General features: G+C 38.1%; 4 protein-coding genes and 3 long non-coding RNA genes across 12 annotated transcripts; 3 read left to right on the top strand and 4 right to left on the bottom strand.

Moving 5' to 3' along the window:
* Window positions 1-4,418: 4,418 nt before the first annotated feature.
* Window positions 4,419-15,970, bottom strand: LOC143847534 (RNA-binding KH domain-containing protein RCF3-like). Of its 2 annotated transcripts, XM_077356405.1 has the most exons (8): window positions 14,923-15,969; window positions 8,714-9,142; window positions 6,856-7,104; window positions 6,426-6,686; window positions 5,398-5,471; window positions 5,202-5,310; window positions 4,985-5,111; window positions 4,419-4,874 (listed from the first exon to the last, which is right to left on the bottom strand). In XM_077356405.1, the coding sequence occupies exons 1-8, from the start codon at window positions 15,601-15,603 to the stop codon at window positions 4,852-4,854; spliced, it is 1,953 nt and encodes a 650-aa protein (XP_077212520.1). In that variant the 5' UTR covers window positions 15,604-15,969; the 3' UTR covers window positions 4,419-4,851. The 2 variants fall into 2 exon arrangements, with proteins under 2 accessions (XP_077212520.1, XP_077212521.1); XM_077356406.1 differs by lacking the exon at window positions 8,714-9,142 and having other exon boundaries at window positions 14,923-15,970.
* Window positions 15,971-18,406: 2,436 nt separating this feature from the next.
* LOC143847533 (protein PLASTID TRANSCRIPTIONALLY ACTIVE 7-like) lies at window positions 18,407-23,372 on the top strand. Of its 2 annotated transcripts, XM_077356404.1 has the most exons (4): window positions 18,407-18,533; window positions 18,605-18,661; window positions 18,745-18,798; window positions 22,850-23,372. In XM_077356404.1, the coding sequence occupies exons 1-4, from the start codon at window positions 18,483-18,485 to the stop codon at window positions 23,177-23,179; spliced, it is 492 nt and encodes a 163-aa protein (XP_077212519.1). In that variant the 5' UTR covers window positions 18,407-18,482; the 3' UTR covers window positions 23,180-23,372. The 2 variants fall into 2 exon arrangements, with proteins under 2 accessions (XP_077212519.1, XP_077212518.1); XM_077356403.1 differs by lacking the exons at window positions 18,407-18,533; window positions 18,605-18,661; window positions 18,745-18,798 and adding an exon at window positions 20,358-20,789.
* Window positions 23,373-28,730: 5,358 nt separating this feature from the next.
* On the bottom strand, window positions 28,731-29,389 carry LOC143893059 (uncharacterized). The gene is made up of 2 exons (XR_013255699.1): window positions 29,158-29,389; window positions 28,731-29,073 (listed from the first exon to the last, which is right to left on the bottom strand). It is a non-coding gene; the product is annotated as an uncharacterized LOC143893059 (long non-coding RNA).
* A 1,280-nt stretch (window positions 29,390-30,669) lies between these two features.
* Window positions 30,670-35,759, top strand: LOC143847532 (uncharacterized). The gene is made up of 3 exons (XR_013235069.1): window positions 30,670-30,762; window positions 34,096-34,160; window positions 35,300-35,759. It is a non-coding gene; the product is annotated as an uncharacterized LOC143847532 (long non-coding RNA).
* A 4,582-nt stretch (window positions 35,760-40,341) lies between these two features.
* Window positions 40,342-45,189, top strand: TAP38 (thylakoid-associated phosphatase 38). Of its 4 annotated transcripts, none has more exons than XM_077356398.1 (11): window positions 40,343-40,758; window positions 41,096-41,236; window positions 41,392-41,494; window positions 41,644-41,754; window positions 42,155-42,234; window positions 42,360-42,413; window positions 43,603-43,719; window positions 43,865-43,919; window positions 44,008-44,040; window positions 44,291-44,337; window positions 44,952-45,189. In XM_077356398.1, exons 1-11 carry the CDS (start codon window positions 40,469-40,471, stop codon window positions 45,073-45,075), a joined length of 1,155 nt encoding a protein of 384 aa, XP_077212513.1. In that variant the 5' UTR covers window positions 40,343-40,468; the 3' UTR covers window positions 45,076-45,189. The 4 variants fall into 4 exon arrangements, with proteins under 4 accessions (XP_077212515.1, XP_077212513.1, XP_077212516.1 ...); XM_077356401.1 differs by having other exon boundaries at window positions 40,346-40,758; window positions 41,168-41,236; XM_077356399.1 differs by having other exon boundaries at window positions 40,349-40,758; window positions 41,108-41,236.
* A 647-nt stretch (window positions 45,190-45,836) lies between these two features.
* Window positions 45,837-47,236, bottom strand: LOC143847531 (uncharacterized). Its single transcript, XR_013235068.1, has 2 exons — window positions 46,975-47,236; window positions 45,837-46,162 (listed from the first exon to the last, which is right to left on the bottom strand). It is a non-coding gene; the product is annotated as an uncharacterized LOC143847531 (long non-coding RNA).
* Window positions 47,237-48,946: 1,710 nt separating this feature from the next.
* On the bottom strand, window positions 48,947-51,037 carry LOC143847489 (uncharacterized). The gene is made up of 3 exons (XM_077356335.1): window positions 50,901-51,037; window positions 50,766-50,818; window positions 48,947-49,267 (listed from the first exon to the last, which is right to left on the bottom strand). The coding sequence occupies exons 1-3, from the start codon at window positions 50,962-50,964 to the stop codon at window positions 49,160-49,162; spliced, it is 225 nt and encodes a 74-aa protein (XP_077212450.1). The 5' UTR covers window positions 50,965-51,037; the 3' UTR covers window positions 48,947-49,159.
* Window positions 51,038-56,655: the final 5,618 nt, after the last annotated feature.

Genomic DNA, 56,655 nt, shown 5'->3' with positions numbered 1-56,655 from the left:
TCCATCCATCTGTATAGTGGATCGATCACCAATTCTTCTTTTTTAAAAGGGATAACACCAACGCATTGTAGCGTTTCATTTTCTGTGTCTCCATTTTAACAACATAAGTGCCGGCAAAATGCATTCCAACCTATCATTTCTGTCTCCATTTTAAAAAGAAAGTGGCGGCAACGACTAACTTGGTCACGGCTGCCATCCATTCAGTAAAAAAGATTCACGAGTTCAAGAAAGAAAGAAAGAAAGAAAGAAAGAAAGAAAGTGGGGCAACTTATAGGATTCATCCATCGATTCTATCCATAATAGTGAGAGTTGCTAGGCAATTTGGCATAAATCCATTTTGCCGCCACCTCGGATAAATTAAATGAACAAGACAAAATCTGCAAGAGTTGGCTGTTCTCTCTAGAAAATGTGATTCCCAAAATGGCTTCTCTGTGAAATTGCCAATCAAGTCCCCCATAATATACAATGTTTCTTTCGAGGGTAAGTGATTCGCCCACTAATCGCTTCTAATCTCGGTCTTCATGTCATTTTCCTCCCCCTCAAATCAGCCTTTCACATGAAAGGCAGATTTCTTGGCTACGCACTTTGTAGCCACGGGGTGAAATGGTCTCGTTTCTTTCAATTTTGACACACGTCACTCTAGTGCATTTAACATTAGCTGACTTTTACATCTTAGAGTGACTTGCAGCCAATTGGGGGAGTCCTTTCATCTCATTTTTGCAAGGGCTCCCTTCAAGTACTCTACCATTCCTCCTATAATATATATAATAATCTTGATTCTTTCCTTTGTCATTCGCATTCTTTTCGGCTCCATTCCTTTTTTATCTAGAAAGGGGCAGCCTATTGGATTCATCAGTATAATATGAAGGATGCTGAACTCACAAGGGGCCCTTGTAGGAAACAGCCACAAGGGCGGCTCCATTGGATCCACGTCATTTCCTCCACCGTTATCATAGCCATCATAAGTGCACTCAGGAATGACGTGGATCCAATTAATGGAGCAGCCCTTGTAGCCGTTTTCTACAAGGGCTCATGTGAGTTTGGAATCCCTCGTATAATATTTACCGAGTTTTTATATGGTGCCTGACCGTGAAGTCATATGGGGGTGGTATTTGATTCGACAACAGCCCACGTTTTAAAAGGCTTCTGTTGGATCAAACATCAAGGGCTGTACTATTGGCGTACTGCCCCCATGGGACTTGACGCTCGGGCACCATATAATTTCTTATACATACCTATTTTACTTCATATTTTAATTTCCGGACCGTTTCATACATATAAAATAGGCATAAAATAAATTTTACATATTCTACTGGGATATTTTTAGGGTGGACTTTTTTACAACTCTTGCATAGTATGAGTAGGGCCCACCATTTTACACTTCATGTTTCATATGGTGGACCCACTATGTAACACCCATGAGTAGGCCCACCATCTGGACCCAAATCGATACATAGAGTTAGGCCCACCATTTTACACCATGTTTCGATAGGTTAAGACCCACAAACTCCACCCAAACCCATGCATCGAATGGGGCCCACCATTTTACCTTATATTTTAATGAAGTGAGACCCATGATCTCCACACAAGCCCATGCATTAGGGTGGCGCCAACCATTTCACATCTCATATTTTGATGGTTTGGGGCTCATTACCCATGCATGACATGGTCCAAGATTGCTAGTGTCTCATAATTTATTAGTGGCACTGCTATCGACATTCCTGTTATTTGCTGTTTAGGAATCTGCCTGTATGATTGCAAAGTGATCACACTCTTCTCCTCTATGCTTAGTACTCTTTTATAGGCAGATTCCTAGGAAAGCATAATTAAAACAACAACAGTCTCAGGTTCCTCTGGTATTAAGGATTCTCATAAAATCATACATTCATACCCATCCAATGACAGTGACAAGCATGTCAGATAAGATATAGACACTTCCTCATTTGATAATGACACTCCTCGCTTTATTAAACACTCTTTTTTTCTTAGGCCAAGTCTGGCAGGGTTTTATTTTATTTTATTTTTCATGATAAATTAGTGTCTCCAAGTGGCGAGAGAGTGGTAGGGAGTGTGGGAGAAAGAGAGATTTAGGAGGGCACCACTGAGATAAAGGTGAGAAATGGCTAAAAATCAAGAGAAGAGCATTTTTCAGTGATTTGAATGGTGGATTGGTTTGGTTCTTGCTTTAGTTTCTTTTTTACGCATTCACCCATCCCCTGATCAAGCTCTGGATGCAGCTCACGGAGCCCCTCGGTGACCTTATCTGTTTTGTTAAGAGACTTGTCGACGATAGTGGTTCGCAAAGCGGATAGTTCCCCTTTATATGGAATGACAAGTGTCACTACCCTCCTAGACTACATTGGGTCCACACTAGGTCTGGCGGAGCGATCTCACAACTGTATTTTTTTAAAAAACTCATTTTTCTGAGGCACTATTGTTGGCACGATTTGGAGGAAGAGATAGGTCCAACGTTTAGGGAAGGAAAGGAACGAATAGAAAGTACTAGTTTGGGAAAGGTGAGTGCGGGGGAAGCAGAACAGCTGTGTTGGTTCAATCAGGAAATGGTTGATCATGCTTGTTTAAGGTTGAATGCTTAGGGTTTCAGATTCAAGCAGCTTGTTGCTACACAATCAGTCAAGCTAAGCTAGAGAGAAAAGCGACAGTCCTTCCAATCAGGCAAGCGACCAACCAATTCCAACGATTGCAATGAAGAACAAGAAGTATAGGCTTGTAGGATTAAGTGGGAAGAGCTGAACTTGACACGTCACGCAGATCTCTCCTCGTACCCGCCCTACCCTTCTCTCACAACTTGGAGACACTAATTTATCATAGAAAAAAAAATTGGAAAATGATATTTTCAACCCCTCTGCTTTCTTCGGCCACACCCCTTCTAGTGTATTTAGGACTACTCTTTTTACACTAGAAGGGTTGTGGGCCAAGGTTGAAAAGGGGGTGAAAATATCACTACCCAAAAAATTCCTAGCAGCCAGACATGGCCTTAATAGCTAATTAAAACGTGTCAGAGAAAGGTGGAGGTGCTGGTACAAATTGGTACCATAGATGATCAAATTGTGGAGATGCAAATAATCAAAGTAAGAAATGGGAGAGAAAGAAAAGCAGGCAAGGCAAGCGTAAGCTTTCTCTTATAGACTCTATTTCCCCACATATGCAGGTGGCTTCACGGAAATAAGTTCCAAGTATACAAGGCCTATATCAAGAAAAAGGGCTGCACCCAAAGTTCAAGACAACCAGTTTATGGATAGAATCAGACTATGAAGTGGTGGTGAAAATCACAAGTAAGGAAATTCGATGCCCGTAGCTAGGTCGAAGGAACTGACACAATGCAAGCTCAAGACATGGAAGATCTTTCACACATGGAGAGAATTCTGCAGCTGATTTTCTTTCAAAAATTAACGTGTAAAGGGGAAAAAGTCCCCATGTTTGTCATTCCTCCCATGCTTTTAAATATTGCATCTCAAGATAAAGCTGGGAAAGAGTATGCAAGGATGTTATCATATCTTTTATTAATATATCTGTTGGGGGTTCGCCTAAACCCCAGCTTGCCTACCAAAATGAAAAATATTTACCTTAGATGTTTTGAAAGCTAGAATTAAATGCACCAGAAATCTGAAAGTATATTGTTGAAGAAATAAGTAGTCGATATATTAGCATTCAGTCTTTTTTTCTTAGGGAGATGATATTTTCACCACCCTGCGGTATGCATCCGCCCCCCTTATAACGTGAACAGTGGGCAACTTTAACACTTTTTGACGTCAAATCACGTCAAACTCTATCTCAATTTTCTTACCTCTTTTAATAATGTCAATGACATCAAACTCTATCTCAATTTTTCAAATAATTACCTTAACTACCTGTTAGGATTGCAAGAAAAACATTTCACGATAAAAGAAAATTCGTATTCCTAAGAATTTTTTTTATTTGGTTAAAGTCAATTTTTCCCCATGCGTAAATCAAACATTGGAAAAGCTTGAAATTTTGGGAAAGCTGACAAATTTTAATCCAAGGCTCCGTTTCTTTCGACATAAAAATTTGTTTTATGCCCATTTTACATCGAAAGAAACAGATTACTGAATTTTTGCAAACCCAAACTCTTAAACTGTGGATGTCACTGAGATGTATTTTTTCCTTTTTCCCAGCTTTTCTTCTCCCAAGAGCTGTTGGGCTGTTCTTGAAAAACACCGCAACCCCGTTTGCTCTGCCATTTGAAATTTCATTCCCTGTTCATGCAGCATGCCTGCCAGCCATTGCTCACATATAAAACTATGTTAGCTGAGTCTGGAATTTAATCACTTGAGCTCAATATGGGCAAGGGAAGCAAATGAACCATCTAATATCCCAGTCACCTTACCAAAACTAGATCTTGGAAGGACAACCACCACACCACAGCAAAAACTGAATTGAAGATGACATGAAAATATTTGCAAAAATCTCTCAATTGTGCGTTTCATTCTACACCTTCTGCTAATTCCTTTCTGCATACATCCCGGAGATACCCAGACATTGAGCTCCAGTAATTCATACATTTTTTTTCTCGACATATTAACTCTTCATAACTTACAAACAAAAGAACAATAATCCTACTTGACTACATACATATAGACGGAAAAGATTGCATATGTTGCATTTGAGACTACTTTAAAAAAAATTCTCAAGGTTCTAAGATTGACTTGACGCACTGCATACCTTTATACAAAGTGCTAAGGGCGCAATTTCCTTCAATACTCCTTGTGTTTACCTCCGGGTGGACAAATTATCAACGCGAGAATAACATGAACCATACATCACTGAACACCTTGCAATTTCTTGGCTTGAGTGCAACCATGCTTCCAATCAGGTTGAAGCAACATCTTGTACTGGCAAATTCAAGAGAAGCTGAAATTATGGTTCTAAAATAAGCTTGTAAAAGTAATGGCATCCAGAAATGAGAGGTCTGGCAAGTTGAACAAGGAAAGTGAAAACTTACTGCTCAGAATAAACCCCTGGAGAATGCTCTGGGCTCGCTCAGCTTGCTCTGGAATACCGGATATTTGGATCACTCTTTCAGGAAGCTCCGGTTTATCTTCCACAAGGGTAACAGTCGCCCCGGACATCTGTTTCCATTGAAATATATGGCAATGCAAAATATTTCACCACCCTAGAAGCAAAACAAATAGGAGAAAGAATTCCAGAAGCAAAATCACCTCACTAATCTGAGCAAGCTTGTTTCCTGATCTCATTGTGAGGCTTGGAATTGCGTGCTCTGGTATGACAATCTCCAGTGTCTTTTTAGTGAGAAGTGGAACGTGGAGCCTGAATGACATAAGTCAGGTAGAAATGGGTATGGATGATGTGACGGCATGGCTTGATACAGTTACGCAAAACAGAGGTTTGACTTACCTGTTCGGCACACTTGACCCTTCTACATAAGCATCACTTTCTTCCTGCTCCGAAAGTCCACTTCGTCCAGTGCCCTGCTACAAGAAGGCTACATTATTTTCCAGGTGAGATTCCGAAAATTCCGATCTGTTCCAGTTTGATTTTTGTGCTCTGGAAATTACGGCCGGAATTGTGTAAAAAATCTGGGGAAAAACAGTTATGACATTTTTTCTGGTTTGTTCCCCACTGTTTCCCTAAAATATGAATGTTTTGATTCTGTTGAGAGTGGTTTGATGTCATTTACCCTCCCCAATTGAATGGAAGGGTTATAATCCATCAAAAAACCCTCTCTTGGTTAGATTTACGGTCTCTTTTGTTCATCAAAAACCCTCTCTTGGTTAGGTTTTGGGTTTCTTATGCTTCAATGACCCAAAACTGTGGTTGCAAATGACCATTTTTGTCATTTTTCATGCTTGTTCTCGAAGTTTGGCTCTATAACACCATTTTTGTCTAAATATTTTCTATTTTTTTCAGTTTGTTGTTTCAGTTTAAAAAATCTCCAAATCTTGTCTGAAAAGAACATCAGATCTTGTCAACACAAGAACATTCCAATCCAAAGAAAAATGGAATGGATGCCTGAACGGTATTGATGACTAAGGTATAGAAGAATCTCTACTTTACTTAAACCACTTTGTCCAATGTCTACATTGGAACTTCGCCTTTTGAGCGATGAGATAACAAGAAGATACTTTATGTGATGATATATCAAAGGTGTTCGTAATGACAACCAGAAATTCATATGGAAGAAAATATAAACAACAAAGGAGCTAGTGCCTAGACTATTTTCCTTCACAACGTTATGGGTTTCCATGAAACATTGAAAAACAGTTAGTACATTCTGATTGGAATAAGGCAAATATGCAATCCATGTTCAGATTTTGTTTCACTTTTTTCCTATACATCCATGTCAAACAAAGAACTCATTAACTAAAGAATTAAAGCCACAAAATAAAATATCAGGCAAAAAATATATATATAATGAATGCCACCTTTGATTGCCACATATTTGTTGAAGCATGTACATTCTGATAGCCCCCTGCTGGAGGGTCATTTCCCTGGTAACCTTCATGAGCCAGATTTTTGTTGGGAGAATTAGCCTCTACTCCATACATGCCCCCAATATGTCCTGGACCTGAGACGGATGATGGTAGCAAATCCTTCGAAAAGGAAATCTCACGGTACAAGTAACTACGTAGCTTTGATGTTACATGGACAAGAGCATCACGTGCTGCCCTTATGTCCCCTACAATCTGTACACACTTGTCATTATCATGAAAGTGCAACATTTATTATAAATAACAAAAATATTGGTCGTTCAACAGAAGTAATGATTAATTCACTATCTAAGCATCTAATTACTATGCTCGAGGAAGGTCAACAAGTGGCATACATCATTCACCAAGACCAAAAATAACAAACCTGTATAACTTCATCAGCCCCTAATGCACATACAGAAAGCTCTTCTTTTGATAAGATCTGTATATTGGCCTTTGTCAACCTCCTCATCTCAGATAATATCCCATCCCTCCCTTTGAAACATCCGATTTCGCTGGTTGGCACAAGTAGCCTTGTTGTTATAATATTATCTTCGTCAGGGCTAAGATCTACAATGCGACTTTGGATATGGAGCAATGCTTCCTGAGCTGGAAACAGCTCATCATCTGGACCCTAATGTACACATAAGCAACAAAGCTCAGTGTTACGTAAACCATGAGCAATATGATACCTCTTGCATCTTAACAATAACCCAAGCCTTAAGCAAATTATAATCCTCCATCCTACATTCCAAAATGAATTAAATCACCGCAAAATTCAATGGACAGAAAAACCCATAGAAAATGAATATAACCTGAATTTCAAACTTTCCATTATTTTAGTGGGCGTATTTCAGCATCACTTTTTTGAAATTTCAAATTCTTAGGTTCAGGATTTCATTGCTTCTATGAGCAGTGATTTTTATAATTGACTTAAAATCCATTGGATAATAAGGTGTCCAACCAAAAAGGTAGGCCACGTTATCATCCAAGGGACCAGTAAATACTCCAAAAAAAAATACCTTGCATTACAAGATGAAATAAATAATGCTCAAGGAATCTAGATAAAGAAGAGCAACAATAGAAACTGAAGAATGTAAAGGGTACCTAGAGAACAGGCAGCCATTACAACTCAATTACTTAAAGATGGTTTGTAACATGAAAAGACGTTAATTAATATGGGTAAAATTGTCTGCCCCATCCATCCTTCAGAACATAGCAATTGTAAGTAATTGCGACATCATTCAAAAAAAAAGAAAAAAGTAATTGCTACCCATTGATGAAAAAGATAATTTCCTTCATCACTAAAAAGTACACGAGAACACTACTCCAAACTCACCAATCAAAAAAAAAAAAAAATTCCAAACTCCAATGTGAAATGTAATCACTGATAGACTGCCCAATCCATCCTTCAGAACATAGCAATTGTAAGTAATTGCTAAATCATTCAAAAAAAGGAAAAAGTAATTGCTACCCATTGATGAAAAAGATAATTTCCTTCATCACTAAAAAGTACACGAGAACACTACCCCAAACTCACCATTTAAAAAATAAATAAACATTATTCCAAAATTCCAATGTGAAATGCAATCACTGATAGAAATTCAAGAAGCCATTGTATGATGGACTTAAACAAGCACTAAGCACGGTTTGCTTAAAGAGATCCATTTTCAAATTTTCATAAATCTCCTCTTTGTAAAAAGAACTAACAGAAAAATAGTTTTCCTGACTAAAGTTGTGGATAGTATAATCATTATGGGAGGAAGAAAAGAGAGAAAGGACTTAACTTCTGCATAATGTTAAAGATGACTTGCTCTTCCACCTGAGAGTGAGTCTTAATTTGGAGCATCATTTCTCAATAACTCTACAAGGGCATTCCTAATTTTGTCAATTGTATTCTCCAATCAATTTACAGGTGCCCATGTCTAGGTATTTCCTTTCTTGAATCCCATATTCCCCTAAAGGAAGAGCATGATAAATCCTGCTCACCTAATTATTTTCTCATGTATCTATCCTAAATGTTCAGCAGTTCTCTTTGTCAGTGCGTAATTTGCATCAATCACCAATAATAAGAAATAATAATCTGTGTAAAATACAGAAGTTAAAAAATTACAATGCTTTGAAATATAGTAAAGAATAAGACAAAACAAAAGTAGGGAAGTAGCATATAAGTTGCACGACTTGCAGAAGGAGAAAGAGACATTCCCATAGCCTAGAGTCATTCATAATGAGAAAATAGTTACCTCTTCAGAGGAAATAATAACTATTCTTTCATCTGACCCTGGTACAGGATCAGCAACCGTGACATCCACACCAATCTCACCTCGAAGCATTTCTACAATTCCATCCGACTCTCCCATGACATTTTCAACCTTGTCATTTGGACACATGATTCGAAATACAAGGTCTTCACCAGAAAATCCATAGCCAGATGAACGTGAAACATATGTATTGCTTCTATCACTACTAAACCCCACAGAAGACCGGAGACCTGAAATAGGCTTATCCGAAGCTGATCGGATATGAGGAGTAAAATCATCATCCAGAGGAAAATAATGCTCCGGCGAATGTATTCGACCACGGAAAGGACCCCGATCACGAAGCTGGCTCTCTAGCAAGCGAGAGGAAATAATTACTATTGCTTTCTTCACAGAATTGGTATCACCTACAACCTGTATGGAAAACACAAATGTCCCATGAAAGAGCAACGTCAGATTGATATATGCTGATAATTTAACATATGTCAATGCATGCAACATTCCCAGTCTCCAAAATAATAGATGTTTCCTTGGATAAAGCCAACAGAATGAGATAAAAAAATGTGCAACCAATAGATTGCCATAACTCCCCGAAAACGATTTCTGACACTCAGCACCAGGATTTACCCCTGTGATAATATTTCACCTCAGTGCTTTATGCGAATCAATAAAAATAACTGATAATCATGAACTGCTTTCAGGAGTTTCGAGGGAGTAGAAATTGAAGCTGGAAAAATTCTCCAATATACATCCAAATTCTGGATATCAAGCAAAACCTCTAGATGGCGGTTGGAGATGATATAGGAAAGTTCTATGTTGTATAAAGCCTCTAGCCCCACAAACTAATCAATTCTCTCACACCTCTCTGAAAGTTGTCTATATGGAAATGATGAATAAATTCACTTTTGAAGAATTTTAGCCCTGCTAGTTAGAAATGATTGGTCAGAAACAGCTCTGTACCACCTTCCTAGAAGTCGTCTAGATGGAGATGACGGATAAAATCACTTTGGAAGAATTTTAACCCTGATAGGAAGAGATGGTTGATCAGAAGTAGCAATATACCACTTATAATGTACAAGCAGCCTGGGTTGGCAATCTCTAAGCAATAATAGCAAGTTTGAACTTAGAACTTGAAATTCCTTGCTAGTATCTGTCAAAGAGGTCACTGACATGTGAGCCGAACGGTATAAGAACAAAGTAATGCTAGTCTCAGATGTGTGTGTGTGTGTGTGTGTGTGTGTTTTTCTGAATAGTAGTCTCAGATGTGCTATTTTTCTGAAAACCATAAATGGAATTACAACCAAGAAGAGATTACTTGTGCTCTAAAGGTTTGCGTAATAGAAGTACCATTTGCTACCAGCAATTGCTCTGTACAAGTATTCATCCATCCTAGTGTCAACTGTCCACCAGATTTTGGTCATAGCTCTGTACCAATCTCCGGTTACATGAGTGAGTTTAATGGATATTTTTTTTTTTGAAATGGAGTGAGTTTAATGGATATCAATGCCCTATAGGCAATTTGCTATTGGGAAGAAGAGAAAATTTTATTGGAAAAAACATGAAAGAGGGATTAGTTGACAATGCCAAGTTGATCTTTAGATTTGACATACAGAACGCTAATCACCTTGGTTGTCACCTTCCTCCAAACAAAGTGACAGTCAACATCAATGTGCTTCGTCCTCTTAGAAAAACTGGATTGTATTAAGTGAAGCATATGCCTTTCTTGTTATCACATGGAGCTTCATGGGGAGTCTAACCAGAAACTCTATCTCAGACAAGAGGATTTTCAATGCGATCAAGTCGCATTTACCCAGTGTCATAGACGCATAGCCTTGTATTCAACTTTTAACTAGACCTTGAACCCTGCGCAAGTCAATAATTGACTCACCAGAGTCAGTTTGGCCCCACTGAGTGGTGCGAGAGGAAAGAGCTGCTAGAGGAAAGCCTTAAGAGAAAAGGGGGTGAGTGGAGAAAGAGAGCTGAAAAAGAAGCGAGCGGAAAGAGCGAGACAACGGACTTCATCTCTTCTATTCTCTTCACTTACATCTTACACAGGTGTGGAGCCTTCCACTATGGACTGAGACTGGGCAAAATGATTGAAGGATGGATCGATTGTCTGATGGAACCTCTCATGTGACCTATCTCTCACATTATTCCAGATCAAATGCACCCTAATTAGCCAGAAGAAGAAGAAAAAAGGAGAATGAACTCATCCAGGTGTGCAAGCCTCTCTGACCTATTTGATAGGGGAAAGCAAAGGAGTCACATAAGTCCAAGACAAAACGAAGGGAAAGAGCTCGGAAAGCACGCAAGGTCGAAAGCTCAAAGGATTCACGGGCAGGAAGGAGGAAGTACCCATGCCGCCATGTCAATAATTTGACTCGCTAGAGTCAATAATAGACCAGTTACTTTCCCCAAGTAAGAGTTTTTAAAACTGCTTGCGACCACACATTGTTCCTTTACTAGGTTCCCTCCAAGATTCCAACAAGTGTGCAATGGCCAGATGTAGACCGTCCATTACTTTCTTCTTCTTCCTTATCTTTTTTTTGTTTGGTGAGATAACAAAAACCTTTTATCTAAGTGCGAAAACAAGAAGTACAAAAAGATGAACGAAATTGCCATATATTGAGAAAATACGAAGAACATAAACAAAACAGCTGGATTGTCTAGGAAAGGGTTCACTGACAACTAAACCCCCCTTTCTGCTGGTTCTCCCACCAACAAAGTGGCCACTGAATTTGCATCTCGACTAATATGATGAAATGAAATCTCTAGTCAGAAATAAGGACAAGGATCTCCTCTATAGAATATGCTTGCTTCCAATTATATTCTTGTCAAGGACACATCCACTTCATCACATTTGATGAATCCTCCTCAACCATGAATGAGCCTTATAAAAGAGATATCAGACACTTTATCCCCTGCCTTAGAGACAATACCTCCACCTTGTTAGAGTCCTTCACCCCCATTGACCCTAGGAAAACAAATCTAACCTCCCTCCATAGACTCTAATAATGCTTGAATTCCAGGAGAGCACGAATTTCCTACATATAGCCTTCAAACTTCAGTTTTAGAACATCAAGCGAGGAGGGAACTCAAAGAACTTGCTATTGTAAAAAAATAAATGCTAGTTACAAAAGTATTCCATGATCTTCATAACTTTGAACACTCAACTTGGAAAAGCTTGCCCAAAAGATTATACTACCAAAGACAGTTTTCAAATGGTCCAAAGGGCGCCAACAAACCCGACTTTCAATACTTGCCCAAAAGATTACAGTGTTGCAGTCCTACTGTTAAGTAGCAAAAGAAACAAAAGTTGATAAGGGTCAAAACAAAAATATGTGAGTGCAGCATCCTCTTGCCTAAATTTTGGGCATCAGACATAACATCTAAAAATTAGTCATTGAACAATCCCAGAATCCCCCATTTAGTAAAAAAGCTAGGGTTAGGCACTCTCCACATTTTGCCCCTAATTACCCTTTGGAAGCATACTCAAATCCATCAAAACATCTAAGTTTGAAGAAAAGGAAGGGCAATCTCAAGCTAAACACAATAAAGACCACACACACAACTGTGTCAAGTAATGAAGACTATAAGCCATAATACTTCACTATAGGATTGAGACCAGATCCACTAGCTTATGGACTTCCCTAGACCACGCAACTCTAGAGCACAAAGAACTGATCTGTACTCCGCTTTCTTCTTGCCCATGCCCCCTCTCCCACCTCCACTTATTCCTTCTAAATAATTCTAAGGCTGCTCAATTGATGGCCATTCTTCTATAGCACTGGTGATAGTATCAATTCATTGAAATCAAGCATTGCCACGAAAACACTGTTCTAAGGCCGAAATCAATGAGAAATTAATAATACTAAATTCTCCATCGACAATGAACTCGATATTCCTTTATTCAAATCACACTACTAGATTCTAAACTAGACAATTTCTCTAAACATACATCACCAACCTTTGATGTAATCTGACATGGCGGTAAAGCGAAAATAAATCACAAGAATAGGATATCGTAGTCCTACGATAGCAAAGTAGAGAGAAAAGAAGAAAACTCCAAGAGTGGATGTCTTCTCTCTTAATTCATTAATTGATAATCAAAATAGAAGTCCCATTACATGTCTCATCCACCTCCTTTTAAAGATTAGGAGGGATTCTAGAAAAGGAATCCCGTGCAAGTAAAAAAAGAAAACATCTAAACTGATACTACCGTATTAATGGCAACCCACATAAAAAGTAAACTCAATCCTAAATGACTTTAATTAGTTATGCATAGAATGGGCATGTGCCTTATTTGGCCACTCATGAAAATAGAAATGAAAGTCCTCCAACTAGCATGCACAAAAATGAAAATAAATCTATCCTAAATGATATGCAGGAAAATAGAAATAAATCAGCCCGACGATTTGGGCTGCATCAGCCTCCCCGGGTTAGAGAAAATCCATCCTCGGATTTGAATCTTCCAAAGAGCACATGTTTCAGTGGTCCTCACCTCCATCATTCTCCCATGGTTCAAAAGTACTCATCCTCGAGTTTTGAAGTAACGAATAAAGATCATTAATTGAAATTGATCCAACCACATTATATAATTCCCAAGATAAAAATACATTCTTTCTTGATCTTCAATGAGCTTGAAGCGTTGAGTAACCGCCGTAGACTTCAATATAGGATCTAATAAAAATGGATCAAGATAAACTGATAAAAAAAATTGACGAAATATTTTTTCATTCACTCATCCTTTCAATCTCTATTAATCCCCTTAATTTGATGTCAGATCTAATATCTTTTGATCCTTCGTTCATTATTTTATGGCCCTCATCAACCATCACCCCAAGTGATTTATTGATCACATGGTCTTCCCTGAAAGGCAAAAACTCATTGTCTGAACTTTTAGGAAGGATTAAATATCCTTCATTGGAATATTCATCGTAGATTGGCGGTGACTCCCAATCTACGATTCCTTGCTCTAAGTAGCAATATAATGGTTTCAAGTCTAGTGTTACCTTCCCAGACTTGAGACCTGATTCCCAATGCCTGGAATTACCTCCGGTGGCCTCAGCCCTCGCTGGTCGTCGCGGAAGATATCCCTAACGTTGGCTCACAGCGTCTACGTCCGATCCGTCATCTCCGCCTTGAGAAGAAGCACGGACCGATCTCAACTGTCCCGCCTCCACTTGCCTCCTCAGTGCTAGGATCTCTTCTTGAGATTCTTCCATCGCATCTTGAACCGCAACTCGAGCCACCTGCCTCATTCTTGGTGCCATCAACGAACACTCGATCGCAAAATCAAGCTCTGATACCAAATGATGTAATTTGACACGGTGGTAAAGCGAAAATAAATCACAAGAATAGGAAATCGTAATCCTACGATAGCAAAATAAAGAGAAAAGAAGAAAACTCCAAGAGTGGATTTCTTCTCTCTTAATTCATTAAGTGATAATCAAAACAAAAGTCCCATTACATGTTTCATCCTCCCCCTTTTAAAGATTAGGAGGGATTCTAGAAAAGGAATCTCGTGCAAGTAAAAAGAGAAAACATCTAAATTGATGCTGCCGTATTAATGGCAACCCACATAAAAAGTAAGAGCAATGATAGATACAAGGGAGCCCTTGCATAAAGAGCCGCAAAAGGGCTCTTCATTGGATCCACGTCATTTTCAGTTACATTTTAAAATCGGTTGAAAAAGTAAAAGCAGTTACATTTGATGACCTTAATTAGCTATGCATAGAATGGACAAGTGCCTTATTTGGCCATTCATGAAAATAGAAATGAAAGTCCCCTAATTGGCATGCACGAAAATGGAAATAAATCTAGCCTAAATGATATGCAGGAAAATAAAAATAAATCAGCCTACTAAATTCTACATAGTTTAGCACTGAACTTAGTAGCAATTCATTGAAATCAAGTACCAATTGAACAGAAATTGAACCGACTTTAGCACTGATCGTAGTACCAATTCATTGAAAAACACTGCTCTAAAGCCGAAATCAGCAATAATACTAAATTCACCATCAACAATAAACACCATATTCCTTTCTTCAAACCACTCTACTAGATTCTAAACTAGACAGTTTCTCTAAACAGACATCATCAAAATTCAAAACCTTTCACAAACATATCAAATGAATAGAAAAATTAATATCAACTGAACAAAATAACCATTTGGCCGAGGAACGGTTATATACCTGAACGATCTCCTCGGACATCGAAACACATCTCGGAAGATGCTGATCCCTTGGAAGGATCCTAATCTGAGTCTTAGTCTCCATCCTCATCTGCTCAATGATCTTCCCTCCCTTCCCCAACAAACACCCAACCTGAATCCTCGGCACCACGAACCTCGTCACAATTCGTCCTCCTCGCGGCCCATAATCCTCATCATCATCATCACCTCCATTATAGAATCTGAATTCAAATTTCACATCACTTTCAAGAATCCGATCATGGACCAAGATGAGCGCATCCTGCGCCGGAGAGTACGGTGATGATAAGCGTCCGTCCGGATCTCGATACCGGACGTCCGAGATCTCGATGATCCGCTCTTCGTCACCGGAGATCAGAGGATGAATGTTGATCCAGGCGCCGGTCTCTTGCCGGAAGGCCTTGATAATGCTGCCGGAGTTTCCGATCACGCCGCCGGCTTTAATGTCGGGGCAAAGGATTCTGAAGCTGGTGGAGATCGAAGGGTGAGGATCTTGTGGTTTTGAAATCCGGCCACCGCCGGTTGTTCCCCGGCGGTGGCGATTAGGGTTGTAGTGATGGTTTTGGTGGTGATTGTGATGATAGCGGGGTTTGGTTCGGGTTTGGGTTTGGGAATCGTAGTCTTGATCGTAGTAATAGCTCCTTTTGGATCGAGATCTCTCCATTTTGTTATTTTTTGTTTCAAACCCTAATTTAAATGTCAGTAGTTGTGGCAGTAGCAGACAATGCTTGCTGATTTTTCACAACTTCGAAGCTGAGATCGCTTTGAGTTTTGTGGATTTTTCTTAAACTTTTCTTTCTTTCTTTCTCCTCTGTCAATTGCTGTTTATGTATTCTCTCCAAACTTAGGTTTTGCTGCTGGTTTTGGTTTGGTTTTTTGTTTTGCAATTCCTTGAAGATGTTTGTTGTGATTATACTCGGAGAAATCCCTCGTCTCACTTCTCAATTCCCTGTGAGAGAGAGAGAGAGAGAGAGAGAGATGAGAGAGAGATATATTTTAAGAAGGATTTGTGTTTTGTGAGCTGTAGATACTTCCACGAGAAAGTTCTCTATTCCCTGATGTGCGAACTCCGTACTGGGAAATAAAAACTGCAGGGAGAAATTACTGAAATGCCCATACAAAAGCGTCAAATTCTAGTTAAGTTACCATCGCCACACCCGGTGAATAGTCACTGAGGAGACCAAAATTTGATTTACCTAGAGTTTACCCAGTAGACTAGTGATACGTTGTGTTTGGTTGTCAACCTCGTAGAGCGGTGCGAGGAGGTGTCATAACCAATATAGAGAGAAAAGAGAGAGAAAGAGAGAACATCATTTTCGCAACTTAATTCCTCCTTTTTTGAGGAAGTAGGCAACAAACATGCAATTACTACGTCTCAAGTCTTCAGAAATTTTGATGCTATTGGCAAACAAGCACCGTAGAGTTGAAGAAAAGTGCATTTTTGCTTTAGAATTGCCTGAAGATGTCAGGCATGTGGCATCCAATTTTGCAGAAAGCCATTTCACAACTTACTATTGCATGAGAGAACAACCACCTCGAGTGAATTAAATGAATAAAACAAAATTTGCTAAGAAGTGAGCCTGTGTGAGTGCTCTCCTGCAAAAGCAAAACTCCAAATGGCTTTCCGCAAGATTGCCTAGCAAATCCCTTCCTTACTAGTGTGAGATTTCACAATTTAAATGCGACTTATTGTAGATATGGAAAGAAGCTAACAATCACTTTGGGGTGATGTTTGCTTAACCTAAGCACCTTGCCAAAGAAAATAATGGATTTGTAGGCGATTCCGCGGCTCACTATTGCACGACAAAAAGCATCTCAGATGATTAAATGAATTGGACAAAATCTACTAGCAGGTGATTGTTCTATTTATGAAAAGTGAGCCGCAAAATGACTTTTGCGAAATTGCCTAGTTTTTCTATTTATCTGACTTGGACTACTTTACTTTTTATTAAATGAGTTCCAATAAGATGATCCACAGATGATGACTCCGTGGGTTCAAGTCCGATGCTGAGAGGAGATCTCAGTCGCAAGATTGAGGCATGCAAAAATCAATAGGCTAAAGACATATTTAGGACACCAAAGGTCTGTGATCATCCCTTAGAATCAAGGGCAATGACTCGTGCTAGCCAAAAATATTTGTTGTATACATGGTAGTGGATCACTCCCTGCCATGGTCATTTTCCTTCGTAGAAATGATGCTCGCCCCGAGAGATATTTCCTTATTAAACTATGGCAAACAAGAACAATGCCACTGGAGGGCTGCTAGCAAAATGGGATTTCATTTGACAAAACCCTGGTGTGACACATGCGTAAGAAAACAGGGGAGCCTGTTCAAATCTCAACGAAATGCAAAAACCATTGTGGAAATGACCAAATCGTTGGTCAATTTCACGGTGCTCTTTATTTTCCATGCCACTACGATGGCCAGTTAATTGTGACCATAAGAGGTAGTTGTAATTGTTTGATCAAAGTAAAAAGAAGGAAGAAAAGAGGAAGGTTGTTTTAGCAGCACTATTTTTTAAGGTATGTTCCAGCGGGGGTAAATACGGAGTAAAATACTAGTTTACCCCTTGCCTGAAAACCATGATTGTTCCAATGGGGGTAAACTCACATACTTACCCTCATTCCTCCCCGTATCATGTTCATGCATTTTAGGTGGAATCTCATGCATTTTAGGTGGAATCTTAGGGTAGCTAAGTACGCGTTGCGGTTTAGAGCACTTAAAACCCTATTCTCCTCGTTCCCTTGCATTGCATCTTTCGCCCGGTTCATTGGGGTTTTTCAGACTATAGAACACGATTAGTTTCTACGATCAATTCTGGATCTAAGACTTTTTCTAAGTTTACGATGATGTGGGAGAGTTTTAAAACAATGTCATGAATCATATTTGAACATGGGGTGCATTGTTTTCTTGTAAGATATTTAACAAAATATTAAATTGAGGCTACTGATATTTGTGCTACCATGTTTTGATATTTGCAGTAACTCACCTTGTATTTTCTTTTTTAATTGGCTTCTGGAAGTTTTTGGGAATTGTAATAACCTTTGACAATGTGAGTGTCCGCAAATGTGAAAATATGGTAGTGAGTAGTGACAAGGGCGCCCTTGCAAAAATCAGCTTCAAGGGCGCCCTTATCGGTTGATTTGAACAAAGTCGACACGGTTTCCACCTTGTTAGGCCCCATCCAATTTTTCGGCGCATACTTTGCAGAAACTAACTACTAGGGGCGTCGTTGAAGCTGATTTTTCCAAGGGCGCCCTTCAATCTATCATTTCTCAATTCACATTACAACATATTTAATGTAGAAAAAATAATAGTTGTAAATAAATGAGGGGCACCATCAATTGGAGTGATGAGGACAGCTTCTCTATCTTTTCAAACAAAGGCCAATTTGGGTGGTCCTCACTCCCCAGGATGACCGAACCCCACTCTACCGCAGTGGCATTCCGGTTATTTTTATTATAATCAGTGTTATTTAGACAAACTACGTAATCCTTTCTCTTATCTTGGGGAAGAGAGGGAAAACTGGAAAAGAACTGCAGATGGCTTTCTCATCTCTGCATTTCATCTGCCCTTCTCCTTTGTCTGCTCCTGTAAGTCCTTTTTTTTGGGTTTTTCATATTGATTGTTCTTATGAAATCCTTATTATACCCATCTGTTACAGAGGATCGAAGCAAAAACACGAAATACATGGTGTCTGAACTTCTCCTCTAAGACCCAGGTTAACCATTGAATTCAATCTCTCTTTTTAGTGTTTACTTTTTTATTATACCTTTTAAATCGATTGAAGCTTTCGAATTACAGGAACCATGGGAAAACAGTGGTAACAAGAGACGGATATGGCGGAGGAGGAAACTGGTATATATATGTTATTTATTGATTTTCTGATTAGAAAGGAACCGTATGGACCCATTTTTTATTTTATTTTTCTGGAATTCATATGTTAGTATGATTATATTTATACATGGTTGTTCCTTTTTTTTTTCCTTGATTTTTTATGTGTTTTGTCTATCTACTGGTTGTTGCTGGGTTTTGAGTTAAAAAGAGGAATTGAAGTAGTGATATCTAGTGTAACTGGAGCGTATTTTTTTTCCTTTTTTTTTTTTGGAATTCTTAAGTTGGCATGATGATGTGTGAAACAACCAATAACTCCAAAAGCTTAAGCTGTTAGAGTTGGTGTTATTTAATCATTTATGCTTGAACACTCCCCCTCATGTGTGCCCCCTCTTTCTTTCTTTCTTTCTTTTTTTTCTTTTTTTTTGAGTTTTCCATACACATGGAACATGTGGCCCTCTTTTGGGTTGGCGTGGATTTTTAATATCAAGGAGTTGTTGGGTTTTGAACTCAGGCCATGCCGAGATGCATTAGCTCTGATACCATGTGGAACAACCAATGGCTCCGAATGCTTTTGTCTCTGGTTTTCACAACATGTCGTGATGCAATAGCTCTGGTCCCAGAAACAGTAGATAGATAAGGGCATCGCAATTAGAGGTTGTATGTATTCCTGTTGGTGGGTTTTTTATTGTTGACATTTATGAACTCTGCAGGACTTGCGATTGACATAGGATCAGCTTGGTTTATTAACCTATTGGTGGTTTGGGGCATGTTTCCCACATCATGGATTTGTTATTTCTGTTCCAAGACCTCAAAATTGCAAGGAAAGGCTTCCTGGTAGGAGGTTCTACCTTGACTATGAAAAAGGGGTGAAGCTCAATGTGTCAGAGTTCAATTTTAGAATGCATCCAAAGACTTTCCTCAACTGGGTGATGCGTGTGGATATTTTTGTTGTGGAACGGCATTCTCGGGAATCAGAAAGTAGCTTTTGTTAAAGAAAAAATTACAGGAGTTGTGGCTATGTAGTGGCAGCGTTTGGTGGAGTCTCTGGCACTTATTAGGGAAATCGAGGATCTTAACTTGGGAGCTGATGAAGGGAAAATTTGAGGAAAAATTCCTACCCCTCGGCTACAAACAAAATCTATTCAATAAGTACCAAAACATTCCACAAAAGAATATGATCCTGGAACAATACACAGATGCATTCAACAACCTGTGTCTGCGCAATGGGCTGAGTGAATTTGAAGAGATTGCTGCTTCTCAGTATTTGCTGGGATTGAGGATCAAAATTAGGGAACATCAGATATCTTCCTGAGTATGGAGTGGGGACTATTGAAGAGGCGTATCAGCTTGCTTTATGGGTAGAACATGTGAAAATCCCCGGCTGACTGTAGAGGAGTAGCGACTGCATGGTTTTAAATTTCGGCTGAAATCTGAAATTTGGGACCGAAATTTTGGATTTTGATGAAGACCGAAACAGAAATTGGCGAAATGTACCAAATTTTGGTCGAAATTGCCAAAATTTCGACCCAAAAAGCTGACATTTCGGGACTTGCTACCGAATTTTGGCCGAAATTTTGGGATTTCGGCCAAAATTTCGGTTTCGGCGAGGACCAAAATTTATGCCGAAACCAAAATTTAAAACCATGGTGACTGGTAGTAGGAGTTTTGGCTTTGGGTCAACTCCTAAACAACAACGGTCAAGTGGTTACAATAATTAGAAATCTGTTGGGCTAAATCCAGATCGCGAAAAGAGTGAATCTTCATCCAGGGAGAGATTTGGGGGTTCTAGACAGCGCTACTACTTGTATGGTGCAGCTGGTCACATGTCGTTTGAATGCCCAAGGTGCCAGGTTAATCTAGCCAAGATAGAAGAAGATGACAATAACGACAGTGAAGATGAAATATCCTTCAAGTCCCATAACGAAGATGAGGGCAATGTAGGGATCAATCCCATTGTGGGAGAGTTGATGGTTGTCAAAAGTGATGATTGGCAGCAAGAGCATCATTTCCACGTGAGTTCTTTGCAACAAGTAATGACAGATCCAAGTAAAGCTTCTCTTGCACTTACCTGATTTCATATGAGTTTCGCATGCACTTACCTGATCTCATATGAGTTTCTCATGTCATTAATCTTAAAAAATACCCTGAAATGAGTAACACGGTAAAAGTCATCAAATAATACAAAATTAAAGTGAAATATATCAAGAAAGTGGAAGGTAAAAATTAACCTCAAAACATTATTATGATCACAGTGCAAATTTAGTATACCAGAAGGAACATCACAAAGAAATGATATAAGAAAAAATAAATAAATCAAATTCCCTATGGAAAATGAATTTTTCCATGATTCCATCTGATCCGAGCCGCAAATGATACAATTTAGATGTGATGAGCATCATTTCCATGCGAGTTCCTCAGAAGCTGGGTTCCATTTTCGTAGTGGTTGATAGATTTTCGAAGATGAGCCATTTTATTCCATGTTTAAGAACTGCTAGTGCTTCTTTAGAGGCTTATTTATATTATAAGGAGGTTGTGTTCTTGCACGGGGTGCTAAAGTCCATTGTATCGATCAGAACATGAAATTTATGAGTCGCTTTTGGAGGACTTTGTAGAAGAAATTTGGTGCACAACTCAAGTATTCCACTACCCATCATCTACAAACCGATGGGCAGTTCTAGGTGATTGACAGGACTTTGGGGAATTTATTAAGGTGCCTTACAACTATACAAGTGAGCGGGTCTCTACATAGGATCATATGGTAGCCCAAGCTGAGTATGTGTATAACAACAGTATTAATCGCTCTACAAGTTGTTCTCCTTTTGAGTCATGTGGTCGACCTAGCTCCTTTGTCTACTAACATGCGTCAGTAATGATACTGAAGCATAAGCTGATCATATACACTAGTTACATGAAAAAGTGAAGAAAACCACTGAGACTAGCAATGCCATGTGCAAAGGAGAGGGGTGATATGAGGAGGTACAAGGAATATGAGGTTGGTGACCATTTATGGTTTACTTGGGAAATAAGAGATTTCCACAGGGCACTTATCGTAAGTTGAACGCTAAAAAATTTAGGCCATGTAGGATCGTGAAGAAGGTTGGACTGGACTAAATGCATACATGTTGGAGCTGCCAGCTGATTATAGTGTCAGTCCCATTTTTAATATTGATGATCTATATGATTATTTGGGTCATGATGAAAGAGTATCACATGAGGGAAGTCATACTGCCAAGGGAGTCCTCGGACTTGACTAAAGACATTTTAGAGTCCAAGATGATTTTCGCTACAGCCTGTGTGTGGAGAAAGTATTGTAAAATAAAAGCGCAAGCCACCCATAAGGCCATAACGAACATGGGGTCATTTTACAAAGAGCTGCATGAGTTTGATGCTGATATCCTCAAGCAGTACCGAACAATTCAACTCGATGGAGCAGAGTTCTTCTCATCAGTGGGAGTAGTTGCAGCCATGAACGCACAAGCTTTCAAAATGTATTGAAGGCGACACAAATGCAAGAACTTGAGGCAGATGGATGATGATGAGTAGTTGACTGCAGATTTTAATCTTTAGGGAGTGAGTTTTTTTACATCCTTTTATTTAGTCTATTATCAGTTTTATGAAATTTAGAGACATATTAGTCTTTTAATCTCAAGTCATGTTTAATGAATAGGGATTCTTTTAAGTTTTTAAATTGTACAGTAGGATTAAGTGAGATCATGGGGGGAGTTTCCTCTCACTGGGAAAAAACATGAATAGTGCTTTTGAAGGAGACGAACCAGCTAAGGTTCTCTCTCCTCTTTGCTTTGGCTACTCGTTACTGGTTTATTTAAATAAGATTGCATCATTCTTGTGCTGTATTTTGAACTTTCCTTACTGTTTCTCTTGGTTGGCTACTTGTTACTGAATTTTTTACATAAGATTGCATCATTCCTGTGCCGCTTCTTTTTTTCACTTTCTTTACTGTTTCTCTTGGCTGCATTAGTAGGACTGTCGAGGATGTAGCTGCATTTTAGATTCAGTGGCACATTTATTTTATATTATCAATCAGGGGCGGATGTATCTGTGTTTATTTCAGACAAAGAAAGATGACAAGTTGCGGTACAAGATGGAGCGAATCCCTTTCCTGGAAGAGCAAGTGAGGAAGATAAAGGACTCGGGAAAGCTATTGACTATGGACATTGAGAGGCTGATGCTAAGGGAAGATAACAGGTTTGATTTCGTAAATGAAGTGGCAGCGGAGGCGATATCGTATGTTGAGAACAACAGAGATGAGTATGGGGCAAAGAAAGCCATCTTGCATGTCCTCAGCAACCGTGTGAATGAAGCTGGGTTCTTCCGCGAAGAAGCTTACATGGAACCTGACCCCTTCAAACCCGGGCCTACTTATCTTAGAGAAGAACTATAAATTGTGAATACTAAAACATTAAAACTGCACTTTATGATCTTTCAGTAGGCAACGAGTGTAAGATTGCTCTACTATCAAGCCATAGGCCTTGGTTTGCGACATTTTTTTTCCCGTAGAGCATTTCAGTTTGGGATTGAGATCAACTGTTGAAATGTATGACATTTCCATGTATTTCAAAGCTGTTTTATCATCACATATGCTCCCTGATGTGAACCACTGTTTATCTTTTTTACTTTGGAAATGTTACTCTTATCTAGGGGTAATCAGGTATGCACCTCCAAATCCATTGCTACAGATTTATCCTCATCCAGATTTGCACAATTTCAGCCATCGAACATGAGATAGCACCGTTCAAAACCAGGCTAAAATGGCCTCACTTGCTCAAAAGTGAGATCTAACCTGCTAGCTTTATGTCACCTTCATTTGATTTTTAGATTTCATAAGTGGAACAAAGCCGGTCCTTTCCTTTTGTATGGATGATCTTCATGATGAGATAGGCATTCTTGAGCTAAAAGCAATTTCTTGTTGGCTTGCAATGTGCCGGTAAAGTTAACACCAATGGAATATTGGTTTTCTGATTAGCTCTTTGCCATCAACACCATCAATGGCCACTTTGCTTGCCCTTGGAAAGCTCGGAGTATCATATCAGACATTGATGAATTCATCCATTGGAAATTTTCTCACATTTGGAGAGAAGCAATAACTCTTGCTTATAGTTGATGATGATTGTATAGTTGAATACACCTCGATGTTAAGTTTATTTTCTTCTATTTTTAAGTAGAATGAGAGAAGTAGGCAGACATTCAATTTTTATTATAATAAGAGAACTAGTTAGATGGCTGTCAGGATCAATGGTGACAATCAATTCTAGGATCCCACATGGGCATATGTGGGTGCAATGAAGACCATTGATTTTATAGAACATGATGTGATAGGCGTCCCACCTAACCCGAACTCACCATCAGGAAAAAAAGAGTACTAGGACCCAATGAAATGCAACACAACAAAATCACTTTGGCATGAGTCCCATAATTAGCACCAACGGTACAAGTATACTACAAACATTTCAGTGGCCATGGATGCTCATTTCCTCTGTGGCAAGGCTGAGATTCTAGTTTACAGAGAGCATTGCTTTGGCTGGACTAGTTTTGACATTGTCTTTTATGCTGGGGCTATGGCCATCTTGGTTGGGTTTGTCACTTTTGTTCTAAGAATGGGATGTTTCAGTGAACTTGTTTTCTATCCACCTGCGAAGCATCTGACTTCGTTTTTGAATGGTTCTCACATTTCAGGGAAATTTGAAAGAAATGCTGTAGTTGTTGAACAAATAGGCATTCTCTCACATTTCAGGGAAATTTGAAAGAAATGCTGTAGTTGTTGAACAAATAGGCATTCATTCATGGAAATTGCAGCACAAGGAAAGAAAACATATACAATGGTAAACAAGGCGCGGATATAAATATTTATTTGCCAACATACCTGAATTTATTTTTTTTTACAATGAAGAGCTTCAATCAAACACAAATACTCAAATAAACAATCAAAAAAAAAAAAGCAAATGGGGATATTAGAAGATCAAGAAATAGGAAATCAACCAAATTCCCAACCAGACCTTTACCATCTTTCTTATATGTTACACAGAGAGAGAGAGAGAGAGAGAGAGAGAGAGAGAGAGAGAGAGAGAGAGACCACCACCGAAACCGAAACCGAAATATTGGTGTTAGTTTCGGCCACCACCGAAACCAAGATATTTTTATTTCAGTGGAAATTTTGGCTGAAATCATGTAAAAATATGATGGCAATTTCTGGTTTTTTTAAATTTCCACCAAAAATTACAAAATTCGGTGGAAATTTCGGCAATTTTGGTTTCGGTTTTGGCAATTTTGGTGGACATTATTTAAATGTCAGTGGAAATCATAAAATTTCGCCGAACCTTCACTGAAATCCTGTAAATTTCAATTTGGGTAAATTTCGTGCCAGCCTCGGTCGAAATCCTAAATTTCAGCCGAAATGTTTCGATTTCGGCCGATATTTAAAACTATGATTCAACCATGGGATAGCCATTGTTTCCTGGTCACTTGTCCTTGTTGTGCATTAATGTGCAGCTTAGTGACAGTTCACCCATTTACTCATTAGAGCAACACGACCAAAATACATTGGCCATGCCAGGAAAGCCTCCTATTTTTGCATCTCCTTATCATTTTCCAATAACAAACCCAACGAGTGTTTTTCTTTTTGAATTACTTTTTACTCAACATGCTTATATATTTTGTTCTTTTGTTTTGTGGTCATTTATGTGTTAAACTGTAACATTCAATAACGTATGTATTTAACTACTTTTTCATGTACCTATGGCAGAAAACCCTGCTTCTGGTGTTTCTTGCGGGTTGCACCTTTCAGTAATTATTAATTAACAAATTATGCAAGTATGGTGTATTCATCTCTTGGTCATGGAGCTCTATTTTATCTTGTTGTTACTGAATGCTTTCTTCCCTTTAGCTCACTCGCTACCTTCTTCTTCATCATTAAAAGAAGTTCCCTTTAAACTGTCATATCTTATCATCCTTTATTCCTTCATCCAAAATCAGTGCAAATAGGATTGTTCTTTTTTTCAATTATATTTGCTCCCTATTTGTTCACCCATCCAACGTGGAGAAAGTTATCTATATTTGATGTAACATTGGGAGCTTTTCCGTTTGGAGAGAAACCTGATATATATATATATATATATATATATATATATATATATATATATATATATATGTTTCTTTCTTTCTTACCTCTCTTCTCTTCCCCGAACGGTAAGCCCCAACCAGTCAGGCCCAATACAGTTTTGATTATGACATGAGATTGTCAGTCCAAAACCTATCATTGGTGGACTTAATCTCAAACGAACCGGGCCTAAGTTAGGCATTAACCTAACCTGAGAGGCTAAATGATTGAAAGCCGGTCATGTTAACTTTTTTGTTTACAAGCATTACTTTACTTATTTAGAAGTTTATATTAATCGGAGATGACAGATTTATTCGACAGAATAAACTGCGTGGACACTCACCAATACTGATTATGACATTCTAACTTTTTCTAAATTTCTAATCGTGAACAACGTAAAGAGGACTCAAGACACTCGGACCATTCATTTCAAAAGAGATTGTCACCAGACACTGAAAGTAGGACCTGGAGAACATTATGAATGAGAACCGATCGATAAGGGATACAGACGGACCATGACCCAGAAAGCCGAATCCAATCTGAATTGGGTCCATTCACACCTCTATGGACCATTAATCATTTTTCTTATTAATTCCCACAGATGAATATGCAATAGATATATGTGGGTTATAAATTTGGCAACAAATGAGCATGTGCCAAGTTCGGCGAAAGCTTAACGTGACTCTAATGTTATGACACATGTCCCCGATGTTAACATCTGAGTGTCATGATCAACTGATAAACCAACAACATTTGATCTGTGCATGATGCAAATTTAGTCAAACTAGCCAGCTGCACCATTTATATTCACATGATTTTACTCACTATTGTTCTAATATATCCAAACTTATGTTCCCTTGTAAGTAAAAGACACCGATAGTTGATGTGGAAGCTGCAAATGACTATAGAACATGCCACAATAAAGACAACAATAACATCCCACTGATAAGGAAATCCATTTACAAAGCTTAAAACAAAAGAACACTGAACACAGCACAACGGATCAGTGTCTCGCGCAATTTGAGTAAGGGATCCTGATCCGGTTGATGGGCTGCTCCATAGGCGAACCAGACCAATCATTTACTGCAACCCTATTTTGATCTGGACCATTCATTTTATGAGCCTTGTGTCCTTAACCATAAAGCCTTCTGGACCGTCCATTTGATGGCCAGGCCATTTCATGAGGGGATCTAAACCATCCGTTTGATGGTTAACAAAGGATCTCCCATGAGGCAATCGAATCCATCCATTTAAAGGGCAGCAAGATCGCTTCTATTAATGTGAACTGGACCACTCATTTGATGGGTCTTTTCCCCAAAAAAAATATTTCCACACGATGATCCAATCTCTGCATTTGATAGGCAGAACAAATAGTGCCTATTGGATGACCTGATCTGTCCATTTGATGTGCAGTGGAAATTATTTCCATAGGATGGTGGCCTAGGCCATGCCATAAGGTGTGATCCTAACCGTCTATTGGTTGGGCCACAATGTGAAACCCATTCGCGGGCCACACCATAGAAAGTTATCCAGATGTAGACGCGGGTCACCCAACCCGCCAAAACATGGGTCGGGTTAGGTCATCCCCCGGGTTTTGTGGATTTTTTTTAATAGTTTTATTTTTATTTTTAAAAAAAACAAGGGTTAAGATCACATGAATACAACCCCTATTTTTCAAAATGGATGATTGGACGGTACAACCCACACCATAGGATGATCCAAACCGTGCATTTGATGGGCCATAATGTAAATAGGTTGTGCCCAAAAAATCATTAGCATAGGATGATTCTAACCCTCCGATCTAAAGAGGGACCCACAGTATGGAAACTTCTATAGATCGAACGGTTGAGATCATCCTGTGGCAATGATTTTTGGGACACGATCTATTTATGTTGTGGCCCATCAAATGGACGGTTTGGATCATCCTATGGTGTAGGCTGTACCGTCCATTTTGAAAATTAGGGGGTAAATTCATACATTGAAGGGGGTGAATTTATCACCGCCCAATAAAAACACTGTTTTGGAAAAAATTGCGGTAACCTGCGGGTCGACCCAACCCACCTGCACTGAGTACGGGACTGGTTGCTGACCCGTAGGAATGCGGGTCATTTTGACCCGCAACCCATGTAACCCGCACCCGCGGGTCGACCCAACCCGATCCACCCGTTTGCCGGGTCTATCTAGATGTGATGGGCACGCTATAAAACTTGCTTTCATTGGGACGATCCAGACCATATACATCTAAGGGGATTGGATCCCAACAATTACTTCCATAGATGATCCAATTTGTCCATTTCATGGGCAGTATACAGCTCGTGTTTCATTGGATGGTCCAAACCATCCGTTTAATGAGCTGAAATGTTCATTTTCATGGGATGATCTGATCCGTCCATTCGATGAACAATGAAGAGAGTCCATCTCTCTCTCTCTCTCTCTCACACACACACACATACAACCACCTGGTAGATATGGAAGAAGAAGGTGTTTGTTACGAACCCGAATCGGTTCGCAACATGATTGATATAATTGATCTTCTAGAGTGAAGATCAACCACTTGATCCACTTCGAGGGAAGGGCCGTTCCTCCTTTTTGTGCAAAATATACTATTTTAGGGATGAAATTCTCATCGAACAAATAAAGGCCGCGTATTATTTATTAAAAACTAGTGGGACCAACCGTGAGATGCACGGGCTGATATCCAAAAGTAAAAATTGTAATGAAAAGGGTGCAATCAAGAATAGAGTGTCAAATTTTGTAATATGAAGAGTTCATATCGATTAAAATAGACATGTAACTACTTGGAACACTTTAGAATATAAACAATCCCCAAACAACCAAAGAATAAAAATCCCCTCTTCTGCCTCTGATCATATAATTTGAGTGTCAAATGATAAGAAAAAACACATTACTTCAATATATTTATTAACAACTTCGCACAGGAATGGAAAGAACCAAAAGTAATTGCCACTGTTTAACGTTATTTCACGGACCCTCCTGTGCTAAAACCGGCTAGGATCTCACCATCCCTTGCCGTCTAATAGTAATTGCCGTGAACAACATCCCCCTGTGGAGATCAAACAAGGGTAGGATTCCTAAGATGACACCGGATTGCGGAAGAGATGGGGCTAGGATTTCGGGAAGAGTAAGAATAATGGAGGGATCTATAAAGGTCCACTGCAACCCTGTGGAAATCTAATAGATTACAAAAGCGAATTCGGAATAGAAAAAAATTGAAATCCAAAACAACTGAAAAGAATAAAGCAAACCTTTAACGAAAGCAGCCGTTTAATTGAGGGAAAATATTATATCGGATCATTGATTTGTTTCTTAGGCTTGGATTTGTGACTTTTTCTATAGGAGGAGAGGGAATAATAAGGGTATGGAATTGAAAGAGGAAGCGTTCAGAAATAACATGCGGGCGGTAGCAAAGGGTTGGCATTTTAGGAATAGCAAGAGAGGGACCGTTTGGAAACCAAGGGTTGTAGCGTTTGGAGTTTCCTGTAGGCTCCGTTCACTTCTTTTCTCGGTGCAAGAAAAGAAAAGAAAAAGGAAAGGAATCTGACGTGGAAATATGGAAAAGAAACTGTGACGGAAACCTGTTTTTCGCTGTTCACTTGCCCAGATTAAATGGAAAAGAAAGGAAAAGCTAACCCGTATTTTCTCGTGACAGTGAGAAAATCGTTTTCTTATCAAATCTTTGGGAAAAATAGTTGAGGGATTTTGCGAGAAAACAAAATTCCCACGTAGTATTTTGGTTTTCCACGCCAGTATTACTAGTTTCCCGGGAAACGAAGAGAACAACGCCGTTTGTGCTTTCTCGGGAAAAAATGAGTGATTTTTATTTCCTTTCTTGCGTCGAGAAGACAAGTGAACACAGCCTTAGGGAATTCAAAGAGGCAACTGCAGAAAAGGCGTTTTGTGATTTTGCGTTATGAAAATGCCAAGAAAGGCGTTTGGAATAAATGGCTAAAATTACCCTTTTTCAATTTTTTAGATGACATGTAGGAAATTAAGTTGCCACGTAGATCTAAAGGAGGAAGGAGAGGGCCACATCAGCCGTGAACAATAAATAGATCCCTAATCTAGATAAGCCTTATCCGTAAGACTCGTAACTAACTAAATAACTACAAAACAAATCTCAAAATAACAAATATGTGAGCTAAGGTGGGTCCAAATAAGCACGTAACATTCCTCCCCCTTGAAATCAACCAACCAAATGGGAAATCCCCTCGATGTCCACACGGTGGAGAGCTCTGTGTGGCTCTCTCCATGCGAACGACGTGCAATACCACTGGATTTGGGATGAGAAGATCCGAAACCAAGTGGTACTAACATATATGTCCTCACATGGATAAAGAATCCAATGGGCAGTAAAGACTAAAGTCACCATCCAGGATGAAGGCTTGGAACCCATATAAACAGTAATAACCAAATCTTGAGTTTTCCCTTAACCCCAAAATGATTAAGTGAACTAAACATGATTAGTGTGATCAAAGTACAACTTAAGAACTAATGTAGTGTAGAGGATATTTTGGTAAATTCATCAAGGGACATGAGTGTCATTACTATAGATGAACAAGGGTAGTTTGGTAATTTTCATTATGGGATACATGGGTAATTAAAATAAGTCAAGGAGAGAATGGAAGGGTATTTTTGCCATTCTTTAAATGCATGGTAGAGATTGTTGTGAGAGTGACACATGGAAATACAAGTGTCACTTTTCTTTCATTCAAAGCTATAAATCTAAGGCAAATGAGAAGAAAAATTCATTTAAATGTTATAAATCAAAGAAAAAATGAGAGAAAAAGAAAAAAGAGAAAATATTGGTGAAATGATTGAATTGGAGAAGAGAAGGTTGAAGAAAATCCAAGGTAGAAGATTGAAATCTAAAAATTCGCTATTATTCGTAACTGATTTGAATGTTCAAAGTTTTTCCGGCCATAATTGGCAAAAATGTTCAAAATAAAAGTTCTAGATCTTTTTCCGTAGATCCAAAATCATATAACTTATGTGCAATTTTGTGAAGTATTGAATAAGTTATGTTACTTACAAGATTTTAGGTTTAAAAAAGGAATTAAAATGATAATTTCCATGTTTTCCGGCCATTTCTGGTGAGATTCGGTCGGAGGTTTGAACATAAGAATTCTTGGTATTAATATTTGAAATAGCTTTTATGTTTATGATTTTACCTACTTTTTCTGTATAAAGAGATAAACTACGTTTTAGATGTTAGTTTACCATGAAACCCTCCTTTGAATAATTAGTTTAGAAAAGTGAGTTTTCTAGCCATCTCCGGCAAGATTTGGCCGGATGTGTAAATGAAAGTTGTTGTAAATATTTTACTAAACAACTCTTATGTTTTATACAACGTCCAGATCTAAGTGGATAAAGAGTTATTCAAGCTTGAAGATTTCGGTTTTCATGAAAATCTGTACTTCTCATGTCTAGTCTGAGATTTGAGTTTTTCGGCAATTTTCGGTGGGAATTGGACGGAGTTTATAACTGAAAAGTTGTTCCTTAGATTACATATAATATCTTTTATGTTTAGTTTGAAGACCAGTTCTAAAAGAAATTTGAGTTATGTGTATCTTAAGATTTCAGATTTCATATGAAAAGGGCAGTTTATTGCCTGCTCGGAATTTTCTATTTTCTGGTCATCTCCGATGGGAATTGGCCATATCTAATAACTGGAAAGTTGTTCCTTACTTTACATGTAACAACTTTTATGTTTAAGAGATTTTATGATTTCAATATTTAAGATGTATTAAAGTATTTGCAAAATCTACACTTAAGTATGTTTTGGATTTCGAACCCTGGTTTTCTACCTCGAGTAGGTTGTGCATGATACATATGAAATAGAATTGGCATTAATGTGAGATTCCTAATAAGTAGGGTTGCAAAAAGAGTAAATTAACAGATAAGAGAAGAAAGAAAAAAGAAAAAGGCAAAGTGTATTCCGGTAAGTGACTCATTACCTTCCAATGTCCATATTTTGTTACGCAAACCAATTGAATAAAAGACCTGATTTATAAGAAAGTCATATATGTATATATGTAAATGACTTGGTAACTTTCCGTGTGCATATTTTGTTATGTAAACCAAGTGAATCAAAGACGTGATTGTTAAGAAAGTTATATATGTATTCCAGTAAGTGACTCTGTAGCTCTCAGTACTCTGAAATTTGTAATAATTTGAGAACTGAAACTAAAATAGTGAAGCATGCCTATTTACATTGGTAAATCCAAATAGACTTCTATGGATTAGAAACTTGCGCTTGCTTTTGTGATGCATGTTACAAGTACTTAGACATTACAACGATTCATTAACAAGTAGAAATTTTATTGTTGATTATATTGAGATTCCATTAAGTGTAATTGTGGGAGCCGGTTTTTTCCCGTGCTGCGCAGGACGGCGGGGGATCACCATATCGGGTTTTTAAGAGGTGTTATTTGATCTGCGTATCTTATGAACTTGGGACCGAGGTCCTAACTTTGCGAGATAGAGAATTCAGAGTCGCCACCTAGGTTAGGGCCTGTAGACACCCTCATTTTGCTACACTTTAACCAACAATAACTTAATATATTGATCCGTGGAATTTCACTGATAAAATATGCATCCTCAAATTTCCTAAAAACCAAAATGATAAAGAGATGTACCTGGTAAGATGATTAGATCTGAAAATTTTTAAAAATGCCCTGATTGGTGACTTTAGAGTATTAAATCCATGTAAGAGTCCCTCTATCATGGATTTATATATTTTAGGTCATTAATGTCTCGATCTGACTTTACGGATCTTTAATCGGGACAAAATAAGCTAGGGTCCCTTCACAGCCCAGGACCTGATTCCATTCCGAGACCTGATTCCCGTAAATCGTTAAATCAAGGGCAGATCTTGACCTCGGTGTCTTTCTTTACTAAGAATTTGTGATCAATTAGTCAAAATAATATCAATCAAGGTTAATCTCAAATCAGGATTAAACATTGGATTACTTAACTATGCAAAAAATTAGTGAAAAGTCACGGATCAAGGAGGGATAAGCGAGATCCGTCGAAATCATCCTATTAAATCATTGATAGCAGAACTTTTTGATGTCTCAATCATTGTCAATATCATGGTTTAATGGTTTTAACCGTTGACCCAAAGTTGATCGAATCGGTTGGTTCGTTTAGATTGCCGATTTGCTCGATCTTTGGAAAAATAATCTGCAGCGGAGATCGGGGGCCCTCACTGGTCGAAAATTTCAAAATCAGTATTTCTATGGCAATATTGGGCTTAAAATAAAGAGGAAAAATCAACAATTTCAGCGGCGAAAGAATTATCGAAATCGGACTTCAAAATCTCCTGAAAACTGCATTTTTCGATTTTCACATTCAAAATATTTGGAAAATCTTTGACAAAGATTCTACGAGATTTCATGGCATCATCTCATCTATTCTTTTGATTGCAATTGATCTCAACCACCCAATCTTAGTCCATATCTTTGCAAAGATTTCAGGATATTTGAAGACCCCATCTCGTCCGTTCTTTCGATCACATGGAGATTGCAGTTAATCTAAGCCACCCAAGCTGTTGCCATTCTCAACAAAGGCAACCAAATTGGACATTTCATTTGTCTTGAAATTTGCTAATTTCCTAGTCTTTTTTCCTAGTCTTTTTACCAAAAGTAGCCCAAAATATTTTCCAATATGACAACTTTAACTCTGATAAAAGCATTCATTTGTTTTTCCAAAACCCTAACTCCTAACTCCATCCATTTCTCTCGACGAACCCTAATCTCTCTCTCTCTCTCTCTCTCTCTCTCTCTCTTGATGAACACTAATGCTCCAGTTCGGAATCCTCAGTCCTGACGAGATTGTAAATCCTCTTTTCCAATTTCTCCTCGTTAGGGTTTTCTAGGGTTTTGCTATTTTTTTTTGTCTAGGGTTTTGATCATCTGCATTGTTTGGTTTTGCAAATTTTGGCCGAGGCAAATGTGTATAGTGTCTACACTTTATCCTCGTTAAGGATTTCTAGGGCTTTTTTTGCTGTTTCTAGGGTTTTATTTTTTCCTGTTTAGGGTTTTGATCTGCGGCTCTGTTTTTTTTTGCAAATTTTCTCAGAGGCAAATGTCCGTAGAGTCTCCAATTTCTCCTGTACTGAATTCTAGGGTTTTTTTTGCTGTTTAGGATTTTGATCTTCGGCTCTGTTCTTTTTTCTTTTGCAGGAGGATTTCAAGCAACATCTCTGAAGATATCTATTTTATTTGGATTATTACGTTTGGTTTTAGAGGTATGCGATCGATACCTCTCTTTGTGGATTGTTTTCTTTGTTTTGATGTTTAAGAAACACGTTTTATTGCTATGTTTGTCGTTGTGCACACGCAATTGGCTGGTTTTAGTTACATAATAACTTGGCATTTATCTGTTCTTTTTATTTGCCCCTTTTAATTTCGTTTGTCTTTTGATTTGTACTTTATGTTTTACATTTTTTTTTGTGGTTTGATGAACTTGAATTTCATTGTGGACTCGTGGTTGTAAAGTAGTTAGGGCTTTTGCTTTGTGGGTTTTCGAGTTTCATAGATTTTTTGTATGATATTTACTGTTTCGATTTTTGGAATTGTGATTTTTCGATCAATGTTACTAATTTTTTTCATTGTTCTGATTTTGATTATGATCTCTATGATTAAGCAAATTCCAAGTGGTGGGGTTTTAGGTATATTCAATCTTAAGGGTGTTTTTTACTTTTACTATAATAATGTTTTATTTCATTTTTATTGTGATATATGTGTGTGTGTGGAGAGGGCAGAATTACTTTCATTCTGAATCCATGGTTGGACCATGCAAAATAGAGACGCCTAATTTTTATATTCTTTAGTTCTCAAGAGTTATAGGTGTTCACTTTTGAGATGTCTTGATTTTATGCTTTATATATGTATAGTTATTGTTAGAATATCACATGGTGAAAGAAGAGGAAGAAGAGTTGGAGAGAGAGAGAGAGAGAGAGAGTCTTCCTCTCCCCCACGATAATATATTATTAAAATAAACTTTTGTTACATGGACTAAACTACCCTTAATGAGGGGCGTCCAGCATATTGTGCGTCCAACAGTTATATAGTATCCTTATCATTTCTCCTTTTTTTCTGTGAGTAGGTGTCTATTAGATGGAATTGGGCATCTTCTTATTTCTTTTTCATGGAAGAGAAACCATGAGTAATTTACTAAAGATGTACTTTAAATTACCTTATGAAATGAAGTTGCTAATGGAGGAATGAAGAAATGAAGAGGGAAAATATCCCCTTATTCTGAGCTTAAGTAGGCAAGGTTACATGGGCCCATAATCTGCTAAATTTAGATATTATGTGTTCTTGCAATCCAGTTTTAGAGAAGATCATGTATTGCCTATTATGGAACTGATTCCATGAAGTGCAGGTGGTCTATTATGGCTTTAGTAGGGTAAGAGAAATCTTTGCTCGAATGCTTCTCATTTTCTTGGGCAGGACGATTTCTCTTAGCTAAGATGAGTACCTCGAGTGCACCGCAAAATGATCCCAAAGAAAAGGCCACTTGGAATGCAGAATATAGGAGGATTTTTATAGATTTAATGGTGCAATCTACTATGTGTGGGCTGATATTTTATTTAGTTTTCGTTATTTTTTTAAATACAGAAAATCACACACCCATGTGAATTTGATATAAGCCAATATTTCCTTCTGATCTTTTATTTAATTTTCATTATATTTTAAATACAGAAAATTGCACCCATGTAAATTTGATATAAGCCAAGGTATCCCAAGTCTTATATACAAAATTCTATCTTGGGGCTTGTTTTGTCTGTCTGTCACTGTGACTTCTGAATGCTAAAGAGATATGTTGGTTTTGAATCAAATAATTTTTTCCTTTTTTCTGTAGCCTGTGATGCACGTTGTCCTTTTGTGCCTTTCAAATTAATTATGTGAATGTGGTTATCTTTTGCTTCCCACTACCCTTCCTTTTTTCTTTACATGATACATGACCATGCCCACTACCTTTCCAATCCCACACGGTATTCTTCCCCCTTTCAAATTATTTTAACCCCTAATATCTAAACATTATCATAAACTCATGTACATCTGAGCTTGAACCTTTGTTTGGTGAATGCAAATCCAACGAGCCTCACATTTCCAGGCCTAATGATATGCTTTATCTCGGGGTTTTGCTTTTGTGTCTGTCATTTTGACGTGATCTGATCTTGGTTTTGAACCTAGCAACTTTTTCCTTTCTCTACATTTGTTTCACAGTAGCTCATGATGCACCCATGATGCACGTTGCAATATTCTACCCAAACTATTTGTACGAAAAGAAAAATAAGTAATTCAATCTAAAATAGCCAGTGGGCCCCACCCAAATTCAATTTCATCGTTATCTTTATCTTTTAAGTTTTTTAAATGGGTAATTAAGGGTTAGGCAGGACCATGGTTTTAAAATTAGACGAAATTTTGGGAATTTCGTCAATTTCGGCAAAATTTAATAAAAATTATTAATTTTATTCTTTTACCAAATTTCGGCCCAAAAAACCGACATTTCGTGTGACTTTATCAAATTTTGGCCGAAATTTGAAAATTTGGGATTTCAGCAGAAATTTCAGTTTTGGCTCGGTCCGAAATTTATGCCGAAACCGAAATTTCAAACCATGGGCAGGACCCGACCAGATATATTAAAGAGAGAAGATAATACAAGGGAGAACACAATCAACCCCAACCAAAAGGAGGGGACAGTAACAGACCAGGGCAAGAAACCCATAGGAATACAAGAAAAAAGAACAGCACAATTCCAAAAATTTTCGAGAGTTGGAATCTTCCTCCAAGGGCAGACTTGAGATTTTGGATGATTCCAACAGCTGAAAGGGAATCCGATTCGATCCACAGAGACTTTTGTGAAGTGGGATGGAGGTTTAAACCTTTGGCAATAGCTTCAATCTCTAGCTCATTTCTGGGACTAGAATCAGTATCTATGGAGAAGAAGATAAGAACAGAGCTCGTATGATCCCGGACAATGCCCGCCCAAGAAACCACACAAGGTGTCAAGAGAAGCATCAGAGTTAAATTTTGTCCACTAGGGGTCAGGTGGGAACGATTTGATTCTGAAAATTGGGGAGGTCAAGGTTGGCATCAATACAAAAGAGTCTCTGGGGACTCCCTTCTCCTTGCAGATGAAGATGGGTGATTCAATTTCGAACAATAGAGAGAATGGAATGCAGAACAACTTGTTTATGAGAGGGAAACTGATCATGGATCCTATTACTCCTTTCAATCCAGAGAGAGTAAATGGTGGCCTCGAAGGCTATTTTCATAGCAACCGATGATTGATTCTGGCCTCTGAAATTATTTCTAATCCATTCTTCTTCCTGCTGAATAGAGTGAAGATTTCTTCTATAAGAGAATCGCCAAATAACTGATCTCCAAATCTACGAAGAGTAGGCACACTTGAAAAATAGATGCTTAACCGATTCCTGCTCAGAATTGCCGAGGGGGCAGGTTAAATCTCGAGATGCACCTAAGAACGTAAGTCTATCTCTCGAGCTCAATTTGTGTAAAAGCGCTTGCCAAGTGACGAAAGCATGTTTAGGGATGATGGGATGTAAAAGCGCAGCAGCCTGTAAGCTGCGGACACGTGGCTAGAGTGGGCCCACTGCGAACCAGCCTATTAGCTGTCGGCACGTGTCTCGAGGGGGGAGGCCCACGGCAGGCCCCGCGTCAGCAGGGGTAGTTCGGTAATTACCACAGAGTAGGTGAGCCCGAACCTATAGCTGGTGGACACCTGCCTTGGAGCATTAACTCCCAACCTACTCCAAATTTCCTCTATAAAAGGGCTTCCAAAGCTCATAAATCAAGGTATTGAATTCTCACCCACCACTCTTAAAACTCCCTCTTCATTCCGGCTCATACTGACTTGAGTGTCGAAGGGTCTGTCCGGAGTACACTCCGGGTCGGTCATTCTGACGTCGTTTGCTTCTGTGCAGAACACAGTTCATCCGGACTCTATTTCCTTTACTTCGGTTCCTCGGGCCCTCCAGCTCGGCTCTTACGTCACTGTCATATCTGTTAACCGATTTTCGGGCCTAACAAGGGATATGGCCAAGAAACCAAACAGAGGAGTGCCATTGAATTTTTTAATCATGTTTTCTCAAAGAGTTCCAAGCACTCTTGGAGGTAAAGATCCCATCACTAGTGGGCTTATCCAGAGAATAAAGCCCATATGAGATGGTATCCTTGTGGTCTTTCTAATGACGAATGGATTCCCAAGTCCTACCTTGCATAGTTGCATCAGGTTTTTTATGGTACCTTTAAGGGGGAGCAATGGTCCTTGTATGCCGAAAGTTGCAATTGGCAGGACCAGATGGGTGCCAAGGCTGACCCCAGAACCTGATCTTAAATGCATCACCAATGATGTAGCAGATGTTCTGGCTAGATTCGCGAGAATACAAGAAGGGAAAAAAGGAATCGGAATGGTTCAGAAATTCCTACTCCTGACATATATTTGGAATGAAATCAATTGAACCAAAGGGAATTTTCTTCATTTTCCACCTTCCGAAGCAATTTGAGATCCAGAAGACGTCTGAGACCATTCCTCCTTCACTCTTAGGCCGACATATTTACGCTGGAGGGAGCTGGATGATATTTATGAAAGTCTCATATGACTACTCTTTTTAGGGGCCGTTTGGATACGCGTATTTTAAAATCCAGGTTTTTAGTTTGAAAACAGTGTAAAAGAGGGTTAGAGACGAGAAGAAGAGGACCAACTGTCGTTTTTGACTCATTTTTTTATTTCTCTCTGTTCTTTCCATCAGCAAGAGAGTAGCAGATTCTCTCATATTTTCAGGTTTTAGAAATCATAGGATGTAGGAGAGATTTTTAAAACCTGATTTTCTTGCTTAAAATCCAAGAAATGCTGCCGGCATCCAGCAGCTTGATTCATACCCTCTTTGACATTGTTTTCAAACTAAAAACCTGAATTCTAAAATCCAAGAAACAAATGGCCACTACAAGTTGGTGACTCGGGGAAGAAAAGCGAGGAATGTATCATTCCCCTTTCCTGTATAGCAAAATATGTGGTGGAGCCCACTATTTTTGTGATCTACATTGATTGGATGTGGCTCATCCCTCATCAATCTCCGTCATTAAACAAATAATTTGGATAGCAAAATATGTATAGTTTTGATGATGATAATAGACTCATATCCATATTAATAACCCAAGGGCAATTTAGCAATTTCTGATACCCGTTCAAAATGACGGAGGGATCTCTCGTTGTTTTCACTTTTCACCTTCCAGTGAAAATGAATGATTTTGCCCCCATGGTTTCAAACAAAGGCACGGTCGTGGCTTTCCACTTGAGGGAATGTCAGGGGCCAATCGGTCCTTTTCACACCAATGTTTACTTACTTAATTCTTCATAATCAATCCGATGTTAAGGCTTAAGATCATCTGGTGATTAAGAATTTTATTTTAAGACGTGAGATTAATCTTTCTAGGTCGATTTGCAATTGTGCCACGTGTCACATAAGGGGGACCTTCTTAGAGGGGAAGCGAGGTTGCACATATTAGATGTGGGGCTCTTTAATCTTAAATAGTAGTAAGGGAGTTTAACTTTCCTTCCCTTAAAATATAACAAAAAGAGAGAGGTGTGTCAATATCAATTGCTGGGTAGCATTGCCATCTATATAGGCACGCCGGGCGTTTGAGAAAACTGAAGTGCACACGGAGAAGTGCCTAAACTCCCAAGATTCTACGCTCTCCATGCCAAATCAACCCTTTACAATCCAAACCCTAGAGAGGTGATTGGATTCAAAACCACTTGAAGGTTGGGGCAGGGGTAAAGCAGATCCGATGATCCTGCGTTAATTACACTAATGCACAAGGACAAGATAAGCAATGATCTTGAATTATAGGCTGCCACATAGTGTAGGCATTTGCAAGCGGTAGTACGGAATCATCCCCAAAGATTTTGATTAGGGCACCCCTTTATAACCTGCTTTGCCATAAAAAGTAGACAACTTTATGTCAAAATCACGTTATAAGGGGATGTGCAACTACTGCAAGGGGGTGAAAATATCATCACCCAAAATAACAGACTTCAGAGGCACACTCACCCAGCATTTGAGTTGTTGAGCCGACTATAGATATTAGATAGCGGGGCGTGCTGTTAAGGCAAAGATGGGACCTATCTCTGTAGTTCTCATGCCAATTTGCTAATTTTCTTATAATTTTCAATAATGGAACTAACTCACCTTGTCTCTCATCATTTAATCAGTTGTCAAAAACTCTTACAAGTCCTATGAAGTTCCCAGCAGCCAATTAAGCAATAAAAGACATGGCGAGTTAATCTCATTATCAAAACATGGTAGTGTGCCAATATCAGTACCAAATCCTAGGAAAAACTTTTCTGCCAGATTTGTGTTTTCTTTCAGGAAAATGTAAGGAAGGGGATTTTTTGGAGTATTGGTGCTAAGAATCTAGAATCTGATCCGTTGAGAGCAGAGGTTGGCCTTCCTCTCTCTCTTATCCAATTCCAATTCCAACTTCAAACAACCACTCCTACTTCATTTCATTTTCAGCTGTAATGGCGTTACTGAGCCAACAGCTCCAGAAATTCGTATTCAGCACCCACTCTAATCCCTCCAAGAAGAAGAAGACTAAGAAGTACAACGCCGGGAAGATCTCGGCCATCGCAATAGATGCTGCATCATCAACAGCATCGGTTCCAGCTATTCGATGGGGTTCGAGCCGGTTACAAGGTCCGCGTGATGAGATGGAAGACGATATTGTCCTCCGTTCCGGCGATCTCAATGGATTCTCCTTCGCCGCTGTCTTTGACGGCCACGCCGGCTTCTCCTCCGTTGAATTTCTCAGGTTTACTTCTCTTCTCCTCTTTTACTCCTCATTTTTGCTTACTATCTCATCTAGGTTTTTTTTTTTAAAAAAAGAGGGGGAAGGATTCTCTTCTTCTATTCTTATTGTCCTCAAATTAATGAAATCTTAAGCATTGGTAGTTGTGTTTCCTCATATATGATTTAATTCAATATCGTTCTTACTATTTTTTCAAAACAACCTTCTTTTCTTGCTGTTTTCGTTTTTACAAGTAACAAATGATGATATAATTCCATTCGATTCAGCAAGGTGAAGTTCTTCTTTCTGTTTATATTTGATGGTTTGTCTGTGTTATTCAATTATACGGTAGAAGGTGAAGTTCTTCTTTCAGGGATGAATTGTACAAAGAATGTGTTATGGCTTTACAAGATGGATTGCTGTTGAGTGGCAGAGACTTTAATGCCATAAGAGACGCAGTACACAAGGCTTTTGCAAATGTAGATGCAAAATTGTTGCTCTGGTAAGCACTAAAATTTTGGTGGAGTGTATATCTAAAGAGATCTCCATTGAATATATTCTGTTCTGTTATATGAGCTTGGATTTAAAAGACTATATGCTCAACTTGCCATTAACTGTTTTAGGCTTATGGTCAGTTTGGTGTCTCTTTTTGTATAGGCTTGAAGAGATGGGGAAGGAAGCTAATTCGGGTTCAACCGCTACAGTTATGTTTGTAGGAAATGATGTTCTGATCATTTCGCATGTTGGTGACTCATGTGTGGTATTAATTCAAACACTTATGACCTGTATGATCACTTATGGTTTATGCTAAATTTTGCATCTGGTGGAAACTGACTTTGTTCAAATACCGTGTTAATGATAATTGCAAACTCAGTGGTTTTTCTTCTTAGACAAAACTTACTAATGCAGGTTATATCCCGTTCTGGAAAAGCAGAAATGTTGACCAGTCCGCATCGACCCTATGGAAGTAACAAAGTTTCCCTTCAAGAAATCAGGCGGATTAGAGAAGCAGGTGGATGGGTGTGTTTTCTTGTTTATGTTTCATACATTTTATGTTTTTTCATCTGCTGCAAAATTCATTGTCGTTAACTTATATTGGCTAGTGATTTTATTAGAATTACCATGCTTTCAGTAGGAGCACAATTGCGCCATCTGTTCTTTAATGTAATGAACTTCTAGTTTAACCAAAGGTTTTCTCCTTGATGTTTACTATAATTGGCATCTGTATTTTTGAAAAGTTGTCACTAAGTTTTACCGTGCTTTTGTGGTCCATGATATCATCACAATCGAAACCAGCATTATATACAAGTTGAATTTGAATTTGTAGTTTCTAAGGGCCATTTTTTATGCTGATTTATAATTTAATAATCTGCTACATGTTTATATCTCCAATGATGATTCAAATGTTGAATTACTATAGATTGTTGATGGAAGAATTTGTGGAGACATATCTGTATCCCGTGCCTTTGGCGACATGCGATTCAAGACAAAGAAGAATGAGTTCGTCCCTGTACTCTCCTATCTTCTCTTTAATTTTAGGACAGTGAATAACAATTGTGTACCCATCTTAATCTATTCATTTCACTCGTACCTAATCACCTCAAAACCTTTTATTTTTTGAAAAGGATGCTAGAGAAAGGCATTGAGGAGGGGAGATGGACTAAAAAGTTTATTTCTCGGTAATACTATTTCACAAATTTCACCTTTGTTATTCAACTGTGTTGATGGTCATTCAGATCTGTACGCAGTATAATGATTGCAGTAATTGGTGCCATAAGTATTTATCATCAAAATTACATTTTCATATATTTTTTTCTTGCAGTTTTTCTTCAATGATCATATTTCATGTCGATTAGAGATTATGGCTTTTCTATGATTCTATCATGTAGGCAAAGAATCAGAATGTTCATCTCTGTTCATTTTGCTCAAGTATCTGTGTAGTTTCATAATTGCACTTATTACTTGGATATATGGGACGCATTACAATTGGAAGCTTGGGTTAAAGTCTTTTGAGTTATTCTTCAATAATAATGTAGAATAATGAATCAGATTAGTCATACCTTCTCGCAGTTTACCTATCACCTAGGCAGGATTCACTATGTATTGTATTCGTTTTGTTTCTCTATTATTGTAGTCGTTGCTCGGTACCATTTCCACAAAAAAAAGAAAAGAAAAAGAAAAATAGTCATTGCTTGGTGGAAGCATGTTTTCTTTCTGATGTTCAAGACTTCAGTTGCCCCCTTTTCTGAAGAAGAACCATTAATGACAGCGATTTGAATTCTAGTGACCAGAATTTTCTGTCTGTAGATTTCTTTGTGATTCAAAGATTTAAGTCAGTTCTTAGTCCTTTCTCCTTATTTGGACTCTCGTCATGGCTAGATGTTTCTTCCCTTCGTTTCTATTGTGTGCATGCCTGTGCGTCTCTGTTGCTTTTGAAACACTCCGTTCCGTATTCCTGTTTTAGTGTATTCTTGTTTTCAGCACTTGTATATTTATGATTCTAAACCCTTTTTGGCGGTTAAGCTGGGATTGCAACTCCTGGGGAAACCGCCATGGTAGAATGCTTGACTATTGGATAATAGCCATGCTGTTAAACATAAGGATGGATGGATTTTTTTTTGTTATTTTTACGTTCTGGATATGTAAATGTTGATGGAAGGTAAAATTTTGCTTATTTTGAAAAAAAAAAGGTACAATTTTGTTTTGATTTGCATACATGGAAAACTTAAGGAAAAAATATTAGAACACCAGTTTGAACACACAAATGGCTTCTTGATTTTGTAGTTAATGTCTAGAAGGATGTTGATCCAATAGGATAGATGGGCTTCTGTTGCATATGGTTTGATAATGTTTTTTATGTTTTGCCAGAATAAAATTCAATGGGGACTTGGTGACAGCTTCTCCAGATATTTATCAAGTTGCCCTTGGATCAGATGCGGAGTTTATTTTACTAGCATCCGATGGCCTATGGGACTACATGAGCAGGTTCGCAAAGACATATAGTATTTGGTATTCAGTTGGTAACAACTAACACTAAACAAACATGAATGCTTTAGTTTTGTACTTAAGAGTGTATTGTGTACCTGTCACTTATAACTGATCCCTTCCACAAATTGTGTTAATATTTCAGCTATGATGCAGTGGCATTTGTTAGGGATCAACTCCGCCAGCATGGTGACGTTCAGGTTCATGATCTTCATTATGCTGGTTATTTTCATTCCAGAACCCCATTAAATCCATGCCCCAGTTTTAACATTTTCATCTTATTTTCAGCTTGCTTGCGAGGCATTAGCTCGTGCAGCTCTGGTACTGGATTACTTTGGTGTTTCTCCCCGATGTTATTTATACTTGCAAACAATATATTAACCTCCTCGTTCCCTTTTACCTATGCCATGATGCTCATGGGCAGCTTATCTCTAATTGGATCTCCTTTTCTAACTGGATTTTATTCCAAAGATGTGATCTTAGAGCTCGCTTACACTAAGTATACCATCAGTGGGAACTTTGCTTTCTGGATTTTAGTTCTGTTGACTAATCACTTCCATATGTTCTACAGGACCGACGATCACAAGACAATGTTAGCATTATCATAGCCGATTTGGGGTAAGTATAATTTTTTTCCTAAATTGGTGTACAGGAGTTACCATTGGTCTGCAATGTCTTTTTATGCACTTAAATCAAACGACCGCATTTGTTGTCTTGTCTGAAGAATTGCTTGATCTGGCTGATTTTTTAAGATCCATCCTTAAAATAAATAAATAAATATCTATTTTTATTCCTAAAAGACATGGTCATCTGCATTATTTTGTGTTGGAATCACAATTGCATTGCACTTCCAGCTCCCTGCTATGACTAGCATGTGCCCATTATATTAATGTACTAAGCAAAACAGTGATAGATGCCCCAAATACAGATCAATGCTGAACTTCAAGAGGAAGCATACTCCTCGTTTACCAAAATCTTCAAATTAAGAAACAAAACTGTTTCTCTTTATTATGACTGCTCATGAAATTTCAACCTCGTTAGAAACACCACTTCATTTGATTTGTTTGTCTCAGGATGCTGAAAATTTATGCTTCTAACTCACTCATATGCAATTCATCTTGTTTTGAACAAAACTTTAATGCTTAGAGCCTTCCTTTGCATCCATTGTCATTTATTGCTTTTCACTTGTTCTGTTTTCGTCTTGATCCGTTTTAGTTTTGACTTGTGGGCAGGAGGACAGACTGGCAGAGTGTGCAACCTCCAAAGGAAAATTTTGTGTATGAAATAAGCCAAGCTTTTGCAACTATTGGTATAGTGTCATTAGGAATTTGGATATCATCTTTACTCTCTGTATGAATTGAAAGCTTTACTGGAATGTACACCTGTTGATATAGAATATCCACAATTATTGTCTATAACATGTATATGTTTGCTTACAATATCATTAATGCTCATCTTTTATGACCACAACTGCTGTTGATCTTGCTGATTGCTGATACAGTTTTTTTATTCTCATGGATAATCTTTTTTAGTACCTGAATGTAGACACTGATCAGAAGTGCTTTCAACAGTCCAATTTATATATGTTTTTATTTTTTTTTGTACTATGGCCCATTCATGGTGAGCACTCCAGGGGGATAGGCAAGAAAGAGAGGTTTTTGGGATGACTGAGTGTCATTACCAAAACTCAAATAAAATCAAACAGATAGGGGTGTCCATGGGCCCAGATAGTCCAATGGATCCGAACGGTAATGGACAGGATTTGGGCACAACATTCGGATCCAAACCGTGTCCATTGGATCTATATACTAAGGTCTGAAATTATTTCAGATCGTAACTCAAAACGTAGGCACAAAATCTGATGGAGCATCCTCTGTCTGAATGGAGGGTTCCTTTCCTCTTACCTCCCTCAATCCTAAGTTCTAATGGTGAATGTTATAAGTAGGACACTCCAATGGATGATCCCATTCGAAATGGATCGTGACTCACACTCATAAAGTAGGAACGGAAAAGTTGCATTGGCAATTCAAAGGATGGCATCTTTTGAGTAATGGGATCTATGTGCATGAATAGGACCTTCCACAGATCAAGATGAGATTATTTGAGATAGAAAGTGATGAAGCAAGATAAGATCAAGTGATCCTGCCCTTCATTTCTGTTCTTTTGCCATATGAACTTACCTTCAGTACATATTGACATATATCTTTTGCATAAACCATGAAGTAAAAAGAAGAAAGTCTGAAACAAAAAATAATCTCTGTTCCCTGTTGCTCTGATTTTATTCTATTTATGGGAAAATACACAGAAGCAACATGATGTGGCTCGAGTCTTACGGGCTCTCGTGGCCCTCACCAGACCCCTTCTTCGGATCATGCTTGGGGTTGGGTCCTGGTTCTTCATAGTCAAAAACTGAAGCCTCCATGATAACCCTTCTCGTCTTCACCTGGGTAACCATTATTTAGATTTAACTTAGAAGATAGAATTAATAATTAGTTTATGATAATAATCATAGGACTCACCTAATCTAAATTATAATTACAAATATGCGACAATAAATTAAAATATGAAATTGGCAAATTCAAAGAGAGTGACATATGTTTCAACCAAGGTTTAAAATTTCGGTTTCGGTAACCGTTTCGGACCCCACCAAAAACCGAAATTTGGTAACACTTTATTTTTTTAATAAATAATGTCATTAAACCGAAATTTCCGTCCGAAATTTGGTAAATGGCGAAAAATTGAATTTCGGAAATTTTCGGATTCGGTCCCCACCGGTATCCGAAATTTCGGATTTCGGTCGAAATTTTAAACCATGGTTTCAACCATATTCGTTATTTGTTTGACACGAAAGTATCCATGAAGTATCTGGTACAAGTATTGATATTGTATTTTGTCGGACATGATACAATCAACCTACGAAAATATCTGAATATCATAGAATTTTTACGGGTACTGAAAAAATAAAAAATTGAATTAATTTTAGTTGCAAAATATGATAAAGCCTATTCCAGAGCAACATATTGCATGCAAACAACAAGTGGTGGCACTTTTTTTTGGATGACATAGGGTATCCCCACCCCCAATTTTAGGGCAGGACTATTCCATAGAGATGCACGCAATCACCAGTAAACCACGCGCATCAGTAAGCCCGGGGATTCGAACTCCCATCAAAGGGGAGCATACCCATGACTTTAAGCCAAAGAGCCACACACGTACGGGTTTATGACAGACTTGTGCATTGCTAAAGGAAGTTACCTTGCGAAGCAGATTTGTGGGCTTTGAGCGGTCGTTTAATCCTTCAAGTTCACCTCCATGAGAAGCATAGCTTTGAGCCTTTGATGCTGGCTCGACCGAGGATGAGCAGAGGAGGAGGATGAAGAGAAAGGCGATGAGTCGAGGCATGGGTTGTGTTCTTATCACTGGCAAATGAGTGTTTTGAGGGGGAAAGGGTGCCTAAATACTTGTAGAAAAGGATGTTGTACCACTCAGTCCGGAAATGTGCTCTTCTATTAGCTTGCAATTTACTGTCCATTTTAATGTCATGGGATTCTCTGCTGAGTTTTGCATGAGAGAACAGCCACCTCAGATGAATTAAATGAATAAGACAAAATCTGCTGAAAAGTGAGCCTCTGTGGCTGTTCTCTCATGCAAAAGTCAGCCGCAAGACGCCTTTCCACGAAATTCCCTAGCAAAGGCATTTATAATTTTATATTATTTATCCCCAAAATGACTCTCACACATTACATTGAGAATCTTCAAAAGATTGCAAAATGATTTCCAATATTTATCATTAAAATGCACCTTTATTGAAAAAATTATTTACACAATTTATCATTAAAATGAACCCCATCGCTGCCCCAAACAGTACCTCCTCTCTCTCTCTCTCTCTCTCTCTCTCTCTCTCTCTCTCTCTCTCTCTCTCTCTCTCTCTCTCTCTCTCACACACACACACACACACGCGCGCGCGCGCACACACACACTTACCATTAAAAGGGAAGATTCCCACAAATATCCTCTATAGTGGAGACCAAACAACTCCCTTTGTAAGGCTTACATCACCAACAATATCAATCCCAAGCTCTCCTTTCTTTCTCCCCTTTCTACCAAAAGTGGGTAGCTTTTTCTTCTATGGGCCTTAGGTTTTTTTTCCCTCTCATTAAAGTGGAGATGCTTTCCATTGGACCATTGCAATAACTGTTGTGGGTAGCTCCAATGGAAAAGCAAGTCTTCTATATCAGGCATCTGAGGCAACCCTGAACGTTACAAGTCTCTCTCATGTATAACTTCTAAAATTATGTAGCCATGAACAAACAAGTCAATTGAAGAATTCACCCTCTTCCTCATCTGTAATATATTATACAAAGAAGAGGAAGTCTAACTGAAGGGAGCCCTTGCAAAAGAGAGGTGAAAGGGCTCTCCTATTGGCTACACATCACCATCAAGCATTAATAACCCTTTCACCTCTCTTTTGCAAGGGCTCCCTTCAGTCTAGAATTCCTCAAGAAGAATACTTGTGTCCTTCAATCCTATAAATTTAATCCATGCATTAAAAAATGTCCCTCACCAGTTAGAGAACTTGAATTCCACCTATAATGACTCAAATTTTGCAAGTTATTCAAGTATTCTTTAATTCTTTTCAACTTGTAACCTACTGTAATGGTAAAGTCGCATCGTACCCTTTTATTTTAAGACCCCATCTCTCTCACTGTCTTGTTTTAAGACCCTAAGCAAAGTATACTGTCCTTTACCATATTTTTTAATTAATTTCCAATTAAAAATAGAATATTATATTTCAAATCTCCCAACAGTAATTGTTCCCTACGCCCTTTGCGTTTGTGTTATCAACACTAGTATCACTCTTTTCTACTATACATCCGCTCGATTTACTTAAAGGAAGCAACCACTAACACACTATCAACTGCAGAATATAAATAAGCTAAATGACTTTCAAAACAAAAGTCCTAGGAATATAAACTCCCAACAGAGTAGATTTCCAATATAGCAAAGTCTCAATTTAACAAAATCAAATGTACGTAGCAAGTTTCGATGGCTATTAGGCTCTTAATTAATTAGGATTATTAGTCTAAGAAAGTAAAAAATCCTTGAGATAAGAGAGATCAATATATCACCCCTTCAATTGTCCTCCTTTCCATAAATTTTGGCTGTTGATTAATTCATTGTAGCATCTTTAAAGTTGTAAAGAAATAGTTCAACTGGAGACACAATCTTTGAAAATCCAATATCATTATCACTGGCATTGAGTTACATAGATTATTCTTCTAGGATCCTCAAAACATGGCAAAGCAGAAGGAGCCCAACAAAAATGATATAATACTGTATGCTTATATATGTAGTCAAAACATCTCTCTTTCGAGAGAGAGAGAGAGAGAGAGAGAGAGAGAGAGAGAGAGAGAGAGAGAGGTTTATGCTATATATTTGGCTAAGGGTTCTTGCCGCCTGGAGGCTTTCCTCTCTTGTCATGCCTTGGGTTGGGTCCTCCATAGTCGTAATCAAGTGTAACCTCCACCATAAGCTTTCTCGTGTTCATCTGGATAATACCATCATTAAGATACATTAATTGCATTTGTTAGAAACTTGATTTAGAAAAATAAACACAAATAGAAGGCATGCGTACACTCCACACACCTATATATGATGCAAATTAAAAGAAATTAGCAAAATCTATGCATACGGAAAAATATATAATATACTGACCATAGTTAGCAAAACGTGATTCGGCAAAACAACAGGATTGGAAAATTTTGGCTTAGTTCAAAAGAACGTAGTAAAAATTGGTCAAATAAACGAAACCACAAAAAACGCGTTTAATATGTTTACAATTTTGTCATTTACAAAACATAGCACAGGAAAATTTGGAAAGTTCGCCAAAAAAATGTGTTTAATACGTTTAAAATCTGTTTTAAATGTTTTCCTCAAATTGTAAAAGTTTTAAACAGTGTATTAAATTAATGGTGTCCTTTAAAATGAAGTTTATGCGCTCTAACGTGTTGATATGGTTAGTAGGCCCTCAAATATGTTAGAGATGGGCTTAATTGATTGTGGGAACCATGTCAGCATGTAAAATTTATGCGACAGCAAAAGATTACAAAATTAATTTGTATGCGTGTATGTGTGTAGATGGATGTATATGATCTAAAGAGAAATGATACGATGACAAGCATGATTTAGAATTATCCCAAGCATTCTTCCTAATGTTCGCTTGCATATATCAAAGTAGGGGACTGTTTGTCATTTTATCAAAAAAAAAATATCGATACTGATGTTTGCACTACTATGTTTTGATAATTGCACTAATTAGTCTTGTCTTTTATTTTTTAAACAGCTGTCAAAGGTTATTACACAGTTCTGTAAAAGCTCTCAGCAGCCAATTAAAGAAGGAAAGACTTAAGTTAGTGCAATTAATAAAACATGGTAGTCCCAATACCAGTAGCCAAAAAAATAAAGTCATTAAAAATAGGCTACAGAGATATTTGAAGTATGAACGACCATGTTTTGATAATGGGGCCAGCTCACCGGGCAACGATATTTTCACCCCCGCTGAAGTACGCAGCACCCCCCCCCCCATGTGATTTGACATAAAAAAACGTTAAAGTGCCCCCTGTTCACGTAATAAGGGGGGCGCATGTGTATGGCATAGGGGGTGAAAATATCATCAACCCAACTCACCTTATAAGGCCATTACAATTCCCAAAACTCTCAGCAGCCAATTAGAAAAGAAAAGACAAGGTGGGTTCTTCCAATTATCAAAACATGGTAAATATCTGTAGCCCTCAAAAATGTTTTGAATGTGAAATTGTAGCAGGGGTACAATAAAAAGGGATGCTAGGGACCTTCCTGTTACGGGTGTGATCTTCCTAGGTGGTCTCTATGTCATATTATAAACTGACCAGTATTCCAACACTTGCTAGGTGCCTTGTTGGCTCTAGACTGGCCAATATTTACTAAACCCTAACCCTTAAACCCTAAAATATGTACGGACCCAACATGGTGCACCTAACAAGTGCATGCAACTCATTGTTAATTACCTTATGAAAAGGGTGTTGTGGCTTCACATCATCTCGGATACCATGAACTTCGCCTGCAATAGAAGAACAGCTTTGATGGTGATTAAAATAGCAAATGGAGGCAACTTAGTATAGAAATATGGAGATTTGGCTTACCTAAGGACAAGTGAAAGTGAAGAATGATGGAGAGTATGAGTAGAAAGGCAGTGCATCGAGGCATTGTTGTTGTTGTTGTTGTTGTTGTTTAGAATGTGAGATGTGAGTTATTGAAGGGTTCTCATATAGGAGGGAAGAACCATGAAGGCTTTTGTGATGGTCTTCTCCACTAAGAGGTTTGTAGAATGATGAGACCCAATGACCAGCCAAAGTCAACTGCACTAACTACAGTCACTTCAATAGTCGGCTTCTCTTTTCTCCACAAAATTCAAGGGGTGTACGTCGGCATGAAAAAAAGAGAAAAGACAAGGATACTCCCCTTGCATGGCTCAATCTCAAACTCAACAATTTCAGCTTGGCTCGTTTTATTTGATCCCCCTATTTGAATTTCAAATGTTTTGCACCTTTTGTTAAAGAATAAATGATTAAATAACACCAGCTTTAACAGCTTAATTTTTTGAGTACTTGGTTGTTTCACCAGCTTTAACAGCTTAATAAAGGTCTCATTTTGGGAAAATGGTGTTTTGAAAGAGGACAGGAAAAGGGCTTGTGGGAACTTTTGGTGCACTTTGCTCCAACGGCTAGTGCTTAGTTGCATGCTATGTGAAACGTTGGATCGTGTGGTAACCGCCGGTAACCGAGTGGGTGCAATCTGGATCGTCGGATCACAACCCGTCGCGTACCAAATGTTAGAGGCCGATCAGGTGCGATCTGAGCCGCAGACTAGCAATCAGACATGATCTAATGGTAATTGAGGGAGGACGTGGGTTTTTCATAAACCAAGAGTTACTCTAGAAGTGGTCTGGACCGTAGAATCACGATATGACGTGATCTAACGGTTAAATAAGCCCCTCATAGTGATAAGGTATCATGAAAGGGTGTGTTCTACATGGAAAATCACCAAAAGGTCTATTAATAGACCAGAAATTCACCATTTATGTAGAAAAACGGGGTTCCTTTGTGGGAATCACATTCTAGTGATTTCCAAAAGCCCTTTTCTTCCTCTTAGAGCTTTCTATACATTTTTTTTATTTCCTTTCAATTGATTTATCTCTAGTTATCAGTTTTGTTCAAAAACAGAAACTGGTATCTCAAAGACTTGCAAAATCTGAAGGTATTTTGGGTTTGTTTCCGCTCATGCAAATCGTCAACAAACATCAATAGGTCTTGCATATTGGGCTTTATTGTATCTTGGAGGCGAACTCGTGGATTCCCGTTGCACATCAATCAAACGGTGGGGGCAAATATCTTCTTAAGGAATGTGAAATCTCAGTGCGCCTTGAAGCATCATTTTCTTCTACATCTCCACCAGGATTTATCCCTAGCAGATTAATCTCCAACAGTGATCATTACAAAAAGAAAGGTGTGTGAATTTCATAGTGTACGTATATATAGGGTGTGGATAGAATGACTATGAATATTGAATACAATTGATACTCCCACTTTCCCTCTTAATTAATTCCATAATTTAAGCCATAGCTTCATTTAAAGTGCTATCTTTTGGCAGGCAAGAGTTTCAATACCATATGCCATAGCCACATATAGCTTACGCCAGGTATAATGATAATCTATGGAAAATGGCCAAGAATGGTACTTTCTTCCCCATTTTCATTGGCCTTGATCTTGAAATACAAACAAGAAAAGTGGTTTAGGAAGGAAATGAATGAGAATGCATTGGATGTTGTATTAAGGGCATTAGTGGGAGCACTAAACAAAGAACAATTAAGACTTTTGAACTGCAAGTTCAGTTTATTTAATCATCAGTTGGGACAGAGATTAAATTAATCATCCCTGATTGACAAAATCTTAGTCATGATAATAGTTGTTTGAACTAATAATGCGAATGCATGATGAACTTACTTACGTTGTCGGCAAAGGAAGAACCACTAGGTCCACCTAGTTTGGTGTGTGTGTGTCTGTGGGGAGGGGTTCTTCCTACATAGAAAATGATACGATGACACACTTCGTTCAGGATTGTCTCGAACAACCACCCTAACATTGCCGGCTGATTAAGTGCAAAAGAAGGCTGTTAGGGACCTCCTTGAAACTGGCCTATCAGCTTCCCAGCAGCTAACAGTTACTTGATGATCCAAGAAGAATTACATGATAAGGGCCATTAAAAAAAAGAATTACATGATAGGAAAATGATATCCTCACTCCCTTGTTTCCTTAGGATACTCTTCTACTTATTTTGTACTTTTCTTATTAGTTACTTCAATATCACAATCCCAAACAAAAATATTAAGGGCCAATCAGAAAAGCATTAAAAAAAAAAGATAAGGACTTTTCACTTTAAAATTCAGGGGCCTTAGACGTATATTTCGTTTTATTTTGGTAAAAATAATAATCTTCTCCTTTGATCATAATAAAAAAAATGAAAAGCGTTCAATTAGAACAGGAAAATATGACTACATTGGTCCAAGTTACTCTTGTTGGAAAATATGTTGAGGGTACTGTTGATGATAGAAAATAGAAACTTGTTGCTTCAAGGCGTGATATCACTTTCCTTAAGACAAGATTCGCCCCCACTAGTAGTGTGCAAAGGGGATCCGCGAATTGCCTCTAAGATACAACTTGGAAAGACTTTAGAAAAAGTCTAAAACACAAGAAAGAGGAAATGTCTATTGAAGACTTGGCTCAATGCCTCAGGATTGAGGAAGAGACAAGAATCAGAGACAAGAAAGAAAATGAAACTGTATCCTCTAAGATCCATTTGGTGGAAAATGTCAAGAATTCGAACCAACAAGGAAAAGGCAATTGGAAGAGAAACAAACACCCTGAAAAGAAGACTAATAAGAATAAGAAAAGAAAGGGTACTTGTTTCAACTGTGGCAAACCAGGCCATTACAAGAGTGAGTGCTGACTTCTTAAGGATAAGAAGTCGGGTGCACCAACAGACAAAGAAAAGTTTGTCGCCATGATTTCAGAGGCAAATATGCTTGAAGATGGCAATATTTGGTGGATTGACTCTGGTGCGACGATGCATGTCTGTAAAGATAGGAACCTGTTTTCAACTTATGAAACAGTTGAAGATGGAAGCGTGTTATACATGGGAAATTCGTCGACATCAGAAGTCAAAGGCAAGCGCAAGGTGGAACTTGAGTTCACATCCGGCAAGCGACCCACTCTAACCGATGTCTACCATGTACCAGAAGTTAGAAAGAACTTAGTTTCTGGAAGCATTCTCAACAAGAATGGCTTCAAACTTGTATTTGAATCTGACAAGTTCATTCTTTCTAAGGGGGGTACTTTTGTTGGGAAGGGATATATGTATGAAGGGATGTTCAAACTTAATATCAATAAAGTGAATGTCTTTGCTTATGTTTTGGATTCTTCTTTATCTTTATGGCATAATCATTTAGGACATGTAAATACTAGGAAAATGAATAATATAGTTAAGTTAACCTTAATTCCTAAATATGAAAATGACTTAGTAGATAGATGTAAAACATGCATGCAAACCAAGATAATCACTAAGTCATTCCCTAAAGTAGATAGAACTTCTAACTTGTTAGATTTAATACATAGTAATGTATGTGACATACATAGTGATGTATGTGACATACATAGTGTTCACGCAAAGGGAGGTAAAAAGTACTTTGTTACATTTATTGATGATTATTCTAAGTACTGTTATGTTTATCTACTTAGTCATAAAGATGAGGTTTTAGAAAAATTTAAGATTTATAAAACTGAAGTCGAAAACCAATGTATAACAAGCATTAAATGTCTCAGATCAGATAGAGGTGTTGAATATCACTTTCCTCATTTCTGTGAATCAGTGGGCATAGTCCATGAAACTTCTGCCCCTTATACACCACAACAAAATGGTGTAGCAAAAAGGAAGAATAGGACACTTACTGAAATGATTAATGCTATGCTTGTTAATTCTGGTTTAAATAAGAGTTTTTGGGGTTAAGCCTTACTTACGGCTTGTCACATTTTAAATAGGGTACCTAGTAAGAAATCTAATATAACCCCTTATGAATTGTGGAAGAAAAGGAAACCAAACTTAAGTTACCTTAAAGTTTGGGGTTGTAGATCTATAGTTAAAGTCCCTAAACCTAAGTTAAGAAAATTAGGTGAAAAGGGTATTGAGTGTATCTTTTTGGGATATGCTAGTCACAGTAAGGCCTATAGGTTCTTAGTTATAGAACCTAATGATTTCATAGATGTCAATACCATAATTGAGTCTAGAGATGCCTTTTTTTATGAAAATAGGTTCACTTCAATTCCTAAGGAAATTGAACCTACAACTTCTGTAGATCATCCTTCAGAATCACAAACAAAAGTTGGTGAACCTAGCATAATAAGAAGAAATTCAAGAGATAGAAGGGATAGGAGTTTTGGCCCTGACTTTGTAACCTACCTGGTAGAAGGGACAAGAGAAAAACTCCAAGGTTCTGTCTTGTTAAACTTAAGCATAGAAAGTGACCCTCAAACCTATGGAGAAGCCATAAAGTCACAAGATGCTGTTTTTTGGAAAGAAGCAATTAATGACGAAATTGATTATATCATGGGTGATAAAACTTGGATTTTGGTTGATCTACCACCTGGGTCTAAACCTATAGGATGTAAATGGATCTTCAAAAAGAAGATCAAAGTAGATGGGATCATAGAAAAGTTTAAGGCAAGGTTAGTTGACAAAGGGTTTACTCAAAAATCCGGTATTAATTACTTTGACACATATGCACCAGTTGCTAGGATTTCTACCATTAGAGTGTTGATTGCCCTTGCTTCCATATACAAACTTCACATTCACCAGATGGATGTTAAAACCGCATTCTTAAATGGTGAACTTGATGAAGAAGTGTATATGGAACAACCTGAGGGATTTATTCTGCCAGGCCAAGAGCATAAAGTATGTAAGCTTATCAAATCTTTGTATGGGCTTAAGCAAGCCCCTAAACAATGGCATGAAAGATTTGATAAAGTCTTAGTGTCAAATGGTTATAAGATACATGAGTCAGATAAATGTATATACAGTAAATTTAAGGGTGGCAAATGTGTTGTTATTTGTTTATATGTTGATGACATGTTAATTTTTAGTACCGATATTGAAAACATTCAAAGTACTAAGTCATTTCTTTCTCAAAACTTTGATATGAAAGATATGGGTGAAACTTATGTGATTTTGGGTATTAGAATCATAAGACAGGATAATGGTCTTATTCTAACACAATCACATTATATTGAGAAAGTTCTAAAAAAGTTTAACCATTTTGAATGTTCACCCATTTCAACACCTTTTGACCCAAATATAAAGTTGTATCTTAATACTGGCAGGACTATTTCTCAACTAGGGTATGCTAGTGTAATTGGTAGTCTTATGTATGCTATGACTTGTACTAGGCCAGACATAGCATTTGCTGTAGGTAAACTTAGTAGGTTTACCAGTAATCCTAGTTTTTCTCATTGGAATGCAGTCTATAGAGTTTTAAAATATTTAAAGAAAACTATAGACTATGGTTTATGTTATAGTGGGTATCCAACTGTAATAGAAGGATACTCTGATGCTGCTTGGATAACTGAGCGTATAGACCATTTTTCAACTAGTGGGTGGATTTTCACCTTTGGTGGGGGAGCAGTCTCCTGGGCCTCTAAGAAACAGACATGCATAACAACTTCAACTATGGAAGCAGAGTTTATAGCTCTGGCAGCATGCTGTAAAGAGGCAGAATGGCTTCGGAATTTGTTATTGGAAATTCTGTTATGGTCTAAACCAATGCCATCGATTTATGTCCATTGTGATAAT

This window comes from Tasmannia lanceolata, unplaced genomic scaffold, assembly GCF_043159265.1.
Source record: "Tasmannia lanceolata isolate RefF3 unplaced genomic scaffold, GAP_Taslan_0.1 ptg000015l, whole genome shotgun sequence".
NCBI classification, from domain to species: Eukaryota; Viridiplantae; Streptophyta; class Magnoliopsida; order Canellales; family Winteraceae; genus Tasmannia; species Tasmannia lanceolata.
The sequence above is the reverse complement of the archived record's forward strand: the minus strand, read 5'-3'. Positions and strand labels throughout refer to the sequence as shown.

Coding starts and splice junctions, on each gene's coding strand:
- TAP38 (XM_077356398.1), top strand. CDS start 40,469: ATGGCGTTACTGAGCCAACAGCTCCAGAAATTCGTATTCAGCACCCAC. Junction 43,920..44,007: donor GCCAGCATGGTGACGTTCAG/GTTCATGATCTT, acceptor TCTTATTTTCAG/CTTGCTTGCGAGGCATTAGC. Junction 44,041..44,290: donor CATTAGCTCGTGCAGCTCTG/GTACTGGATTAC, acceptor TATGTTCTACAG/GACCGACGATCACAAGACAA.
- LOC143847534 (XM_077356405.1), bottom strand. CDS start 15,603: ATGGAGAGATCTCGATCCAAAAGGAGCTATTACTACGATCAAGACTAC. Junction 5,311..5,397: donor GGGTCAAGTGTGCCGAACAG/GTAAGTCAAACC, acceptor TATGTCATTCAG/GCTCCACGTTCCACTTCTCA. Junction 4,875..4,984: donor CCAGGGGTTTATTCTGAGCA/GTAAGTTTTCAC, acceptor TGAATTTGCCAG/TACAAGATGTTGCTTCAACC.
- LOC143847533 (XM_077356403.1), top strand. CDS start 20,601: ATGTCGTTTGAATGCCCAAGGTGCCAGGTTAATCTAGCCAAGATAGAA. Junction 20,790..22,849: donor AGCAAGAGCATCATTTCCAC/GTGAGTTCTTTG, acceptor TGTTTATTTCAG/ACAAAGAAAGATGACAAGTT.
- LOC143847489 (XM_077356335.1), bottom strand. CDS start 50,964: ATGCCTCGATGCACTGCCTTTCTACTCATACTCTCCATCATTCTTCAC. Junction 50,819..50,900: donor TCACTTTCACTTGTCCTTAG/GTAAGCCAAATC, acceptor CTTCTATTGCAG/GCGAAGTTCATGGTATCCGA. Junction 49,268..50,765: donor CACAACACCCTTTTCATAAG/GTAATTAACAAT, acceptor GGTATTATCCAG/ATGAACACGAGAAAGCTTAT.